Source organism: Aristolochia californica, unplaced genomic scaffold (genome assembly GCF_029961685.1).
Source record: "Aristolochia californica isolate CCGP_79_NKW_82.1479 unplaced genomic scaffold, dmAriCali1.0.hap1 SCAF_14, whole genome shotgun sequence".
NCBI lineage: Eukaryota > Viridiplantae > Streptophyta > Magnoliopsida > Piperales > Aristolochiaceae > Aristolochia > Aristolochia californica.
In genome coordinates this window covers 6,761,946-6,813,584 of record NW_027181815.1, presented here as the reverse complement: position 1 = coordinate 6,813,584, position 51,639 = coordinate 6,761,946, and the positions used below count along the sequence as shown (strand labels likewise).

Below are 51,639 nucleotides of genomic sequence, written 5' to 3'. Positions count from 1 at the left end.
TATAGGCTATTAAATGTGTGTTTTTTAAAATATTTTAGAATTCAAAAAGAACATAGGTGTTATGATCTAATTTCTAACAAATATTTTGTATCTATGGATGTCACATTTTTTTAAACTATGTTATTTTAACGTCTTTTAGTATGGGTTCCAATATTGGTCAATCTACTTTGTTGTGTCCTATGTCTTTTGATGATGTTTTATTTAGAGGGAGTATGATATTTCATTGCTTTCACATGTTGATAAGTAAGTGGATATTTCATCAACAACTTTAACCTCTCTCTTCACCATTGTCATTGTCATTACCTTTGATTGCTAATCCGATGAATTCTAAACCTGGTTATGATGACCTTGCCATTTCTATTATTTTGCATGAACTTGAATGTTTTAATCCTATTACTCATCATCCCTCATTTGAATTTGTTATATTTTCTCATTTGTCTTTCTTTGTCTTCTATTTTTATTCCTAAGTCTGTGTAGAAAATGACAGTTTGTAGTGAGTGGAAGCATGAGACAGATGAGGAGATGGTTAATCTGATTTATTGGGATACTCAGGGGTTGTACGAGTTACCTGTTGGTGGTATAATAGTTGGTTGTTGATGGGTTTAATTAGTAAATTATAATTCAGATGACTTTATTAATCGATACAAGACTCGATTGGTTGCAAAGGATTATACCTAGACATATGGTGTGGATTATGTTGAACGTTCTCTCCTTTAGCGTCTTAATTCAATACATGTCTAACTATTTGTTGTTTAAATTAGATGCGCTACAAGAAATAAAACTTCCGCCAACAAATTTTTTGTGGGAGAAGTTAAAATGTCACTTGGTGAAAACATTTTATTGGGAAATTTCATGCCAATAAATTTTGTATTTCACTGGGAGAGATGTCTATAGTAATTGATGAAATTTGTTGGGACAGGCTTCAAATTCGGTGGGCTATAGCTCTGTCATGATCTTTAACATTTACTAGGAGACACTTTCGGCTATGGAATTTAAATTCATTGGTAGAAGTCAAAATTACTTATAATAAAAGAGTTATAGAATATTACCTAATTAATATTTTTATTTAATTTGTAGTGTTTTGACTTTATTATAGAGATTTTTTTTATACATTCATTGTGATTTTATTTATTAAATTTAGAAACTATGTGTACCCATTTCTTGAGGTAAATAAATGGATTATGAAAAACTCTTTAAAAGTAAGAATACAGACGGTATTAATATAGGTTTTAAATAGTCATTTGACTATCTTATCGTATGTAAGCAAGAGATGGAAGGAGGAGAGATTCAATCATGAAGCTTAGAGGGTTTTTCTTCTTTGGTCTCGTTCTCATCTCCTTGGCTTTTCTGAATGTGCAAACCGCATTCGCCGCCGGGAACTGGCACCCCTATCTGTGGAGGTTTTACCCAGCCAGTTCTGATTATCCGGTTACGGCAACATCCTGAACCTCTTTCCTCCGCTTATGTTATCTTCTCTACATACGTATGTTGGCCGGTGAATGTAAGAAGAAAGTATGGTTTTGCAGGATGAAGAAGTAGAACCGGAAGGTGACGAAAGCCCGAGCTTTTGGGATACGGATACTCTGGATTACAGTCATGGAAACCTAGGTCCTCTCATTTTCTCTTCATCTGACTTTTAGGAATTCGGCCGGCTTTTCCTTCGGTTCTAGTTTTGAAACGTGGTTTGGACCCAGGACTCGGCTTTGGTTCAATCCAAAATAAAATAGAGTAAAATCAACCTTATCTCTCGGTTCTTAAAAATATAAGATCATGTGAAAACATTAAATAATTATTTTTAAACAAGAATTCTTTTAAATCCTTTCTGACATTTATGTGTAATTTGGTTGAACCGGTTCAATTGGGTCCGGTCCTTAGTTCTAGTCTGTTACATGTAAAAAACCCAGAGAAAAAGAAAAATCAGCTAGTAAATTTTTATGGTTCAATTATGAACAAATTGTTTACTTAGGGTTTAATACTTGATAGGCCCCACATGTGCATCGGGTTTCAGCAGGTTGATCACCCCAAGAATATTCACAACGGTTTGTAGAAAAAACACGCTAGGAAAAGGGAATCTCTGCCGGAGATTGGCGTGGAGGGTCTGGAGACTCTTATTTTCAAACCAGAACCTGTTAAGCCCTAGATCACGTCTCAAGGCCTCTCACTACACATGAAACAAAGGAATCCCGGAACTCAAACCTGTTATAAGCCAAAGAGAAAGGGCGTCACTAGACGGCTTTCGGGTCCGTGTTTTGCCTCTTTCGGTGTTTGCCCGTAGCCCCCCATCCCGCTCCCTCCCTCGCCCCCCTCGCGTTTTTCTCCTCGTCTTTGCCACTCCAGCTAAAAAATTCTCTCCCTCGCGCTTCCAATTCTCGCTTGCTGCACCACTTCCAAGTTTCCTTCTTTGGTTTTCTACGATGCTTTTTCGGCTGTCACTACAAGGGATTATGGAACTTTCGCGTTTTGCCATTCGTTGTTGCCGGTCGTGAGGAGGCGTTTAGTTTCTCCACCGTCGCGTTTCGGCGAGTTTTCATCTAATTTGAAGTTCCTCATTTGAAAGTGCAATCGTTTACATAAATCTGGCGATGGACTACGATCCTTCAGACAGCAGTGGTTAGTTTCTTCTATGTATTTTACTTATTTGGTGTGAATTCGCTGGTCTTGGTTCTTTGGATCTCGACTTGGGTTCACTGTGCCAGAATTCATTCGGCATTCTTCTTTAAAGAAACGATTTTTCCTCGGGGTCACTGAGCGCACTTTGACGAGTCGTTGGAGTGAAGGAGAGAGAATTAGGGTTTGGACATTGGTTTTTAGTGATCTATTTTAGGATTTTTGGCTTGGATACCCTTTCGCACGATTACGTTTTCTTTCCTAGCCAGCTTATCTGACATATTGAGGTACTGTTGCTTTTGTTCCAAAATCCTGATGTTGTCTTATTTTGCTGGGTCATTATGCTCGTAATCTCAAAACAGACCCGAGGTCCGGTCCGTTGTAGGTAGGAAAGTTTCTTTTTTAGTTGAAAGAGGCGATTCCTGACAATAAAAAAGCAGTTCTGTGGCTCCTCACTGCGTTCATCGTGGTTGGGTTTATTCCTCCAATTTTGAACTTCGTTGGGAGAAGAGAAAATTAAGAAGTTATTGTTAGTCTGGCGACTGTTCTCGAAGTTTTGCCTTCTCTATATATCAACCATTACAGATGGAAGTGCAGAATTTTTTCACTTTTAGTTTTTGTGTCAGTGATCACTTCTAATGGTAACTGAATGTGATTATTTAATAATAATTTTTTATCAGCCATTTATTTACTCCGGTGGTTATTTAGTTTGAGGCCCTAGAAGTTTTGACCATTAGGGGCGGTTTCTCATATAGAGGATTTAGGAGCTCCTTTTTGTGCTCCTTGTTCTGAGTATATTCTGTTTGATATTGACTTCCGTATTTAATCATTGATGAGCATAAGCTGCCCCTTAATGTTGCTTATCTTTCAGTTTAGAGAAAATGCCTCAAGTTGTTAAAATATGGCAATTTTTTTAAAGTGTCAACCCATTTCTCAAATGATTTTTAGAGAAGATTTTTTCAGATAATGTGATTCTCTGGCAAGACTTTCATACCCTTTTTTTTGTTTGTTTTTACAGTCGATCACCTTCCATTCATTAGACATACAAATAGAAATGCATATATTGTATCCTACATCTGTCTTTAGTGGATAGATTTCAACAGATAATGGTAGTTGCAGTGGCATACATTTACTTTGCATCAAAAGTTGATGTACTTTATGTGGGGGTGATGTTCTTATCTTGCTGGATATGAAATCTGTGAAGACTCTCTGCTGGAATTGTTTGCTGCAAGTGCTTCCAGATGCATGACTAACAGACTGAAAAAACTGTAAACATCAGGAATAATGAGTCGGATATTGTTAATTTCTATTTTCTTGATGATTTACATACACTCATTTCTGGTTATTTACATCATGTGAATCATTCTTGTGCTCTTTTCCAATCTCTCTGCAGGAACAGATGATGATCTGCCCCCCTCACATCAAAACAGAGTTGCCAGAGGGGGCCGTGTTGCTGGAAATGGAAGAACAGCAATTGCAGGTAGTCTTCCATATAACCCACGGGTACATACTGATATGGAGACACAGATTCACCGGCTTGAGCAAGAAGCTTATAGCTCAGTTTTGCGTGCTTTTAAAGCCCAATCTGATGCTATTACCTGGGTACCCATCTATGCATCCATCAACTTTTTGTTTCTTTCGATGGATTTCCTCAATAATATGAGCTATTTTCAGAATTGCAGCTTCTAATTAGATTTTGTGTCATTCAGGAAAAAGAAAGTTTGATAACAGAGCTTCGGAAGGAGCTCAGAGTATCTGATGAAGAACACAGAGAGCTTCTTGGCAGGGTTAATGCGGATGATATTATTCGGAGGATAAGGTTCATCTGGAAATCTTAGTTGAATTTTGCAGCTCTTCTAGATTGAGAAATTTGAAATTCTGATTTTAGAAATTATCTGGAGAATATTTTTTAATCTCAGAGTATGTTAAAATCTTTCTGTTTTTAGGGAGTGGAGACAGTCGGGAGGGATGCAGCCTGGCTTGATCAGTACTTCTCAACCTGCTCATGATGCATTACCCAGTCCAACTGTGTCTGTATCTCGCAAAAAACAGAAGACATCTCAATCTGTCCCTCCCTCTCTTTCAATAGGTGCACCTTCCCCTTCTTTGCATCAACAAACAATTGGTGGTCCCATGCAACCATCATCATCCATGGCAAAACGAGGAGCTGCGGCAGGAGCTAGGGGCAAGAAGCCTAAACCGGTAAGTTTAAAGTGTTTGAAAAGAAGGCTTGCTTTTATGTGCTTAAAAGTAATTTGTCTTTGTGTTTTTCTATCTTTACAGGGTCAGCCAGTGGCTGGTTTATCTTCTTTGAAATATCCAGCTGCAGGTCCTACTGGAATCGGTCAGGTAGCAAATCGAGGTTCATCTGGTGCACTTGCTGCAAATGAACCAAATGAAGCATCGCCTTTTGATCCACTTGTTGGTCGGAAAGTGATGACACGTTGGCCTGAAGATAACAGTTTCTATGATGCAGTAATAACTGACTATGACCCTGTGAAGGTACTGGATACTTGCACTTTGAAGTTCTCTTGTGGTCTCAACTTAAGCATAACCTGGAGCTTATGGTGCATTTATGAATCACTGTCAGGGCCTGCACGCTCTTGTTTATGATATGAATACAACAAATGAGACATGGGAGTGGGTCAATCTCAAAGAGGTACTGTATTGTATAAAACTTCCCAAACCAAATGCATGTCTCTGGTGTTACACTTTTTCCTATAATTTATGAAGATTAGGCTCATCAATGAAAAATACCACTGGTTCAGAAGAAATTCGAGGATTGATTTTCTAAGAATCTATGGTTGAAACAGATAAAAAGAATTTGCTGAATCCTTGAATATCTATGCTATGACAAGGGATGATTGTGTTGTTTACTTTTTGTGACATATGCTGCTTGGGTAAAGATTATCATCATGATAATTATGACCTGCCTATTTATGTTTGGTGTCTTTTTTTAATTTGATTTTTATAGCAATCTCCTTGCTCTTAACTGTTTCAGGTATTGGACTTTTGAGGTCTGACTGACAAATTTTTTCATTGCCAATGAAATTTTTATGTAATTTTTCTATCATTTCATGAAGGTTATGCTATGCGATGGAAATTTCTGCCAATATAAATGCGTGCATTTAGAGAGGGGGGGAGTGGATGTGGAGCTTATGTTTTTAGAATAAAACTTTGATGCTATTAGTATTTCAGTAGAGTGAAAAAACCATTCAGTGGAGAAAAGGCTTCTGTGCGTGCTGACTCAACATTAAGTGAATGGCATGGTAACAAGGTCAAATTTTAAGTATCATTTAGAAAAGAAGGAGATAAGCTAATCTAGAAAAGGAAATCAAAATTCTGACATTGAGTGAAAGTATTAGGCATTTTTTTGCCAATTATCAATATCAATTGCTCTAATACATCCTCTATGTTATTTTAAGTTGGAAGTGTATATCATTGCCCAACTGGAATGATCTTATTGGCCCAGTAAGTGGATCTTGTCAGTCATCCTTGTTAGGACGGCGTATTCCTACGTAAGACCATGTCATTGGGCTGGAATCAGACAAATATTTCATTTCAGTAATCTCTTTTAGGACTTGAATCTTTAAAATGGATCTGCATTGGCCTAAATTCAGACCTAGTCAAGTTTTAAACTCATGCAAACACTAAGCCACTAGACGATGTTAACAAGTTTCTTCTTGTCACATTGAATATCTCCAATTTTCTATTGTGTGTATGGTTAGATTCAAAATTAAATGGAGATGATCGCATGCAAAGAATTAGCATGTCTATGGATTTTGTTAAGATTGACCTTTTTGTCCAAGGAAAAGGATTAACACAGATATTTACATTAGAAAGACTTTTTGAAATATAATTTCTCAGTTTACCTATACATTCATCTCGTGAGAAGAACTAGAAAGTTATGGGTTTTCTTGGTTATTTTAAACCTTAAAGCGAGTTACTTTCACATTTTTCTACTTATTTATTTGTTGGATTTTTGGGTTGAGCCGGTTCTATCCCAAAATGACTAACTACTTTGGAGGTCTATTGCTCAACCCAATAACTCATTAACTTTTTTCTCATTTTTTTATGTGGGATTTTTCCCACTTAACTCTCCCCCTCACGTGCAGGCTTAAAGGTAATGGGCCTGAGACGTTGGCACAAACCCTCTAATGGGGTACACAGACTCCTCAATGGAGCCTACAATACGCAGACTCCTACCTTATGGAGCCCACAACCTACAAATAACTTAGATAGCACAAACTGGGCCTTAGCCTGCACATGTGACCTGCTCTGATACCAAGTTGGATTTTTGGATTGAGCCCGTTTTCATCCTAAAATGACTAGCTACTTAGGAGATTTATTGCTTAACCTCATAACCCATTAACTTTTCTTCTCATTTTTCAATGTGGGACTTTTTTCACTCAACATTATTCTTTTTTCTGTGCATGCAACTGGATTCTGTTGCTTGCACCATCCCATTTCTGAAAAAGTCACAATACTGATAAGATTGCCTTTAATTTTATATTGTATTAATAACAATGTCATTATCTTAAAGAGTACAACTTAAACAGGAAAAATTAGAGAGAAAAAACTACATGGATTTTAACAATAAACACACAGGATTTTGTTTTAGAAATTGTAGAATAGCAAGTAATGGAATTCAAGCCATCAGATCTTAATTTAATGGTTAAATTAGATTATGCATGTCCTTATATAAACTTGATTTATATTCCTGATTTTCTACTTAAAATCTATCTCATGATTTTAACTGATTCTTTCACTGGGGTTTTTCTTCCTGCCTGTCGAGCTGCAGTGTTGACAGTCCCCTCAAGGTTATTATATGTATGACATTAATTGAACATTTAACCTGTCCATATCGTTCTTTGGGTCATTTGGGAGAGAAATTTTTTAAGTGGTAAAGTTTAGAAAGGTACTAAGGTTAGACAGGCAAGTTGGATTCAATTAGGACTTCCACAACAGAATGTGAGTTAGAATGTAATGGTCTTTGGATTCTGAGGTCATTTTTTATTAGGAAATTTTGCTTTCGTAGCTTGGGTAGCATGGATTGAATTTCAACTTCGTTTTTAATTCTGAAACAAAAATTTGCCTCCAATAGTTAACCTTGACTTGGAATTGTTAGTTCGCAACAGAGAATTATGACTACATAAGTACTGGCCCAGGGTTCCTCTAGGATGGAATTCAATAATTAAAATCACTAGTGAATTAACACAGTTTGTTCTCTAGTTATGTTTGAGTTCTAGTTCTTATCTGGAGACAACAGAATTGATAGAGCTTCCTGGACCTGAAGGTCTGTTTGGATGACAGTGTTGGCAGTTATCACCATTGGGTAACGGTCAAAATCAGGTTCTTCCACCAAGTTGAATACCCTAAGTATTGAGGTTGTCTGGAAACAGGTAATCTGCTGATTGCTGAGTGGTGACCCATGTAAATTTGGATGAATATAAGGTCTGGATGAAATGATTATGCTGAGTATTGGAGTCATAGGTGGGCGTTCACCTAAACATATCTTGATAAGTCACAAATTTTTGAGGGGCCTCAAATTAAATATGAGTTGGTCAAATTTATTTATGGCCAACAGGGTGCCACATGAAGCAGAGGTCTCTTTTACACCCTTGAACACATCCTGTTATAAAACGTCCCTATAAATGTGTGACTTTCAGTAGAAATAATTAAGAGAATGTTACAGGGGGCATCTCCAATGTTACATAATGCATAACATCCTAGATGTATTGATTGTCGAGAAATCCCAATACGTTATGGATTTCGAAAATGGCCACCCTTGGTTTAGGTTTTGATTCCAAAAGAATATTTTACTAATTACTGAGCTAATAATGTAGTTACTTCCATAGTTGCAGGTGTCATAGTCAGTGTTTTATTTCACAGGATCCAAATTTGGAGTTGGTTATAGTTTCATTTAAAATCAGGTGTTATGAAATGGTTATGGTGAGATTTGAGATTAAGATTGACAGAAACAATTTACGAGGTACTAAGTTATCACTGTTATTTCTTTAAAAAATAAAAATTATCACTGTTATTCATGGTAATCTAACCTTGATTTGGTGATATTCATATTTAATACTGGTATTAATGGAGCAGATCCAAGTCCAAATGACTAGTAGATAACAAGTCATTCCAAGCAGGTTTTGCTTGAGTTGAGTATCCTGCATTCATGAACAATTATGCTTTATCAGATGCATGTATAATGGCAGTGGTAATTAAGTGGATCAAACTTAAATTGCGTGAGTAATGAGATGACAGCAACTGGTGATGTTACGAAATTGCATAACCCTGAAGTAGAACTGAAGTAATCTCTCATCCACAAGATGAAAATCATTTACTGAAGCTGTTGCAATGGCAGAGAAAACGAGTTAGGGTCTTTAATGATCTGGACTCTTGAATTTTGGTTAGCCCTGTAACTAGCATGGTTGATGTCAGTCCTGATCAAATTCAAAGGCTCTTTGGACTCCATGCTTTTAAGAACGAATATCATCAATGATTGGATTTCATATACTCCAAAAATTTTGTTTTGTCATTTTTTTTCCGAACTTCAACCATGTATAGGTGGATTAGTGTTGCTCTTATTCCAACAACAAAATTGATCATTGCTCTCCTCGTTTGCAGCTTTTGTTGTTGAACAGAAAACATAATAGGGCCTTGATCTTCAATTATATGCTAATTGAATTGACTGTTATCTAATTGAATAGTGCAAGCCACTCGGTTATCTTTAAGGGGGTCTTTTTGTAATTGTCTTTCTACTTGATATTTTTTTAGATTTCTCCTGAGGACATAAGATGGGAAGGTGAGGATCCAGGTATTTCCCGTCGAACAGGTCGGGGCGGGCCAGGCCGTGGTATAAAAAAGCCCATGGGGCGAGGAACCCCTGTTCCTGGTGCAGGTAGGGGGAGAGGGGCACCGAAGGCTCAATTTAAGAAAGATTTTCCTCCATCCCAGAATGGCATCGGAAAGAAGAATTCAGATGATATTGAGATCCTACACACAGATACTTTAATAAAGGAGGTATGGTTTGACTATTTGACCATCTATTCACAAGGTAAACATGTTAATCTCAATTATTGCCCTTTTTTTCTTTTCTTTTGTTATGCTGAGCAGGTGGAAAGAGTTTTTGGTGCTAGTCATCCCGATCCTCTTGACATAGAGAAAGCAAAGAAATTACTGAAAGTAAGCTTTGTTCTTACTCCTGAAAGATCTTGATTCTCTTGAGCTTGTCAGTGCTCTCATTTTCAGCTGTACACGAACTAAGCATTTTGGAATGAATGGCAGGAGCATGAACAATCCTTAATTGATGCAATTGCACGGCTTGCAGATGCTTCTGATGGTGAAAGTGGTAAATATTTTTAGGCCTCAACTGTTTATTTGATATTTTATACCTTTTTAGGTTCTGTATATTGTATAGTGGATGGATGGATAATTTTTTCCATATGGATAAAATCTGTGTTTTTTGCTTACTGTAAGGCCTGTTGTCCCAAAGAAACTGTGTTTTGAAGTGAAAAGTAAATTTCTGAATTTCTTTGCCGAGAGTAGTAAGTAATCGTTGCAACCCGTGAACTTTCACTGCCAGTAATTTCATAAACTTTCATGATCTCCCCAGTGAAAACTTTTGTGGCACGTGATTTCTTTGGATTGGCGTTGTTAAAACTGGCCAGCATTATTATGTGGTGTAAAAATATCCCTAGAAAGCTGTAGTTGGGGTTTTTCGGAGCCTCATGTATGACCTTTCAAAAAGTTCTCATCATCATTGGCAGCAAGTTTTTGTTGATTTTTTTTGTTTTTTTGTTTGCCTCTTTGCATGACACATCCATTTTGTCTACTGGAGAATGATTTATGATACTGGCTGCTGTGGCCTGCCGCAGAAGAGGGTGAGCACCCTTTTTCACATGGGCAATCAACGGATCGAGATCGAGGGTGGAGAAACCGTCAATATGGTGGTGGGTCCCAGCATGCAGACTTCGACGATGACTTGGGTGTAGGGAGTAGAGGTGACGGATCGGAGGGTGATCGTATGGCTGTTGAAGGTAGGGGCGGCGGCTCGGATGACCAGCAATATTGAGAAGAAGCTGATGAAGACATCTGAAATAGCTGAAGAGCGACTCGTGCAATTCTGAAACCCTGATGGAGAGCCCGTGCTCCACTTTTATGACCTATGGCCATGCAATTGCCCTTCATATGGTGGAAAATGGATGTGTTAATGTTTTTGTTGTAACACTAGGGCAGCAATTCAGTGAGATCCACGAGAACTGCTGAGAGCCCCATGTAAAATTATTTAGAATTCAAACATCTTGCGACAATGTAAAGATTTTCTTGGAATAGGCTTCCTTTGTAGAGTTGCTGGCGTTAGCTACATAGTAACTCATTTTATCTTTGTTTTGCCTTTATGACATAAATATGTACTTGTTGTTGACATGACAATGCATTAAAATTCTGGAACAGAGCCTTGATTTTTTGCAAAAATCACTCTTCGCTTTTTTCTGCTTTATCAATTGAAATAGCAGGCAAGGACTTACTAGTGGATCCATGGCATTCTTAGAAGAAATATCAATTGCCTGAGGAGAGTTTAAAGTCCTCAAATTAGACGATGAAAGGTAATGGTCAGCAGGAGACAAGGTGGTGCTGAGTTACTCCGCCCGCGCTCGAACCCTGCTGGGCAATAAAACGGTAGCAAATCTGCAAAAAATTCAATCAATCTGCAGGTAAATACATCCACAATACGCAAGTCTTCTAATGGAAAAATGAAAGAGCTGAGAATCAATATACCAGACAAAGTGATTGCATGCTTGGACGCTGGCCATGCGACAAGGAACCGATGAAGCGAATGCTCAAATCAACCTTCTCGTTTTCATAATCAGATCCATCCATCTGGAGGTGACTTACCCCTTCAAACAGCTTTGTTTCAACAAGTCCTGCCGCAGATTTGAGCTTGTTTTGAACTGTTTTACTCTAGTGAATCCATCACTGGTGCCCATTACAAAGAGTTTTGGTTTCTGAGACTGCAGAATGGCTTTTATTGTGCCTACCGAAGAGAATGGATGCAATCCAACCAAATGGGTATCCCAAGCTAACATAACCAATTACTTGTTCAACTTGATCAACAGCAGAACCTGAAATCGGTGCACCCAATCAAAGAACATAAAATAAACATTACAGTAGAATCTTAAGTTGTTGATAAAAGATTTCATAGGCAAGAGTCGAATCCAAAAGAATGCAAAGGAAAACTAAAATGCAGGCATCTTCTACCATTTCTTAAAAAGGGAAGAAATTGGTGCTGCATGTCATACTATGTTTAAATATCAGGAAGCTTCTCAAAAGTCTACAGCAAGGGTTATAATCCAGTAAAAATATAAAAGAACAAAATCATGAGAGTAGAGTTTGGGAGAGCTACAGTACGATGTATGACATCAACTCATGGATAAACAGAGTTTTCCTGCATTTAAAAATTAAAATATAAAAACCCTATCATAAAAAATAACAAATAAAGCACTACAAGCGTCCAGAGAAACAAACAAATTATAATAAAGAAGCCTACATCCCAAGTAATCTTCATCTTGGAATACACGACTATCACTCTTTATTCCTCCATGCTGGTCATATCAAGCTATTCTGTATTCGGTTTGAAACAAAGTTTTGGATCGTTTCATCTACTGGAAAATTTCATAATGTGTTTATGTGGTGACAATCAAATCAATGGGTGGGCTTTCTTTTCTCCCTTAATTTCACTCCTAAAGGAGCCAGTTCACTCCAGTATAGAAGAGAGCAAAAGGATAGGAGGAACCTGGCCAGGTGTCTAAAACTTTTCTCAAACAGCACTTATCAGTTACTAAACATAAAAACATAATCATACTATTGGAAAATGTAAAGCTGTATGAAGAAACATAATTCCTATGACCTTACTCAAAGTGATACTTTTATGTTTTTGTTAACTTCTTCGTGCTACATCTCATGACATATTCAGCTCCTGGAAGCAAGTTGGAGAAGTTCCTGTATTTTGGGTCTTATAAGCTTTCTTTTGAGGCGGGGAACTGTCCTAGAAGCTTTAAAGAGAGCTCTTTTCTTTTGAAAGAGAATTGCTGAGTGACTAATCATTTTCCTCTTAAAGTAAGCTACCCCTACATTTCTTAAAATTTATAAGAGAGACAAATGTTAAGGTTATGACACATGTTCCCTCAGAACTTTTAGTGTTTCTAGCTTTCATTTGTTAATGGAAAATCCACATTGCAACATATCTTTATCTATATTTTGTTGTTGAAATTAATAAAGATTTCATGCCATTTAACTGTCTTCACTCCCAGATTTTTAGTCATTATTCTTACTCTGAACTTAATGAGTTAATGAGCAATACGATACACTGCAGTGAGAACTCAAGAGAACTCACTGACATGCTACTGGCAGCTAGGAATGGAATGCAGCTATATAAGAATATACTCTAGCTCCATAAGATCCACATTTCTGTGGACCATTATCATAAAGAACTAGCATTATCGTAGTCGGAATATAACAGGATAAGCTTCCTCCCATTCATATGAGTGCTCCATAGCCCCATTTGCTACAAGGCTGGAGTCATATTCATATTTCTGTGTAAGATTCACAGTACTAAGCCTGATCCACACTTCTCAGAATTCATATATGTAGTTGCTCCAACCATAGCATAAAATGAGGTTAGTAGGCACTATGTGGATGTTATATTTGTGATAATTGCAACACCATGCTACTTGTTTGAGTCTTTCCTTAGTGAGCCACTGGTTGGACACTGGTTGGAATCCCTCCCTGATCCACAGTTTCCTCATTTCCACCATATTCCACCATATTCTCCCACCAGTCACCATCTTAACTGCTCAAGAACAATGGACCTAGTTTTCCTTTCCTTTGCACCATTTCACTAACAGTTCAGTTATGTGTTGAACACTCACATGCCCCTAAGTATAAATTTTATTGATTATGACATGCTGGATATCTAATATTTTATTTATTCCTCACAGCCTAAACCTTTCTTCTTCCTCTTTTTATTTTTAAATGAAAGTCTAAAGCATTTTGAAGTCAAGCAAGCCCTTAACTTCAACAAAAGACTTCTGACAAAGGTTATTTAGAATTAAAAGTCAGATACTCACCATCTTTCTTTTCCACCTGGAATTCAGACCATTAGGCTCATATTGTAAAGGAGGAATAAAAGATTGTCAACTTGGAGAACATTTTTCTTTATGAGTAGGAGAGCAATTGTGCTCCACTACTTTCTTCTAACACGTGTATCAAGAAACTGTATTAGATTACCAGAGTCCTGACAGTCTGATTTGTCATAACTACTGCTCTTTGACATATTCTATTGGAAGTCAAACACACCATCTCTTGCAAATGACAATGAAAAACAGGCTCTCATTGCCAAAATTTCTGTGGTATTTCACATTTCGAAAAACGGAACCAACCTATGTACAACTTGCTTATTCTACACAGCATCCCATTTTTGCAATTCCCACCAAAACACATGATAGGCTCTCATAACGCAAGACTTCAGCTTTCAATCAGATGATCCTAACAAAACACTCACTGTATCTTTGCCAACACATTGATACAGCAGCCCTACATTGTGCATCTCTGAATGAGAGAAGCTTCTCTTATTCTTTGAACAGAAGAATCGTATGAACAAGCACAAGCACAAAACAGAGGACACCCATGTCAGGCTCATAATTTCAGCAGGCCTCATACAGATATTCATATGTACGAGAAGTGTTGGAGCCTAGGGGGAAATTGTCCCCTAAAATATGAAAACTCATGTGTTTTGCACCCTTTCCTTCATGATTACCTCCCCTCGTCCCCTAAAAGTTTCTTGCCACTGCATCCACGCACATCTAAGGCACATATTTATCTGAAATCTAATCTTCGCTGGATTACATAACAAACAGAACGATCAAATAGATACTCGAACAGAAGGCTTGAGCTTCACCGTCAGAATGACAGAAGGTCAAATTTCAGAAAATACGTTAAAGCACATCAAAGAGATCCATTTCTTGTTTTGTTTTGTACACCTCATTGGGAGTATATCTCCCGATAAAATTTCAGATAGTTAATTTAGCAAACAAAATTTTCAAAGTCTCATATTGAAGCCACGTAAGCACGAATTGAATGAGAAATTTACAGGAATCCCATACTATAAATCATCACCCCCTCGGCAAAAGATTCCATCAAAGAAAGCCTACAGGTTTGGTACTCAAAGTCACAATTAGTTTATCAAATGTATACAAATATCAAATTTACTCCAAAACTTCAGTCTCCTATTCCATGCCATTCAGGATCCATCCCTCAACTCGAAACATAACAAAAATTGAAACGAAATATCGAAGCAAAAACAGAGAAAAAAAAAAAAAAACAAAAAAAAACTTACCTGCAAAGATCCCACCAGAAAACTCCTCTGAGTGGACAATTATCACACACCCATTTGCAAACAGCAATTACATAACGGATTTCAGAAAAGCCCGTCAACGACGCTCTTCCAGAAGATTTACCAGCGCCCCTGGTATCAAAAGTCACAGCTCTGTAACCCTTCTCTGCTAACCCAGCCGCAATTTCTCTGAGGAGGACTTGAGAGCCACTGAGTAGAGAGAAGGGATGGAGGAGTACAATGACCAAATCGTCCCTGATCCGAGCGTAGAGGTTGACGCCATCGGGGGTTTCGAATTTGCAGGAGTCCACAGTAAAGGTGGTAGTCATCATTGAGAGAAGGTAAAGAGAAGTTACCGTCTGAGCTCTAGAGAGATTATGGTGTACGTTTTGTTGGGTTGCGCAAGTTTGTTTTTATAAAAGGCAGAAGTGACGAGTGAGACTGAGAGAAACGGTTGAGAACAATGTTATTTGGCAAGGATTAAGGACATGGATTTCGCTGGTTCAGGCGGATTCTGTGACTCGGAGGGGAACGTGAGTCAATCCGAGTCGTTCGGGTCCTGAAATTGAATCGACGCATCCAAAATTTCTATTTGATGAATATTTATGATTCAAGGTGGAAAAGCAAGATGGTCCCCCTCTTTGTCTTTTCATTTATGTAACCTTCTCTTTTGAATTAATGGCGAGGATTGGGAATAGCCGCCTTGTAAATTGTAATCTTGATAGAAATCTGGCATACTCTTGTGAACTACAACTATGTGATAACGTAGCATTTTTGGTTTACAACTTTGCTAACTCGTGGTATATATTATATAGTTTACTGGTAATGGATGACCACAAATATGTTTAACCTGTATTAATGAATATGAGAGGGGCATAGGAAAGGGTCGTTTTGGTTTACAAAGCAAGTATTGTAACAACATTGAGGAAATTGATACATGAATGGGAAGGCATTGACATGTGATTGTTTGAGATCACTTCTGAATTATCAATGCACACACGACATCTCAAGGATCACTCTTCTTGACATAATTGTCCACTTCAGCACATACCAATTGCCTTGGGTCTTTACTGCCTAAAAGAAATCATTTAATTCGTTAAAATAACGCTTTTAAGTTTAAACGCTACTGACTGTGGAGTTTTACATTCCCGTGGTGCTAGGAAGAAAAGATTACAAAAAAACTGAAAAATAAAAGCCAGTAAATGGTTACAAAATTAACCAGTAATTTACATCATCCGCCTTTGCTACCAGTCATCTCCGCGCCCGTTTCCTCGCGGGCGTCCTCATTTCCATCCCCCCCGGCTCCTTCCTCCCCCTCGCAGGGGCCGCCGGCGTCACCGCGGACTGCTGGGTCGCCTTCTTGGGTGGCCGTCCAACGCTCCTTTTCGTAACAGGAATGTTCTGCTCTGGCATCACCTGTTTCGAAGCGGATCCCGCCCGCGAATTTTGATCTCTACGCCCATCTCCTTTACCCCCCTTCTTCACGTCCTGTCCCTTGCTATTGTTAGCACTGTTCACAGTACTTTTCAACGTCTCTAACAAAGTTCCGTTAGATGACGAATTTCGTTTCATCCTATTTAAGAAGTTTGCTGCGCTGCGCTTCTTCGCCACAGTCACAGTGTTTGTGTTCTCCTTTTCTGCATCTTCGGCCGTAGGTGTGGCTTTCGCCGACGAGCTAGGATTAGGGCTAGAGCTGGGGGCCTTGCTGTTGCTGTTATTACCGTTACTGCGACCTTTGCCCGTCCTTGCGCCTCTGGGACCGGTTCCAGACCTCTCCCTCGTCCGCTTCTTGGTGATACGGTGTTCGGTATTCAAATTTGCCGAAGAGTTATCAGGTTCCACGGGCTCAACATCCGGCTTCTCCTCGACTTCAGTTTTCGCTTTGTCCGCTGCTTTTGAATCATCGGAAGCCTTTAAGGCAATCGAGCTTCTTTTGCGACAGAGAGTCGAGGGTGCCGATGCATTGGGTTTCTCGGGATTATTGGGGGGAGTCGGCGTGTTGAGACTGGGTTTGGCTGGTAAAGTCACCGACGCCTGAGTCTCTTCTTTGGACGGAGGATTTGTTGTCCTAATTGTGGTTCTCAGTTCCTTTGTCACAATCTCGCGCAGCTGAAACGCAGCTGTGGACTCCATACAGTTTTTCGGGAAGAAGACGATGGCATTATTGCATAGGAGGAGCAAATCACGAAAGAATTCGAGGGTGCTCTCAGCATAGAGGCCTTCCTCGAGCTTTGACCTCACTGTTTCCAGATCGACGTGTTGCCGAATGGCGCGCTGGTAATCTTCGGTTTCCTGCGTTAAGAGAAAACAATTCGGTTTTAGCCAAATTTAGAGTTCCTAATTTGCCATCTCAAAAAGCAAAAATTAGTGCAAATGTTATCGGCAGATCGTGGGTATTCCAGAATGATCGAGGTAAACAATAGGACACGTGTCACGCTACTAATACTCTAATCACATCATGACGTGGCACAGGGAATTATAAATGTAAAAAAAAAAAAAAATTGATTTTCTGTGGGTAATTTCGTCGATTTGTCTCTCGAATCCCACACACGGGGGCACCGGCCAGCACAAAGTGCGCAATTAAGGCAGAAGCCCCACGATCCCACCCGCGTCCTTCCCTCCGACGCGCCCAGTGCGTAAGCAACTCAATTTTCTCTGGAAGTCGCTCTAAGCCTTGAATGTTTCATGAGGATACATTCCACGACTTACGAGGCACCATGATCCGCGCGGATCAGCAACTCGTACAAACGTTAAGGGCTCACGCTCATAGTTCATGATCCACGGAGATACTGGGCACACATAAGCAAATGACGCCGCAAAAGGAGAACAGACAGATCTTAGAATTCACTAAAAACTATGAAAACAAATAAATAACATATAGAGAAAATGAACTATGTAGGGTTACTTCTCGAGAATTTGAAAGGAGAAAGTTATCGCGAGTCGGGTTCTAAGTTTTTCGTTGCTTTGAGTACGAAACGGAGCTTTATAATAAATATGAGATTTTTAATAAAAATTCTTGAGTTTGTTCTGGATATCGGTGGTTGGTAATACGCAGAGCGCAGAAAAACCAACGACTCCCAGAGAAAAACGGACGAATTTTGCGATTTAAAATTTTAAAAAAATCACGACGGAAAATACCTGGCTTTCGAGCCGACGCTCGAAAAGAGACCCGTGTTTGTGCGAGCGGATAATCTCGAGCAATCCCACAAACGGTTCCAATTTCACGCAGGTGCGCTTACTAACAGGTGAAAGCTCGTCGGCTTCTGGCTCCTCGCCTGAAATATCACCGGTCTGCTTTCTTTTCCCACGAATTTTTTTCGACAAACTGGCCGAGCTCTGAACGTCGCTACTCTCCTTCGCGGCGTTCGACTCGGCCACCGATTCTCTAAACTCGGTCGACTCGCCCGAGTCCGGCGGCCGGACCGCTTCCGGTGACTTTACCTGCGGTGACACTGGTGGACATTTTGCCACGGTATCGGAGCTTCCGTTGTACGAAGCTTCCCTGACGGGGTTCTCCTCCGCGGAGTCGGTGGGGGTTAGATCCGCTTTTCCGGCAGCGGTTTCCGGTTTTGCTAACCTCTCCTCTGGTCTTGTATCAGGTTGCTCTCGTCCAGTTTCCCGATTTTTCTCTTTCGGATCCGTCGAATTGGATTCGCTAAACGACCGGTTCTCGCGGTCAGACTCGTCTCCGGTGAGATGCTTCTGGGCGACGTTTGCCGGTGATGATTTCTCATCCAGGCTGCCTTTCTCCTTTTCGTCAGTTTTATCGTCGTTGGCCTCGTCTTTCACCAGATCTAGTTTCTCGCCGCCGTTATCCTTCTTATGCAGGCTTCTTTCCCGTTCATCTGTCAACTTCTTCACCTTCAATTGCAAAGACCTGTAAGAAGACGACGAAACCGTCAGATCGCGCTGATAAATCGTAAAATGATTCCAACCACGAGATTTTCCAAAAAAGAAAAAGTTTGAGAGATTTACACGATCGAGACATCGTATCGTTGAACCTCTCTCCTAAGCTCCGCGACTCTAAGTCTCCGCAATTCCTCGAGCCACGGGATGGCCTTGTGATCATTCTCGTCGCCTCCGTCGTGGAATTTGCCACCCTCCGTCGTGAATCGGGTTTGGAGGTCGCGATACTTGTGTTTGCAGTTCTGAGCGGTGAGAATCAGAGGCGAGGTGGTCCGGGTCTGCAACTCCATGGCGACGGAGTCCCAGTTGCGGGTGCCATGACGATTGACGGCGCACGCCAGCAAGAGCTCCTCCCACGTCCCCCATGAATCGTTCTGTACATCGTCGGCTCTGGCCATGTTGTTGTTATTCTCATGTCTCGTCTTCACCTCCTGTACAAATCCACCATTTTCAAATCCTCCCAGGGAACCTAGGGTTTTGTTTATCTTTTCCTTGCCTCATCGTTAGGTATCGTTTTTATTTCATTTTTTCTTCGGGCTTCTTCTTTTTTCCGCCTCTCCCCCTCTCGTCGTCCTCCCCGGGGGTATATATCGGTTCGAGATAGAGCACGCTACTCCCTGTTCAACGAGTCATGGGAGATCCGGCCAGGTATGACAAATTTAACCCTCAGATGCATAGGAAACTACTTGATCGACCGTGGAGTTTTAAATTTTTTGTTAAGCGGCTATATAGAAAATGACGTAACTACCCCGGGAGAATTTTGTCGTTTCCTACGGTAGGTTAGGACGTTAAGAATGAAATGCAAAACCTAATCACTTTATCGGCCGGACCACATAGATGCCCGCCCCCATAGGCGACAAACGAAGTTTTTGGGTCACTTTCCAGGGCTACCGTTCGTTTCCTATCGAAGAAGCCGGATCCGGACGCTTGGATCCTCAAGGCCACCTCTTCCAGTACCCGGGGCTGAACACATATTGGTAACTTTTAGGAGCATAAAAAAATATTTAAGAACTTTGGTTACGGTGACACTGAAGCTATTAAAAAAACACCTATAAAGATTTTATTTTTACTTCTGACTAGATAATAGTCCTAGATGTATTTGTGTTTGTAAAGAATTTTGCTTTCAAAGTAAAAAAGGGGCAAGAGATCCCTTCCATTTTGACCAACAACCTTTTGGCTACATGTGAAAAATAGTTTGGGATCTTTAGTCGTCTCCGCGTTGGAGTCTTTGACGGGGGAGAGAAGACATGGATTTAGAGGTTTACTTGAACGAGTCAGGCATTTCAGGTTTTCAGAACCTGTCAAAATTTGAAACTAATTAACATGCTCTTAAATAACCCAAAAAAAAAAAAAAAAATCAATTTATGCGTCCAAATCTCCTAGATTTTCCGCTTTCGTTGGTTTCTTTTTCCTTCTTCGACTCTCTAGTGGGCCCTGCTTTTCGGCTGTGATCCCATTTAGTTATTGCTTCCCCTTCTCTTCACGGTGCCATCGACCAATGGAAGATCAGACCTTCTCCTTCAGCTTTCTGGTGTACTTGTCGGGAAATTCATTGCAAAAAAAACTGGTTCTTTCAAGCAGTTTAAAGGAATAATTTCGTGAGATTTACTTTCAAATTACTAAAGCTGGAATCAAGTGAGCATATACAAGTTGTGACCGCCTCAAAATCGTACGAAAGAGACCAAATACAAGTTTCGCTGTTTTTTTTTTTTCTACTTTAGAAAAGAATAGGATGAAGAAAAAACGCGGACTTGTACAAATACACGTGATTTGGAAATTGCCACATCAGCATGTGCAAAGTCTTATTTCCTTGTCCACTACGGTTAGGGGTGGCTTCGAACCGAGCAGGTTCGCGAGCTGGCTCAGTTCGGTTCGGTTCGATTCGTCATTTATCGAGCTCGAGTACCGAAATCGGCTCGTTTACCTTACGAGCCGAGCTCGAACGAAGCTAAGTTTGGTTCGTCAGCTCGAAATGAGTCGGATCGGTATTAATCGGTAAAGGGATCGCGAGCGAGCGGGGGAGCCGGAGCGAGGGGGGGGGGAAATTTTTTCTCCCCCCTCATCACCGTCGACCCTCCCATCGGTTGTTGTCGCCGCCTCTACCGCCGTCGTAGCTGTTCGCCGGCGTCTATACCGCAGTCGCAGCTGCTCGTCGGCCGCTTCTGTGGCCGTCCGTTCTATTTCTTCCTCTTCTCGTCGTTGCCTCTGTTTCTGTCGCCGCCAGTTCCATCGTGGCCGTCATCCCCGACGATAGGTCCTCTCCGGCGCCGTAACTCCCTTCCCTCCGCGTCGTCTCGGCGGAAAACCAGAACAGGGGAGAAATAATCTCCCCCTTCCTCTCGAGAAGATGATCTCGCACGTGCGAGATCATAAAATAAAAAAATAAAAAAAACTTTTTCCTTTGGAAAAAATTAAAAATAAAGTTTATAGAAATAATTTTCTATAAACTATTAGTCTCTCATGTTTTTTTAAACATTTTTCTAATTGAAATTTTTTATTAAAAATCATATAATTTTCTAAGTAAGATTTTTCGTACCAAGATGGGGTGGGGTAGAAAACTGTATAGAAAGTTTTTTAATAAGTATTTAACAGTTGATGCTGTAATACTTTTATCATGAAGCAATTTTCATTGCAATTTTGTGTTTGATATTTTATTTAATTAAAAATTTATCGATAAGTATAATAATATATTATATTGATTATTAATTTTTATTTATTTCCCTAGAAGAGACAATAAAAGATCCATTTAACTTTCCTAATAAAATTTTAAAATATTTCCTGTAATTTTCTAATAAGTCACTAATGGTAATAAGATTTTATTTAAAGGTTTTTTTGGGAATATGTATCATAAGAAAAATATTTTTAGTTTTTCCTAGAATATAAATTTTTATCTAGGAGCACTAAGGAGGCCATAATAAATTATGGCCAAATTCAAAAATTACAAAACAAGCTAGACAACAATTGAAGTAAAAAATATTAATATTGGTGCATTTTAATCCATTATTGAAATTCAATATTGAACCTCCCCTATCTTTATATTTTTTTAAAATGTATGCATAATTTTATATATAATTTATTCAAAGCCACTCCTACGTGCGAGATCATAAACAAGGAAAAAAAACTCTTTGTCCCTTCCTCATGGCTCTTAAATAAATTGAAAAGATATTTTAGTAGAAATACGTTTTTAGAGACTATTAGTGGTTTTTTCAATAAATGTTGAAAAGACATTTTTAATAGAAATATAAGGACCACTAGTGCCTCATATTTTTTCAAAATATTTTTCTAATTATAAATTCTTTTTAAAAAATCATATAATTTTCCAAGTAAGATTTTCTTGCCAAGATGGGTTAGAAAACCATATAGAAAAATTTTGAATAAGTATTTGACAGTTGATGGTATAATACTTTGAGCACGAGGCAATTTTCATAGCAATTTTGTGTTTGACATTTTATGTTATTAAAAATTTATCGATAAGTATAATAATATATTAGATTAATTATTAATTTTTATTTATTTCCTTAGAAAAGGCAATAAGAGGTCCATTTAACTTTCCTAAGAAAAATTTAAAATATTTCTTGTAATTTTCTAGTAAGTTTGTAATAGTAATAGGATTTTATTTAAAGGATTTATAGTTTTTATTTGGGTGATTGTAAATTGATAGTGATATTTTATTTAATTTTGTTGTGTTTGATTATTGTATGGAGTTTATTTATAATGTTATGCAGCGTATGGAGTGTTTAGATTATTTTATGGAGTGTATAAACAATTTCATGAAGTGTTTATGGAATGTATAGACAATTTTATGGAGTGTTTATGCAGGTATTATGTACACTGAATATGCCCAATTTTAAGTAGAAGTCATGCCCAATTTTATACAAGTATTATATATATAGATTATGCTCAATTTTAAGTAAAGGTTATGCCCAATCTTATACACATATTATATATATATATAAGTTATGCCCAATTTTATGTAGAGGTCATGCCCAATTTTATGTAAAATGTATGCATAATTTTATATACATTTTATTCGATATATATTTTTTGAAAAGTTTTAAATGTATGTTGAGGCTCGAGCTCGGCTCGAACTCGTTGGGCTCGAGCTCAATAACAATTTTAGGCTCGAGACGAGGCTCGGCTCGAAATATTTAAATCAAGCTCGACTCGAACATAAGCAGGTTCGGGCTCAGCTCGGCTTAATGTCACCCCTAACTACGATCCTTGAAATAGAGCCCTCATATGGTAATAAGTAACAAATCAATATTTCTCGATTAATATTATGTTATTAGGTTACATATTTATACAAAGGGTATATCCCAAGACAATTCAAAAATACAAATCCTACTTATATACTCAACTTGTAGAGTAATGCCTCAAATTAAGACGAGTATGTTTGATTTCCAATTCCTTCAAAATACTTTTCAACCAAGTAATTCTGCAACATGTAGTATCCATAGAACAATATGGTGCCTCGAGAGTTGATCGAACCACCATTGTTTACTTATTTGTTTTCCAAAAAATGGGTGACTGTCCAAGAAATATATAATACCCTATTAATCTGTATTATAAAATACATTTAATTAGAATATACTTGTGGAGGATAACAAAATATCATATATTAGAGTTTGTTTCAAATATCTAAGGACTCTATGTGCTGCCACAAGGTTTAGGATAGATGGATTTTCCCATAAGACGTATGTATGATGAAGAATTATTTAGGAGGTCTCCATCAGATTATTTGTATGATGAAAGATCATTTAGGAGGTCTCCATCAGATTGCATAAGATCCAAGTTGTACTCCATTAGAACCTTATAGGTTTAACTCATAGAAATCCAGTATCTTCTAATATTTACGAAACATATTTCCATTAAGAATGAAAAATCCTTTTATACAGCTTGCCGGCAAGCTCATTCGTGTAAGCGAACCAGTGGTGGCTAATAGACAACAAGGCTGCAAACTAAAGAACGGCGACGCTGACTAGAGTCCCTCCTAAATACATTTTGAACATTAAAATCATGGCCAATTGCCCGCGCACCCTTTTCAAACCTTTGGAGTTGGTCTTCACAACAATTAAATTGAACCAGTAATTTAACCGCATTCAATGGCTGGCAAATTTGCGGAATTTCTCACAGTAGGGGAAACATTAACAAATAACAACCAGTAAATCTAAAGTATCAAAAAGAGTGATATTGATTACAAGAGGAAGAACCTAAAAATTAAACAATCTAAATAACATACTCACATTTACTCACTATCAAACCCTATTACTTCAATCTGAAATTCAGATTTTGAACCGAACATAGAGACATCCGGATCGCCGGTTGCTTCACATTCCGGTATTGGTCGCCGACATCAAAGCCTGCTTCAGCTCCTTGCTCACATCGTCTTCCATGGACTTCCCGGAGAATCCGCTGAACCCCGGCGGCTTGCCGTCATTCAGGCGCTCCTTCCCCGCCGTCGATTTCCTCCCTCCTTTCTCTTTTTCTCTGGCGTGCTTCCCCGAGTTTAGCTCTTCCGCCGCCCACGTCGGTCCAGCCTTGGAAGGCTCCGAACGAAGCTCGTCCACGGCTTTTCTCAGCATCCCGTTTTCCGCATGCAGAAACTCCAACTGTCCCTTGAAAGACTGACAGGTGTCGGACAAGCCGGAAACAGCCGCTGCGGGAAGGCCGTCGGATTTGCCCTTCGCTTCTGCCACGTGTTCAATCGAGATCTTGTTTATCACCAATAGAGGATTCTTCTTAAACGAAAATTCAGCCGTCGGATTCCGACGCCTACCGTCAGGGAAAATGTTACGCAGCTCCGCCGGGATTCTGACGCCCACCGGAATCCCAACCGGATGCGATGCTTCAACGGCAGCACGCTTCGCGCGTTCACCTCCACACCGGAGAAAAGGCCGTCGATCCTTCCGCCGGTGTGAACATCGGGAAAGAACCCGTTCGACCTCTCCGCGGAGTAATCGCCGTTCTGTGCGCGGAACACTCCGTTCTCCTTGGGCGTTTCGCCGCCATCCAGTGGCCCTTCACAGTCGGTGCGGTTATCTCTGTCCAAGGGTTTCACTTTCCTCCCGAAAATCGAAGGTTCGGTAGGTAAAACGATCGCCGAACTTGCGGTTTTCTTAATCGAGAAATCCCCCATCTGGGGCTTCAAGCGGAGAAAGAAAGCGGGGTTACCACGGCTGATGAGACTGAACTCGGTGCTGATAGTCATCGGAGCAGAAATCGGGGAACCAAAAGACCCTATTCCGGTCTTCAGGACGAGACTGAAAGGATTCCATGAATCATTCGGCCGGTAATAGACTTTGAAAGAAGGAGCCGATTCAAAGTAAGTACCGAGATTCAAAGACAGCTCCTTGGAGTCACCGGCGGTGATCCCAGAGATGAAGGGAAGCCCTAAGACACTGATCGGAATCTTCGCTCGCAGGAGAGGTGTTTGATCCTCGCGGAACTTAACAGACGCTTTCATCTTTCTCCGAAATCGGTTCTTCCGAGTTCTGACACAGGCTTCCCTTCCAAGGAAAATTTAGAGCATGAAGAAGTCTGGAAATGCTTTCAGCAAAGCGTAAAGGGTTATTGGCTGGATATGGATAGTAATACTCAGTGAAGGAAGAGCGAAAGAAGCCAACGGCGTAGTAGCGAAGGTTTTGGCCCTTCGAGTGTCCGCTCACGAGTCCCCTCTGCGCCATTTCTAATTTGGATAGTTGTTCCAGGCATATAAATGATCTTGCAGTTTATAATATTTACCCAACTGCCACTACAAGACAGTTACAACTTACGTCGACTTGAGACATTGCCATGGTTTTGAATATTACGCACGCGGGTTACTTCACCTTGTATCATTGTATTAGGTTGAAGGACTATGTCTTCGTCTACTCCTAAGAGGCTGGTCTTTTGGATAGTATTGGTTAGGTATTTAACACCTTGGTTAACTCGGATTTCTCTTATCTTTCTTTATCTCTTTCTCTTCACATTCTATGTCCAAACACAACCTTAATGTTTTCATCTTATACAATATCAGTCTTCCTAGAATGTTTTAGGTGCACCTTTAATTCCCTCCATTTATGAGACCAATGTTGGACGTTCTTGATGTTATCCCAAATTGAAATATGATTTTGGAAATTTAAGTTGCTTAATAACCTTTTTCTAAAGATATAGTTTGTAAGGTTTGATACCTCTACTTGAAATTTTTGGGTCAAATTAAATATGACCTTTATTTTCAAATGAGTTATTATAATTAAAGGTAAATAAACAACTATACATGAGTGTTATCTTAACTTAGAATAAATAAAAATTATTATTTTACCCTTTTCGTTGTAATAAGAGGTAGCCTGGGGTAGGCATCGGGGCGGATTTAACAAGGAACCTGACCTAAACTGGTATTCCAAGGGGCCATGTTTCTCCCTCACCCTGTCCACGTGGGTAAGGGACATGAAGGATACTTCCAACCCCAACTTGCACAATGGAGTACCCTAATTACCCTTGTTAAAATAAAAATTACATGTGTAATAAAAAATAAATCTTTTACTTTCTTGTGAAATAAAAGAAAAGTAAAATAGTTCGGGGGGACTGAAGGAGTGGACATTTGAGCAAACACCTTTCATCCTTAAAAAATACTTTACCATATATAATACTAACAAAATATGAACAAAAGTAAATATGGGCTTTTTGGGAAATGAAAATAGTCACACTTTTATGATAAAAACCCCATTTCCCCCTTCTTCCTCCTCTTACTCAGAGACAAAAGCCCTAATCCGCTCCCGTCTTGCCACTGAATCTTTTCCCGACTCCATTTTCTTGATCTTCTATGTTTCTGCCTTAGACCCAAACCAAATAAAAGTTTTTCTTCTTTCTCATAATTTGTTTTCCCTATTGTTAGAGTATTAGAATTGTCGCCATCGATTTCAAGCAACTGAACTTTTGTGAGTTCAATTTCTATCGATAAATCCGCCAAGCGAAAGGTTAGTAAATTTGCTTAACTTTTATCTTTTTGTTATTTTACAATGTATGATATTCAGGTTTTCATGTTCATTTAATCACGTCATATGATGTGTATTATTACTTGCTATTTTTAATAGTTACCTGTTATTTGCAATTGAATTTTTTTCGTAATCCATATAATTAATTTAGTGAATTGGCCCTGATAGCATTTGTTTTATCTTTCTACAACTAATCATGGGTTCTCAAGCGAAGTATAAATTAATTCATGATCATTTGAAGCTTCCTACCAAAATTTCTCATCCTATTAAGGTATAGACAATCTCTTATAATTAGGTAGAGATGGAGAGGATTGGAAACAAATATTTGAAGAGATTACATAAGCTATTTGATAAAAATTGATTGTTCTCTTACTTTTCTACCACAAAAGTGATTTATGTATTATAATTATGTTTTATATTATAGAATACAATTTGATTAAGCAAAGAGATAGATGGAAAGAATTACATGGGGGAGCAAAGATGTGCAAAGGGGAAGGGCAAAGAACATAAAGCTTGTTACCTTGCTTGTCCTAAATAGAAGAAGAAAAGGGGGAAGCTTCCCCATTTTGGCATGCTACTCCCTCCTTGTGATATAAAGGGGATGCCCTTATGCTGCAACATGATCTAGTTTAACATAGGTGACTGGGGGAGGGCAGTTCGAATTTTTTATTAATTATTATTCCTAAAAAATAGTTAGTAAAAATGAGATAATAATCAAATTTTCATTTTTCTTCTTTTTATTTTCCATGAGGTTCCAAACAGACCCTATGGGAGGTGGGGAGACCCTTGTGATCCCACAGAAGTGCTGGTTCTCGGACCAAAAATGAGGGGGAAGGGCATGAAAGCCCCTCCCTATCAGTTTTTCTATTTGACAAAGAGGAAATAAGGGAGTAGTGGTGCCCCCTCTTTCTCTAGCTTGATTAGACCATGGAGAGGAGAGGAGGGTCACCCCAACTCTTAGTAGTTAGTACCAATAAATTAGGTTGAACTTATGGTTGGTTTCTAACTTGAATTAACAATCTGGTAATGGTTAGCCTCTTGTCTTCATGATTTTTTTTATTGGATTTTACATAAAATTGGTCATTAATAAATGCTCTTACCACCTAAAAATTGTGAAAAATTATTCTTAGTGGTTGATAAGTTTCGAATTACTCTTATGCTTTTCTTTTTTCATAACATTTTCTCTTGTACTTTGTATTAAATTAATGTTAAAATTATAAATATTTGGTGATTATGTTAAAATGGAAGGCCTCCCACTTTCCAACATCATGAAGATAGGGTTCATAATAAGTAATCCCACCTATCTCAACCTCCACATGAAAGGGAGAAGAATCACTCTATCTGTTTGTTTGTTTGTTTTTTTTTTTGACAAAAAGAACTAAGATAGGAGGGTGAAGTTTGTGTTCCTGTAGGTTGAGAATAGAAAATGGGAGAAAAATGAAAGAGAAATATAGTTTATTTTGTTTTGATACATGTGAAAAATGAAAAAAAAAAAAATAATATTTTAAAATTTTGATGATTAAAATTTTCTCTCAAGTTTCTATTTATTTTCCCCCAAACTCCATTATTTTGTGAGAAAAAAATTATTAATTAAAAGTGAATATAATTTTCTCTATTATTTTCTTTTTTTTTCAATAATATTTTGCAACCAAATAACAAAAAATAACTTTTTATCCCTTTTTATTTTTTTATTTTCTTTTTTGTGGGTTCTAAACATACCAGCAAGGTCTAACATTTTCTTCAATAAATTATAATTTTATATATTACATAAAAGTTGGTATTTAAAAGTTCTAATTTTAAATTAAGTATTTTAATACAAATTTAATGTAAACACTAGGTCAAGCCAATAAATCGTTCTTTTAATTGTTTTCTCAAAGAAACATTAAATAGGGTGCGTCCATTTAGTAACGGGCAAATTCCAACGGCTGCGATCGCTCTCTTTAAAATCTTTTCTTCTTGAGCACGTCATAGCAAGGGGGCCGTGTGTGATCCCGATGACACGCGCGCGGTACCGTCTACTTTTAATTTTCTGTTTTTTCCCTGCAAATTTAAACTTCAAACCGGAATATGGTGTAAGAGGCAGCAGCCCGGCGACGAAGTATTTTTCTGTTTGGGCCTTTCGCGAGAGCGGGAGACGCCGAAAGAAGCGAAACTCCTGTTTAAAACCGTCCATGCATAGACCTTCCCTCCCAAACTCTTCGCCGTACTCCAGATTTGAAAACGAGGGTTTACGTTTCCTCTCCTAGGGTTAGGGTTTTGATTTCATTTGATTCTCTGCTTGGACTTTGATGTTTCCTGCTCGTGGCCAGAATTTGAGAGATCCCATTTTGGAATCCCTGTGGACAATGCGGTCCTTGATTCCGAGTTAGAATTCCTGTTTTTTCCTTCTTTCTTGGCGTGTCGGGATGTCGAGGGTTGCGAAGCGAGAGCCAGGAACCGCTAAGAGTAATCGAACGGACGTGGGGGAGACTACCGATTCGGAGGTACAAGGCGTTGACGAGAGAAGAGTATTGCGATCCCGGTATTTGGCGGTGAAGCATCTGATAAAAGGTGAGCGCTTTTATTGGTTTTTGCAGCTATGAATTTTTGTGTTTTACGGCTTGAGGTGTTTTGAATTGTCTGTTCTCATATCCGACATTTTCTTTGATTCTTTTGGCAGATGAGAGGGATGATATATCTAAAGCCGATTCGGACAAGTTTCACTCGATTATCAACGAAGTTGAAACCCTTCATCAACAAGGTATCTAAGGAAGATTTGTCTGTTTCTGTTGTTTTATTCATCTTTTTTTTTGAGTGTAGCGGGTTGCTCTGTTCTTCTTGATTCTTCCCAAGTATTCGGAGGTTTTATGCACACTTTTTTTTTTTTGAGTTGAGCCTGCATTTGAATGTTTTAGTCATCGGGGACATTAGATTGGCTTGTCTGGAAACTGATCAATGATATTTATCCAACCTAAAGATCTTTTCTTTTTATCTTATTTCCCTTTCTTCCAGTTCAGAAGCCTCGAGAACAACTTGCTGATGCAGAGGCTCTTCTGGACATTGCCAACACTTTGGTACAATCTGTTAAGTTGCAAGGCAATGAAGGGGTGACTCCATCTGATTTTGTGACTTCCATACTTACTAATTTTGGGCTACAGAATGGTCCATTTAGTGGAGAGAACAATTCCATTTCTTGGAAGGACGTAGGACTTGCTGTTTCTCATATTTTCAAGAGGTCTCATGGATGCTGCACAATGTAAGCCGCGTATATCCTCTTGCAACTGTATTTTGGAGCTGTTGTTATTTCTGTTGCTCTTATTTTTCTTTCTTCTCGATAGGCTCGGGCCCATGAATACTGAAGTTAAGCAACGGAAGGCTGCAGTAAGAAGGAAACGAGCAGAGCCAGGTCAGAGTACTCGTCCTGAAAAGGTACTGTAGAATTAATGTTGGTTTTTATCCTCTTTGTTTTACAGCCTAATTTCCTGGGGGAAAGATTTGACAGTTTTTGATAACCTATGGAAGTTTCCAATTAAACCTCAGCCGATTCTCACTTTTTTTGTTCCTTGGAAAAGTAAAGTGATTATTTGTGGAATCAATGATCCAAAAATTCCCTAGTGACCACTGTACTGACCTTCCGAAGGAAAATGTAATGGGATGATTTATGATATTCTTCTCTTTTTTTCTCTGGTTTCTTCCCTTCTCAGATGTACTCTCTCTCTCTCTCTCTTGTCTGCTTGTTGTGGTTCTGTGAAAGAATATCGGTTTTTTGTTGAGGGTAATGAAGTGCATTAAATTGTGAAGGTAATTAGAAAACTCAACATGCCACATTTGTTTTCCTATATCCAGATTGTTGATGCTGCTGGAGAACAACATTCTGATACTGATAAGAACATCGCTACCATGTTTGACATCTTGAGACAGAAGAGACGTGTTAGGTTTGAACACTTGGTTTTGAACAGAATTTGCTTCGCACAGACAGTAGAAAACATATTTGCTCTATCTTTTCTGGTTAAAGATGGGCGTGTGGAAATAAAAGTGAATGATCAAGGGCATCATTTAGTCAGTAAGTTTTGGTGTCAGCCAATTTAAGTTTCTTGTTTTTTTTTTTAAATTTATCCATGTTGTTATTCATAGCTGTAATTTTATACCAGTGCCAAGAAATGCACCTTCTGCTGCTGCAATTGCATCAGGCGAAGCTAAATACAGCCATTTTGCTCTAAAGTTTGGTTTTAACGATTGGAAGGTATGCAGTTGTTCCTGTAAAGCTCATTTCCCAACTACAATACTTATTAAGGTTGATGTGTTAGAAAATTGTCTTTTTTATTTTATAAAAAAGCTATTGGATTAAGTTATTTCTTCAAGAGCTTCTCTTAAATTTAACTTGTCAAGTTTCTCCACCCTGTAATCAAGTGAAGTCCAACATTAGATTTTGAATTGTGTGGTCTGTTCTTTGCAGTTGATGGTCGGCTCTGTTGGTGTCGGAGAGGAACTAATGCCTGACCGGGATTATTCAAACGTCTCTGGTTGTCCTGAGGTGGGAGTATCTTCTAGCAATTCTGAAGCAGTAGAACCCCTTGACAATTCACAGGCAGCTGGTACCACGACACCCATAAGGAAGCTGACAAGGAACCGCGGTCTTGTATTACAAGAGCAGTCGCTGGTTGAGGAGACTCCTGAAAAGAGTGATTATCCTGGGCGGAAAAGGAAGAGGCTCTTCCGACGAGCTGTATTGAATTCTTAAATCTGATTTTGTACTTGTTTTTTTGGTCTCGTCCATCATCTTAGATTGCATTCTTACTTTTTAACTAAATCGGCTTGTCTATAGATTAGTATGCCGTTGTAACATTATAAATTTGTTTCTGTAAGGTGACGTCCATCAATGCGTCACTTGCCCTAAAAAGAGTATCAATCAGGGCTCAAAATGTTTGCAAAAGTACATTTTAGAGAAGCTCTCCAGTAGGACTATCTATTCTTGGAACTTGTCCTGAAATGGGATTTGGGCCTTTTTAATTGGAATCTTTTTCTTCTTTATTCTTTCATTCATATGAATGGCTCTAGAGTGATCTCTTGCCCTTAAATATACCTATGGCTAAATTTTCCACTTTGTAATGTATTTGCATTTGTTTAGCTTTCTTGAAAAGAACTCATCCTCAGGTTCTCACTCTCATATTCCTTTAGAGACATGCAATAATGTTGCTTGTTTGGCAAAATAGTATCAGCTCAATTGCGTGTTGAACATCTGGCTCAGGGGTTAAACCAAGTGATAGATCCAAGGGAAACACATGTTGGAATTCATCCAAAAACCCCTTGGACATGTTGAACCAATCTTCTTCCTTAGGAGTGTAAAAGAGCATTTTATTCACCAAACTAGGTCAGCCACAATCCCAAGCATCGACTATTCTTTCTAAACTCCCGTCTTCATGGACTAGCAATTGCTTTCCTTTTTGAGGACATGAGATTTATAATGACCATTAATGACAGGTGATGTTTGGCTTATGTTGGGTGGAATTTGCGATGGAAATTTGGATGGTTGGTCTATTGGAAAGTGAGGGGTTGTTGCTGGATTTTGGGGTTTGGATGAGGTAATGTGTTGGTGTATTAAATGTTTGGGTACTGTTCTTTTTGGGTGGTAGAAGGTTTGGAACAATATTGGCTACAACACCACCACTACTGAAGAAACTTGGCATTTTGGATAACATCATAAATATTTTTGATAGTTTGGACACAATTCTTGGTATATGTGAGGTTTTAGGCCACTAACATATCTTGTCACCGAGTCTTCTTGACTTTCTCAAACTCTAAGTCTAGAAATTAATTTACAAAAATCTTGAGTATGTTCATAAACCTAACCATTACTTTTGAGTGAGCTTGTTATACCACTTAACCATGGCTTGTCGATAAGTGCTAGGCAAAAACTCCTCAATCATAAACTGCTCATATGTTCCCACGTCTGAATTTATTATAAAAAAGTTTCTTTTTAGTGTATGGTGAGCGTTTGCCACTAAGCAGCAGTTTGTCCCCTTAAGTTGCTTGCAAACATAGGAACTTTAACTTCAGGCCGAAATTTCTTGATTTTGGACACATTGTCAATGACATATGTACAATCCAGATAATCGTCAGCTTCGTTTTCACCATTAAGTTCAGGAATATCTACTTTAGAATTAGAATTCCTTTTGGTATTTGGAGTATCTTGGGACTCATTTTCAACAAAATTATCATCATGATTTTGCCTATAGAACAAATTACTTTGATATGAATCTTTCATTGGTGATGAGTAGTTTGGATCAAGTGGTTAAGGGATTACTGGCTCCATAGATTTATCTGCAATTCGAGAATTTCCTGCTCCACAAAGCTTGACAATTGTTGAAAATTTAAAATCAAACATGCACGTCATTTCCACTCATAACTTCTCTTGGACTTTTTGGAACCCTCACGAGTGCTTGTGCATAGACTTACCTCCATTTTTTTAGTTTAAGAATGAGATAAACAATTTCCTTGACTTCTATGAACGATACCCTGTAGTTAATACCAATTGATGCAACAAGATGGTCTACACTCAAGGAATAATAAGTTAAATGTTGCTTGTAAAGTGAGGGTAACCAAGATTTTAGCAACAACTACGAAAACTACAATCTGAATTCAAGTTTAATGCGTAAAACTTGAATGGTAGAAATAAGGGTTTTATAATTATTAAGAAAAATAGCCAATAGAAGAAAGAGGGCTGATCCAATACGTAAAGCCATTTGGTGAGAAACGGCTATCTCAGCCGTTTCGCATCAAACTAAAGAGAAATTATATCAAACAAACCTAATATCTCTCCATGTCTCAAAATCGAGACATTACCAAAACTTGTATAAAATCTTCATGTAAACCCAGATCAATCTAAGAGATTCAATCAAGTAAAAAATATTCAAATTACTTCTCTTTCTACTTTTCTATCAGAAAACCAATCTTACAGGCGGCCCAACATTAGCCTGAGAATGGGTTCAATTAGCAGCAGCGCCAGATTGCTGTGCCTCCTCAGCCTTCTGCTTCTTTTTGGCTGCAAAGACAAAAACATGCAGATATTGACAAGAGCATTTCAAAGAATAATAGGCAGGGGCGACTGTCTTTCTTATGGGAGGAAAACACAAACTAGAAACGGAAAAGAGATTTTCAGAAAACATAGAGAACCATATTTCAGCATTTCAATACTAACAAACTAAAACTGCATCGGCAGGATCATTGTATCATCATCTACCTCTCATGTTCCTGCAATATTTCCATGTCCAAACATTGTTCAAATTTTTTTACATACAACCAAAGTCCACACACTATCTAACGAATGTTTCCTTACTAGGGTTGTGGTAGGTTGCAGCTTGCTCATCCTAGTCTAAATAATAAAGCCTCCTACAAATTCCCAGAAATCATTACAAAGAAAATGTTAAATTTCTAACTCAGTTTAGAGGTAAAAAGAGCTACAGAAACTCTGTTCTCTTTTATAGCAACAAACCTGAAAGAGTCATGTCTAAAGATTTAACCACAGGTGGCATGGGTCATATCTAAAAGGAAAATATAGCATGCGATGACTGCTCAATGTTTCCTGCAACACCCAATCTAGAGCGGAAATCCTAGCTTTTCTAGTTACTTTCTGTTTGAAGATGGAGTACAGCTAGGTTCACTTGATTCATTTCAAGCTTTTCATACTCTTCAATAAATAAATACATAGACAAATCACAAATTGTGTTGAAAGGAATATAAACAAATCACAAATTGTGTTGAAAGGAAAACAGATTTGAAATCATGAACTTCTAAGCTCCAATTAAATTTACAGCTTTAGTAGGTGAATAATGAACTCAGACATTTGACTAACCTGTAAATTATGAAGCAACAGTTCCAGGAGTTAATTTAGAAAACTCCAAAGAAGACAAAAGTTCTGGTCAATATTACTCAAGAACGTGCTCCTAAAATTTTAATAGGCTTGGATGCTTGCAATGCGGATATACAACAGAAAATAACCATACCATTGACTTTAGACATCAATAAAATCAGTCCAAACATAGGAATAATGAAGAGACCGAAGAAGGTATCTCATGTACAAACGGCCAGATGTTCGTAAGTTTGGCATTAAGCCAATTCAATTGAAAAAAAGGAGTAAGTATTATCAATCAGTTCGAAAGGAGTTCACAGAAAACCATACGATAACTACATGAATCACAAAAGGTAAAACAAAAATGAGCCAACCAACCTTTGGCGCTATGGGAAGACTACCCATGAAAGGTAAGGATCTTCCTCGAGTCCTCAACTGTCATCCTAGCAAAAGCTGCCATAATTGTGGCCTACAAATTAGGATAGGTATTTCCGGAGAGTTAAAGCCTCTGAAAGTTTCATAACTATCCGTGAGACAAGTTTCAGTATAAGACAACGGGAAACACCAAAAAGGCTAACATGAATTTTAACAAGATGAAATTTAGAGCAGGCACAACAAAATTTTCTTAAGATCACTAAATCCGGTAGGAAGTTCCGGCTTTCGTACTAAATTAACAAATGCAAGTTGATGTAACACATTCAGCAGAGCCAATTGAAATAGGTGATGATAGCATCGCCTGTTAACTCACGACTAAAGAAATCCTCAGCCAGATTCTGAGAAAGAAGAAAATTGTGCATATAATTTTGTAAACAAGGGCAAAGAAAATGAACACATCACTTTGCAAACAAGAGGAAAGAAAGCAAGGAAAACCTTACAAGGTCAGAGCGACTAGATGCTTTTTGGGTGGACTTAGCAGCTCCCTGGAATTATTCGTAATAGGGTATTATCTTTTGTTCCTTCAGGGCGAAGACCGAAGGAAGGTCAAAATTCCAAAGTTTCCAATTCCGATGAAAAACTCGAGACTTTTTGGGATAGAAATTCTCCAAAAATTTTATTATTGAAAGAGAAATCGCAACGACTCTCACCATTTTCAGCTTGCTCTTGGAAATGCCTTTCCGGAATCAGGAAGAAATCGACTAGTCTGAGGGACGAGGAAGCGCTCGTAGGAAAGTAGGAACAAGAAAGGCACGGTCATACACCGAAGTCAGCAAGACTGTGATCGATAGAGATTAAGGCTTCGAGTATTTTCCGGACCGTCACGTGAAGGAAATTGTTAGTCGTGACTGTCTGACTGACCAAGGACAGACGATCGGGGTATTTATGTAATTGCACCCTGCCCAACGCCCCTCAGTTGCTACCGCGCGGACTCCAACTAAGCAATTAACCCGATTTGAACCCACTTCATTTCTATTTATTGCTGGCGGGCGTGATTGCCCTTCTTTTGATTCGCCTAGGGTTTTCTATCGCTTCCTTCCGGCTCCGGTTTAGGCTACGGCTCAGGCTCCTTCTGCTAGTCTTTTTTTTCGTTTTTTCTCCTAGCGTAGTTGTAAGGCTTTGCTTGCATCCTTGAAGGGTTTATCTGCCTTTGCCGATCGATTTAATTTTCTCTTGTTAACTTCTTCGGTTGTTTACCGATCACTAGAACCCTTGCTGGTCCCGGATTTTGTTCTTTAAAGCCATGGATTCATTCGGTGCTGCACGCAAAAGAATAAGGCCAGAGGCTGCGTTGAATGGTAATGGCGGACTCGCTGGATCAAAGAAGTTTAAGCAAGGTTCGTGCTTCTCTTCTTTATAGACAATGTGAAGATTCTGATTTGGTCGATTTCTTTCCTGCATTCTTCTTTTTAATCTTATTTTCTTTTTGTCTTCTTACTTGGCGTCTTTAGCTTCTATGGTAGTTTCTTAGACTTTTGTGCTGGAGTAGCTGGGGCCGCCTCACGAAGGCGAGGGTTCCGTTCTTCTTCTACATATATGTCGTGACTTGCCTACATTGTTTAATCAGCGGATGAGTTGTGGTTAGGGGTGAAATGCGACTCGAACCCAGAGATAGCTGGTTCTCCCCGCAATGCGTTTGAGTGGCCGCAGTTGACTGAAATAGCTAGGGGTAAAGCACTGTTCCGGTGCGTAGGCTACTAGAATTCCTCACTTTTTTTTTTCGATCTAGGATTTTGGGTTGTGCTCGTATCTCTTCCTTCCAACCTGTGGTGGTTTGGTTTGAGTGTTGCAAACATTTTTTTTTTGCGACAAAGAGTTGCAAAGTATCTTTTTACTGGGTTATTTTTTCTCCATTAGTGACCGTATTTTTTTTATTCTTCTTTTGTGTAGCTATTTTGTTTTTTTTTTCGTTTTTTTACCTTATTCTTTATATACTGCCCTTTAAGGTAAAACTGTTGAATCTATTGCATTGTAAGTTTTGCTTGTAGCAAGCTCTAAAAGTCGAAACTAAGATATCTTACTGCATCAAACTGGCTCTTGTTTGTGTTCTTAACTGTAGCTTTTGACTTCATATTGTCATTTAGGGGTTTGTAGTGATTAAAATAGAATCTTCATGTTGCATGTGGTGGATATGGGTAATCGTGTGATCCAAGATGTTTCTTTCTTGCTCCTATTTCTTCACTCTCTCGGGTTATGTCTGTTTGTCACATCACAGATATATTTCTTAAATGATTATGCTGTGCCTGAATCATAGTTACTGAAATGCATAAGGAGGCTTGTACAGCTGATGATCTATAAATGGATCATCGGAGTAACGAACTATGGGGATCAAATAAATAAGAGAATTCAGGGGAATGGTGAAATGAGATAAATCATGAGAATTGGTCATGCACGATTTTGAAATTACTCAAAAACTGTACAAGACCATTATTTAGGTGACAGATGGAACAACAGAAAGATGAAACTTATTCGAATTGTTGGAAGAGTGAACTATGACCATAAATAGTTTCTTGAATTGTTCTATTTCAATGCTATATAATCATTCCCTAAAGTTTCTCACTTATACTGAAATCTGATTCCCCAGAACATGTTTCCTCTTCCATAAGAATTTCAGTAACTATGATTGGTAATTCTGTGAAGTTTACCTGGAGAAGTTCTATTATTGCTTGATGGAGTAACTCTTTTTATATGATTATTAATGTATTTCCCCATTTATCCACAAGAAATCATCTTGGACGTATGATATAATTAATGTTAATGCAACTCTCTGATATTCTTTAACTATCAAAGTTAAGAATTCACTGAAATTTTAACTGAGAAAACAAAATTAATGTCATGCAACAGAAATGGAGTCCTTTTCAACTGGTATAGGAAGCAAATCGAAGCCATGCACCAAGTTTTTCAGGTTCTAATCTTAACCTATCTAAAAAATGCTTCAATGCAACTCTTTTTGCTGCAACATTTTAGAATGCTAAAATAATTTGTTTGAATTTTGTTCCAATTAATAACAGTATTGTTGAGGCTAATGAATTGGACATTTAAGTTTTGATACAGGTCAATATCTCGTGTTGCTCTAATCAAGTAAAGAAAGATTATTGAACAGAGATAGAGGTTGATATACAAGACATTATTGGAAGATTATTGAACAGGGCTAATGGTTGACTTATGAGAGTTTAGATGAAGATTATTGAACCGAGATAATGGTTGACTTACAAGCATTCATTCAGACATAAAAATGTTGTGAACTAATCTATTTGCTGAAATTTCAAATGCAGTTGACTGTGACATGAAAGAGTTTTATACCCTATTAGTGTTTTAGCCTTCTTTATATGCACTTAGAATTTAATGTTATATATAAGGTTATTGTCATATTTTTTTTGGTTGCTTAATAGTGGTTGCCTCGTGATATTAATAATGTGTGCAGTTTTGAATAATTTTAATTATATGTGTAATTAATATTTTTTGTTCTTAGGCTTGATCAAATTTACATAATCTGCTTATTAATCCCAAAATTTCTTTAAGATTGTATTACTGTAGGTATTCTCTAGATAATCAAGCAATTTAGTTTATAGCAAGAACCAAAGAATTTTTATGTTCCTTATCATGTTGATTAGTGGCGAGTTCCTAATTAATTTTTTTGTTTAATTTGTGATTAGTTTTTGGAACTTAAACTTGGACCTGCATGAGGTAGCAGAAAGAAAATTATAAACAAGGTGTGACAACTGTATGGTGTGGAGAATTGACAAGATTTCCCTAATAGATATGTGGCTATTATTTGAGGTGGTCAATCATTCTGAAATGGACACTGCGTAAATTAAATGAAAATTGATATGTTCTATAGATTTGTTTGTTTTTTGCACTTTTTGGTATGTTTTTAATCCTTTTTCTCCTCTGGGAGTCCGTTGCCTAGTAAATTTTTTTCTTACCTTGTTATAAAAAATACATTCAAGGATTTCTTGCCCTCCAAATGGTAAGAATGTTTTGTGTTGTTTGTTGAAATTCCTGTTTTTACTTGAAACCTGAAATGTTGAATAATGATTTTTTATGTTGATGTTGCATCTTATGGAATAATATTGGTAAAATTAAGCAACTTTGACCTGTCTTTTTAAAGAGTGTTTTTAATGTTATTGTGATGAACACTTTTGTACTTTTCTATATATCCTTTTATTGTATAAATTTAACTGTCTTTTATAAATATGTCAATCTTTTCTGTGTGTTTCTAGAGAAATGGTAAATTTTCCAAAATAACCAGATGTTCTCTGCTGTAAGTGTGGGTAACTCTGATATTACAAGTTGACATGAATACCAATTTTGAAATCATATTTTTTTGTGTGTATTCTGAAGCTTTTCTGTATTCATTTTGGAAATGAGGATGAAGTGTTATTGTAGAAATATTTTTATCATGACTTTAAATTGAAGTTCTTTGTGATGTACTTGAAAGCTATTTTTATTGAGTCCATGGGTAATCCTTTAACAGGGATACATTTTGTTGAATTCACTTTTTTATATAATTGGAAATTTGTTGTGTTTTTAGTCCCAAAGAATTGGGCTCCTTTTAGTTGAAGATATCTGGAATATTTCAGGAAGCTGTTTTCTTGGATTTGGCAGAGGAATTAATTTTTAATATGCTAGTTTTTATTTTTATTTTTTTTTATGGGAATATATGTCAACATACTTAACCGTGGCCCTATCATATGTATTTCTACTTTTTTTTGCCATATTTTATTACTCGTCCAATATTTAACTGGGCTATGATCAAATCTTCTTGGAAGGGAACAGTGTTCATGAATGTGTTTGGTGTGTCCCACTTTCCTTTTTCTTTTGTATGAATAGGAGGAAGGCATGGAGGCAACCGTTGGGTTGAACGGTTGTGATCTTTTGATAGCTATGAGCTCTCTTGGATGTTTGCCTCCTACAAGTATTGAATCTCTAGTTGTTGTTTTAGATATTTTTAGATGTTGGAGCCTACACATGAGATTAATATTTGTTGATATGAAGATTTTACTAAGAGTCGGATGTGCAGGGGTTTGAATTTCTGCTTTATTTTCTTCTTCATCTTAAGGAACTTCTTTTAGGACAACAAATTCATAGTTATGACAGTTTTGTCTGATATTATCGTGAATCTGAATCCGTTCATGAATCATACATCTGGTATGACATATTTTAATTTCCAGAACCAGAAAGAGAAAAAAATTACATTTCTGAAGAAAGCAAAGAAGCAGATAAGATCATGAATATTGGTGCATTTTAATTAGTTAAAAATCTGGGCCTCTTGAATCAGTTTATTTAGTTAAATCACCTTTGCTGGGAAGAGTCTTCATTCCTTTATCTGTTTTCTGTGTGTGAGCGAGTTGTATGTTTAACTAATGAGCCTCGTTAAAACTAGGTTGTACATGTATGTCGAAAATAAATTTGTTGGAGAGGTTTTGGATAACTGCAATGTTGTATAGTGTTTCTTGTTAGTATGGTTTTCTAGTGTATGCTCATTTTTAGGACTCTTCTTTGAATTAATTGCATCTGCTTAGTTGAAGAACATCTCTCTTCAGAACAGATTTGTTCTCTTTCTTTGATTTTCCTGAAAGCATGTGCACAGTGTACGTGCTTAAATCTGTGCTGATTGTGTATATGTGAATCAAAATCGGTTTCTTTTCAATATTTGTTTTCTTTGTTTATGGAATGGTGCTAGTGATGTAGTGCTTGAACTAAGCTGTGGAAGTATGGTCCTTGTAGTTGGTAGTTTTATTTCTAGACATGGTATTAGGTAGTAAATCTGTTAGTAATATTTATGATGTTTTTGTTTTTTCAGAATAGCATTCAATTGATGTCTAGTAATTGTTGGTCTGGCGGTCATGTCCAAGTATTCTTTTTTTAGTCTTTTGTTACCAATACAATTGACTAGATGTGTATGTATATCTATTTTATGATTTATTGCATGATGATTCTATGAAGCATATAAACTTCTAATTGAAGCAATATCTTTGAAAATGATTGTAAGTTCTGATTTTCTTTCACTTTGCAGCACTGCTGGTTGTCCATTCGGTGAGGGTTGCCATTTTCTCCACTATGTTCCCGGTGGCATCAATGCTGTTGCTCAGATGACTAATCACCCTAATTCAGCCCTCCCTGCCCCTAGAAATCCAGTGGGTCTGCCTCCCATTGCGGATGCTAACTTTGGCCCTGTTGTCAAGACACGGATGTGCAACAAATATAACACACCTGAAGGATGCAAATTTGGTGACAAATGCCATTTTGCGCATGGTGAGAAGGAGCTTGGCAAGCGTATCATTCCTGGAAGTGATGATCACATGCTTCCACCCCCTATAGGGGGGGCTCGAATGCCTCCTGGACTTGGCCGGCTAGAGCCTCCTCCTCCTGGCTTGGCAGCTGCAGCTAGTTTTGGTGCCTCAGCCACTGCGAAGATTAGTGTAGATGCATCTCTGGCTGGTGCTATCATTGGGAAAGGTGGAGTCAACTCCAAACATATCTGCCGGGTTACTGGAGCCAAACTAGCAATAAGAGAGCATGAGTCGGACCCAAATCTGAGGAACATTGAGCTTGAAGGGACCTTTGATCAGATCAAGCAGGCAAGTGTTATGGTCAGAGACTTCATTGTTAATTTTGGTCCTACAACAGCAGCTAATTCAGGGAAGCTAACTGGTGTGGGTGCCCCTGCAACACCAGGAAGCAATTACAAAACAAAGATGTGTGATAATTTTGCCAAGGGATCTTGCACATTTGGTGAGCGTTGTCACTTCGCGCATGGAGCAAGTGAGTTGCGGAAGTCTGGTGTTTGATCTTGTACGAGTGTTGTGTTGCCTGCTTTGTAGTGTTTTTTTCTCTTTAGCTTTTTCGTTTTATTTGTTCTAAGATGATTAGTTTTGAAAGAGAGCATGAGTTGGAGGCGAGTTAATTGCTCCAGGACTGCCGTTACTTACTACCTTCCCTGCTAACTGACCTGTCTGGTAGTTTGATAATTGTATTGGTTGATCTCATGTACTATGATGCATAGATAGCCTTTTAAATGTTTTCATTTTTCGTTTTTCTGTAAGTTGCGATTTTAAGATGTTGTTGCATATCTTTCTTGGAGGTCTTGGCAAGTTGATGTTTGTTACGTTTATTATAGTATATGCGTCGTCTGAACGACTACTCCATGTGTAGTCTGTCGGTGGCTGAGTATATAGGTGGGAGGAGGCCGTGCTTATGGGCGTGATGCGTCCGGAGGTGTTTGTACTTGTGTTCATTATTAATGTAGATTACATGCAAGGGTGCTACCATGAGGAAGCATGTTACTGGCACTGCAGTGTCGAATATGTATATTTGCCAGTGTAGGAATAGGACTTGGAAGTGATGAAGCCAAATATATAATCTTACCCCCCCGAGATATCTCTTGATTACAAAACACCATAAAACCGAAATCTTCACGATGTTGATAAGTCGTTTTCAAATACAGCTGCTTAAATACTAATGTTCGATTTACGCAGTTTGGTTAATTTTAGTAGATAGTTTTAGAGTGAGCTTGCAGAGCCTTATTTCGCAACTTTTGTTTTTAACAATTGTTTCCTGCTGCTGCTGCAGGGTAAGAAATGCCGTCAAGTTCAATGGTCTTCAGACTTTTGTTCAGTCTTCGCAACGTGTTCGTATTGAGATGCATTACAGGTGACCAGAGATTTATCTTGATTGTGATTTTTTTACTAGTATTTGTGTAGTTAAGCCTTCTATTACAAGACAAGTGTGAGGATGCATTTTCTGTTTTTTTTTTTTCTTAATTCAATACCGATCACCTAGTGTTTATATTTTAGAGTCAACTTTGGCTGTCTTGTATTCATTTCTGAAGCTCCAACATAAATTCTGATCAGCCTACACTCCATGACAAAAGAAACAAAGAATTCATTTTCTATTGAAAAATTTGTCTGTATTTCATTTTGTTGTAAGCATGAGAAGATGTCATTGCGTTGAACCCTGCAGCATATCATCCATGTCTCCTCACTCACTTCTTCACTTGTTTTATCTCTTACATATCTGGAGATGATGATACAAAGTGTAATTGAAAAGAAAAACAAAAGTCTTTTTGGTTTTTAATTTTCTACCTTTATACCGTTCTCAGTAGTAGAAAAACGACTTTTACAAGTCAATCCCAGCCCACCTTGACAAAAGCGCAGGTCCTATCTTCACCAATAAAGTTAATATATGATCACAAACTCTGATATTATAATTTTGGTTGAACTAATTTGAAGAGAATCGTTTTGGAATATCAAAGAGCATTTGCATGAAGGATCTGGGGAGAGATGAAAGCAGAGCACACCAGAGTCTGCAAGAAAAGAGCAAATGAAAAAGTGAAGCAAAAAACGAATGTAACATTGCTGCAATTTGGGCAGCTGAGTTATTGACTTCAGGTGAGTCATTGCGTTGACATTAGCTTCAAGTCAAGCCGCTTTTGGCCGCCACAAACCTTCATAATCAAATTTTGATGTCTACTTTTAAATCATTTGAAAGCTCAGATGAATTAATCCCATCTTGCTCCTCCCACCTCTTGGGCCTGCCTAGGAAAATTAAAAAGAGGGCTGTTTTTGGTACTAAAAAAGTGGTCTACGCGGAGATGATTAAGCATTTCACAAGCAAGTGCGGAAAAAAATATTTTATGATGCAACTACGTTGGGACCATTGGCGGTTGTTAATTGGTCGATATCTACCGGTTAAACTGACAATTTGCACGAATACCCACCACAACTGGCACAAATTTAAAATGAAACATATTAGATAGAGCCTGATTAATAAAGGGCTTATAAGAACGGAGTACGTTTATGGAAATGTGTTATTTTAAGTGAAACCGCCAGCCCAAGAGAGTTGTATCAAGGACTTGAGGTGCTTTCCTAACGAGGGAAACAATTGTTGGAATTAAAATAAGGACGGGGGAAAAGAGAAAAGAACGTGGGGAGATGCCCTCTGCGCGTCGAGGAACAGCACTTGGGACCCACAGAAGGACCAGAGTCGAGTGGGGGCCCCGCGAAGGATCATGGGTTCATGGTGGCCAAGTCGCGCACATAGTCGGTTCCCGCTAAGGGATCGAAGTAGCCGCCACGTGGCGGGGAATATGTCAGCCGGCGCAGCGATCTCCAGCGTCATCAGAGCCGGCAAGTTTCTCGTGCTCTCTCCTGCCACCATCAGTCGCTGCCTCTCTCCCCTCACGTGTGTATCTCGCACGGACGAATACGAATCCCGCGGCTTCTCTTATTAGGCCGGCCGTATATATCATATCACCTACCTGTTTTATATGCCTCTACCACGAGAAGCGCATAAGAAGCCAAAACCTAACCCGCCCGGGTGCCTCAATACTCGTCACGATGAAGTCTCTCACATCAACACTCTTACGCACAAGAGAACCCACCGCACGTGCAGGACGTACTAATTGTATTTGTAGGCGTGCCAGCATAATAATTGTATTTATTTTTTTTGCCTAATTTTAAATAAATAAGTACCGTCTTTAAATACTCTTTACGAGTATAAGACTAGAAGAAGACGTAATTAACGGAGAAGGTTTAGGTCGTTTCTCTCTCTCTCACTCACTAATATTACTATTATTATAGTAATCCGGTTTAATTAATCAAGTTGGTTTCTCTCTCACTTGTGTAAATGGGATGTAGCTTTTTCTCTTCCCTGTACTCGCTTTCGTGCAGCGTTGGAGAAACTTTCAGAGAGCAAATCGCCCAATCCAGCTGTGAGCTTACGAAATTACCCTAAATGGCCTACAAATTGCCCTTAGAAACTGGATAGACTGAGAATGTGAAATCCATTGAGTGGGGGTCATTTGGTCATTATGATCGACTGCGAATGAATTCCACGTTTGAGCACGCTGGGGGTATTTGAGTCATTTCATATTGTAAAAAGGTCGTACGAAATCAAATGATGCGTACTGTCAGAAGTTTGGAAATCATCCAATCCGCGCCTCTAACTGAATGTTTCATAATACTTTTTACTTTTGCCCTTTTGCCCTTTTTTTTAGATAAATAAATAAAAGATTTACGTTAAATTTCAGTTATATTTCTATATAAGACTCACGGCCTCCTCCTTCCAGACAGCCTCTCTCTCTCTCTCTCTCTCGCCCGTGCTTCTGGAAATTGCACTGTGCGAGATGGAGCAGGTCTTGAATCCATCCCGGTTGTGCGAATCACGAGCCCCGACTTCTTGCCTCGCAGTCCGCAAGGAATCGCACCACGTTTCGAAGCAGGCGCCAAAGGTTCGAATTATTCACATTTTTGCGCCGGAGATCATCAAGACCGACGTTGCTAATTTCCGGGAACTCGTCCAGCGGCTCACCGGGAAGCCTGTCGGGAGAAAAAACGGTAAGACCAAGGGAAAGAAGATCAGGGGCAAACCCAGTGAGGCACAAGAGATGTCACGGTGTAATTCCGCTGAAAGCTCGGATTTGGGAAGTGGGTTTACGAGTTCGGGCTGCAGCGAGCGAGTGAAGGAGGAGGAGATATGGAGAAGTGAGAATTCCAGCTTCTTTGGTGGGTTGGGAGATTTGGATGTGTTTATTCAGGGGCTGACTGAACAATTTCCTCTTGCTCCTTTGAGTTCTTCACAAATGGATATGTTTGGAGCTGCACACTTTTCGTAATCGTAGGAGGTGCTAGTCTTAGAGTTTCTTTAGATATGGGTGTCTTGTTCCTTCTTTGATTTTAGATGCTGGGTTTCTGATCAGTCGATTTCTTGTAAATATAGGTGAACAAGAAAGAGATTATATTTCATTTTTGCAACACAATATCCAACTCTTAGCGAGAAAAAAAAAATCAAGTTTGGGGGGGCCGTCTTCACCCGAACAATTTTTATATCTGACTAGATGACTTGTGTTTATTTAATGAAAGGCTTCTGGTTAAGCTTCCTTTTCCTATAATGTACCCACTGCATTTCATTCTTTACAGAAGCACAACCGGAGTGATGTGCATCATATTTCCCAGAGCTTCTCAGATTCACAGTTCGTTTTTGTTTCCTTATCACTGGCATTTTGTTTTTGTTCTTTCTCGTCTGGGATCTTACGACTGTCTCATTCCTCCACCGTGGCCGTATCGCTTTGTTTTTTGCAACGGTTGAGAACTCGTGTTTGTTACAGACCCGGGTGTTTTATTTTCTTGGCAGAAGAAACAACCCTCAGAGAGAAGAAGAACAAAACGGAAAATCGAAGATTGAGGTCATGGGCATGGACCTCTAAAGTCTATTCCTTCTCGTAATAAAAATTTAAAGCAAGTCTTCCGCCACTATTCAAGTTTATGAGCTTTTTATCGCATAAATCTCGAATTAAAAAAGGCCTTGGTCCATTACATTCACCCTACGTAAAATTCTAAGAAGGAAGAAAAAGAAGGAGACGAAGGCGGTGGGAGGAATGACTCGTTCTATATCATATAACGATAGCAAGAAGATAGAAATCGCTGATGTTTTGTGTGGCTTCAATGATCAAGAAATCTTCCAGTTGTGTTGCGAAGGAGGTCGACCCAGTTCTCCATGAAAGCCAGCACAGTTGTTCATGGTGGGAAATTTATTAAGGTTTGTACAAAGGAATGCTTTTGCTTTTCAAGGTCTGTCCTAAAAGACTAAGACCACTAGGGATAAAGCGAAAAACGCCTTTTAAAGGTACAAAATAGTACAAAACTGCCTTTTAGAAAATCTTTGCCAACCTTACACGCTAAGCTTTCGTAGACTAACTTCATTGGAAACCAAAGAAGCAAATTCTTCTTGGTTCATTCAATAGAGATTGACTTTCAGTTCTAACCGTTGAAAAGGATAAATTTAATGAACTGTTAGTAAGCATTAATTTGTGTCGCAGTATCGTAGTCTAGAATGAGAGAATCACCGTTTCATCCACATATGTTTCATAGAGGCTTCATCACACAATGCGTGTGGATGTTTAACCTATTTGATATTGATTAAAATCAAATTTTGTTGGAATGAGCTGTAAATTGTTACCGTAATTAAACGATTTGTTTCCTTGTTTTATTCCTGATTCTAAGATCTAATTTGGATCAAAATTAGGTAGTAAATGTATTATAAAAAGCTTCCATGAGAAGAAGAATAATCATCGAAAAATTCTTTGAAATCCTTCTTTGGGGGGGTTAGTGCATATGACTCATGATATGATCTTCATGTACATTATGCAGTTCATGTCGTGATGTCGTTAGGGAGCGCCGAAATTCATGTCATGTACATGAACATACATGACTCAAGAGTTCATGTCTCAAGAGTAAAGGGTGAAAAGTGCTTTCCGCCCGATTTTGAGAATCATCTACATGACTCTGGCGCGGGGCTGTCTCTGCCGCACACCCTCTCTGCCATTTCATTCCTGCAGCCCTCTCTCATTCCCGCAGCCCTCTCTCGTTCTCTGCTCCCTCTCTCGTCTCTACCGTCCCTCTCCGTCCGCCCGATTTTGAGAACCATCTACATGACTCTGGCGCGGGGCTGTCTCTGACGCACACCCTCTCTGCCATTTCATTCCTGCAGCCCTCTCTCATTCCCGCAGCCCTCTCTCGTTCTCTGCTCCCTCTCTCGTCTCTACCGTCCCTCTCCGGTCTCCCTCTCCACCGTCCTCTCCACCGTCCCTCTCTGGTCTCCCTCTCCACCGTCGTCTTCACCGTCCCTCTCCGGTCTCCCTTCGTTGCTATCTCGGACTCGCTCTCCCTCTGAACCTCCTGCTTGATTTTGACATTTGGGCTTCGATTTTTTTTAATTTCTACTTCGATTCATCATCGATTTCCCCATTCGGCTTTGATTTCAGCCATCAGCTTCGGTTTAACAGCCATCCTCCCTCTCCTCTCCCTCTTGACCTCTGTCGCAGAGCACGGGAGGTCGAACATCTGTTGCAGAGCTTCTCGGCCTCCCTCTCTTCTCCCTCTCGGCGTACCGTCGGAGCGCCGCCTTTGTCGGCATTGCCCGCCGCCGTCGCCTTTGCCTACTAGCTCGTCCCCGTCCCCATCGCTGTTGCCCGTTGGCTTGCCACTGAGGAATGACGAAGATGGTTTAATTTTTCCTAAGTTAGGAACTTAGGAAAAATTAAACTATCTTCAAAAAAATCATTAATTTATAATTTTTATTTATAAAATAATTATTTTTATTGATAAAATAATTATTTTTATTTGAAAATTACTATATTAAAATAGTGATTTAATAGTCATAATTAAAATATTGTTAAAATAAATATTTGATAAATTATTTTGGCATAATTATCCGATTGCTATAGTTAATTAAACCAATGGTTTTAAATTTTGTGATAATATATTATTAATTAATAATACATAAAATATATTATGTACAAATATATAGTGTGTTAAAGTTATGATTAGATCAATTTTTCTCTTAAATTATTCATTTTTAGGTTAAAGTATATCATATGTTATTAATAAACTAATAACTCAACGTATCACTTTCATTTTTTTATTTATAACGTTATTTATTTATTATTTGTAATTAATCATATACGTATTTCATTGGTTCATGTAATTACCATATTAATGCACAATAAAATATCTAATTCAATTAATAAATATATTAATATATTTAATTATACATTAAATAACTTATTCGTGTAGTAATAATGGTTGTTTTACCTAATTTGGGGTTTAAGGATTATGTTGTAATTAAGTGCACTGTAAAGGTTTAGAGATTCTCTTATTTTTTATGTTTTTCTCATGTTGGGGCACTAACACTGGAAACTGTTTTTCAGTGCACATGAAGTCGTTAACACTAACACTAAGTGCGAAGATGATCTTCATGTTGGACATGAACTTGAACTTGAAAAATCTATTTGGGGGACTAACCCCCCCCCCCCCCTTGCGTTATTCGGTTTTACATGGTATCAGAGCGAGAAAAAATTTCTATCGTCGTCGTAAATGAAGAAGCTACCGTCGAAGAGCTTCCTATAGCCGAAGAACAGAGCGTAAGCTCTGTCCCGTAATCGAAGCGCACGAAGGCCTTCTAGCCGAAGAACAGAGCAGAAGCTATGTCCTATAGCCAAAGCGGATGAAGAGCTGGTTTAAACCGACTTCCAAATGTCGTCGACAACTGTATTGTCGCCACCGAAGACGCTCTGTCGTCGCCGTGAACAGCCGAGCCACCGCTCGGCCTCCAGTAGACCGCACCACCGACCGAAGGAAGCCGACACTTGCATAACTTTTTTGTTTCTGCAACTACGGTCCCGTAGCCGAAATAGTGTCACTGATGGCCGCACGACAGTCCCCGTTATCGCTGCTCACCACCGCCGTCGCCAAAGGAAGCCGACGATTCGTTGGTGACGTCGAGGGAGAAAGGTGAATTTTTTTTGTTTTTTAAACTTAGGAACCACCATTCCTTTACTTAACTGTGGGTCAACCCAATGGATCCGAATTGGACCCGAACTAGACCACAACCAGATTGGACCCGAATCGGACCAAAACAGAATCGGACCAGAACCAGACCTGACCCGAATCGGTAAAAAATCGGACCATAACCGAGCCGGGCCACAATCGAATCGGACCAGACCAAATCGGACTACCGGACTACTTCACGGACCGGAACCAAAATCCGAACCAACCCAAAGACAGACAATGGGGAACTATCGTCCAATTTATGGAAAAGCTAACAACCGGGTATGCACTCACTGCGGGGAAAAAGGCCATTCGCAACAGCGTTGTTATGAGGTTATTGGTTATCTATATTTTTATTGATAAAATAATTATTTTTATTTGAAAATTACTATATTAAAATAGTGATTTAATAGTCATAATTAAAATATTGTTAAAATAAATATTTGATAAATTATTTTGGCATAATTATCCGATTGCTATAGTTAATTAAACCAATGGTTTTAAATTTTGTGATAATATATTATTAATTAATAATACATAAAATATATTATGTACAAATATATAGTGTGTTAAAGTTATGATTAGATCAATTTTTCTCTTAAATTATTCATTTTTAGGTTAAAGTATATCATATGTTATTAATAAACTAATAACTCAACGTATCACTTTCATTTTTTTATTTATAACGTTATTTATTTATTATTTGTAATTAATCATATACGTATTTCATTGGTTCATGTAATTACCATATTAATGCACAATAAAATATCTAATTCAATTAATAAATATATTAATATATTTAATTATACATTAAATAACTTATTCGTGTAGTAATAATGGTTGTTTTACCTAATTTGGGGTTTAAGGATTATGTTGTAATTAAGTGCACTGTAAAGGTTTAGAGATTCTCTTATTTTTTATGTTTTTCTCATGTTGGGGCACTAACACTGGAAACTGTTTTTCAGTGCACATGAAGTCGTTAACACTAACACTAAGTGCGAAGATGATCTTCATGTTGGACATGAACTTGAACTTGAAAAATCTATTTGGGGGACTAACCCCCCCCCCCCCTTGCGTTATTCGGTTTTACATGGTATCAGAGCGAGAAAAAATTTCTATCGTCGTCGTAAATGAAGAAGCTACCGTCGAAGAGCTTCCTATAGCCGAAGAACAGAGCGTAAGCTCTGTCCCGTAATCGAAGCGCACGAAGGCCTTCTAGCCGAAGAACAGAGCAGAAGCTATGTCCTATAGCCAAAGCGGATGAAGAGCTGGTTTAAACCGACTTCCAAATGTCGTCGACAACTGTATTGTCGCCACCGAAGACGCTCTGTCGTCGCCGTGAACAGCCGAGCCACCGCTCGGCCTCCAGTAGACCGCACCACCGACCGAAGGAAGCCGACACTTGCATAACTTTTTTGTTTCTGCAACTACGGTCCCGTAGCCGAAATAGTGTCACTGATGGCCGCACGACAGTCCCCGTTATCGCTGCTCACCACCGCCGTCGCCAAAGGAAGCCGACGATTCGTTGGTGACGTCGAGGGAGAAAGGTGAATTTTTTTTGTTTTTTAAACTTAGGAACCACCATTCCTTTACTTAACTGTGGGTCAACCCAATGGATCCGAATTGGACCCGAACTAGACCACAACCAGATTGGACCCGAATCGGACCAAAACAGAATCGGACCAGAACCAGACCTGACCCGAATCGGTAAAAAATCGGACCATAACCGAGCCGGGCCACAATCGAATCGGACCAGACCAAATCGGACTACCGGACTACTTCACGGACCGGAACCAAAATCCGAACCAACCCAAAGACAGACAATGGGGAACTATCGTCCAATTTATGGAAAAGCTAACAACCGGGTATGCACTCACTGCGGGGAAAAAGGCCATTCGCAACAGCGTTGTTATGAGGTTATTGGTTATCTATATTTTTATTGATAAAATAATTATTTTTATTTGAAAATTACTATATTAAAATAGTGATTTAATAGTCATAATTAAAATATTGTTAAAATAAATATTTGATAAATTATTTTGGCATAATTATCCGATTGCTATAGTTAATTAAACCAATGGTTTTAAATTTTGTGATAATATATTATTAATTAATAATACATAAAATATATTATGTACAAATATATAGTGTGTTAAAGTTATGATT

General features: G+C 38.5%; 5 protein-coding genes, 2 long non-coding RNA genes and 1 pseudogene across 12 annotated transcripts; 4 read left to right on the top strand and 4 right to left on the bottom strand.

Moving 5' to 3' along the window:
- The first annotated feature begins 1,355 nt into the window (after positions 1 to 1,355).
- LOC137949940 (protein EMSY-LIKE 3-like) lies at positions 1,356 to 11,085 on the top strand. Of its 5 annotated transcripts, XM_068796198.1 has the most exons (11): positions 1,356 to 1,428; positions 1,527 to 1,608; positions 4,001 to 4,209; positions 4,317 to 4,426; positions 4,554 to 4,809; positions 4,891 to 5,109; positions 5,198 to 5,266; positions 9,388 to 9,633; positions 9,727 to 9,795; positions 9,898 to 9,961; positions 10,488 to 11,085. In XM_068796198.1, exons 3-11 carry the CDS (start codon positions 4,123 to 4,125, stop codon positions 10,682 to 10,684), a joined length of 1,317 nt encoding a protein of 438 aa, XP_068652299.1. In that variant the 5' UTR covers positions 1,356 to 1,428; positions 1,527 to 1,608; positions 4,001 to 4,122; the 3' UTR covers positions 10,685 to 11,085. The 5 variants fall into 5 exon arrangements, with proteins under 5 accessions (XP_068652299.1, XP_068652297.1, XP_068652296.1 ...); XM_068796196.1 differs by lacking the exons at positions 1,356 to 1,428; positions 1,527 to 1,608 and adding an exon at positions 2,203 to 2,610 and having other exon boundaries at positions 10,451 to 10,539; XM_068796195.1 differs by lacking the exons at positions 1,356 to 1,428; positions 1,527 to 1,608 and adding an exon at positions 2,205 to 2,610 and having other exon boundaries at positions 4,007 to 4,209.
- On the bottom strand, positions 10,707 to 15,331 carry LOC137949942 (uncharacterized). Its single transcript, XR_011111909.1, has 4 exons — positions 15,005 to 15,331; positions 11,389 to 11,732; positions 11,139 to 11,298; positions 10,707 to 10,794 (listed from the first exon to the last, which is right to left on the bottom strand). It is a non-coding gene; the product is annotated as an uncharacterized lncRNA (long non-coding RNA).
- Positions 15,332 to 16,076: 745 nt separating this feature from the next.
- LOC137950615 (uncharacterized) lies at positions 16,077 to 19,477 on the bottom strand. The gene is made up of 3 exons (XM_068797182.1): positions 18,977 to 19,477; positions 18,140 to 18,878; positions 16,077 to 17,293 (listed from the first exon to the last, which is right to left on the bottom strand). Exons 1-3 carry the CDS (start codon positions 19,303 to 19,305, stop codon positions 16,253 to 16,255), a joined length of 2,109 nt encoding a protein of 702 aa, XP_068653283.1. The 5' UTR covers positions 19,306 to 19,477; the 3' UTR covers positions 16,077 to 16,252.
- A 4,542-nt stretch (positions 19,478 to 24,019) lies between these two features.
- LOC137950685 (uncharacterized) lies at positions 24,020 to 25,573 on the bottom strand (annotated as a pseudogene).
- Positions 25,574 to 28,948: 3,375 nt separating this feature from the next.
- LOC137950630 (non-structural maintenance of chromosomes element 4 homolog A-like) lies at positions 28,949 to 31,896 on the top strand. Its single transcript, XM_068797198.1, has 7 exons — positions 28,949 to 29,430; positions 29,540 to 29,620; positions 29,872 to 30,115; positions 30,198 to 30,288; positions 30,706 to 30,922; positions 31,011 to 31,102; positions 31,316 to 31,896. The coding sequence occupies exons 1-7, from the start codon at positions 29,286 to 29,288 to the stop codon at positions 31,598 to 31,600; spliced, it is 1,155 nt and encodes a 384-aa protein (XP_068653299.1). The 5' UTR covers positions 28,949 to 29,285; the 3' UTR covers positions 31,601 to 31,896.
- A 1,776-nt stretch (positions 31,897 to 33,672) lies between these two features.
- On the bottom strand, positions 33,673 to 35,949 carry LOC137950876 (uncharacterized). The gene is made up of 4 exons (XR_011112012.1): positions 35,794 to 35,949; positions 35,584 to 35,664; positions 35,087 to 35,216; positions 33,673 to 33,901 (listed from the first exon to the last, which is right to left on the bottom strand). It is a non-coding gene; the product is annotated as an uncharacterized lncRNA (long non-coding RNA).
- A 209-nt stretch (positions 35,950 to 36,158) lies between these two features.
- LOC137950366 (zinc finger CCCH domain-containing protein 14-like) lies at positions 36,159 to 42,968 on the top strand. Of its 2 annotated transcripts, XM_068796786.1 has the most exons (4): positions 36,159 to 36,480; positions 37,988 to 38,048; positions 41,163 to 41,911; positions 42,719 to 42,968. In XM_068796786.1, exons 1-4 carry the CDS (start codon positions 36,387 to 36,389, stop codon positions 42,721 to 42,723), a joined length of 909 nt encoding a protein of 302 aa, XP_068652887.1. In that variant the 5' UTR covers positions 36,159 to 36,386; the 3' UTR covers positions 42,724 to 42,968. The 2 variants fall into 2 exon arrangements, with proteins under 2 accessions (XP_068652887.1, XP_068652886.1); XM_068796785.1 differs by lacking the exon at positions 42,719 to 42,968 and having other exon boundaries at positions 41,163 to 42,186.
- A 2,289-nt stretch (positions 42,969 to 45,257) lies between these two features.
- Positions 45,258 to 46,036, top strand: LOC137950875 (VQ motif-containing protein 25-like). The gene has a single exon (XM_068797535.1). It carries the CDS (start codon positions 45,273 to 45,275, stop codon positions 45,759 to 45,761), a length of 489 nt encoding a protein of 162 aa, XP_068653636.1. The 5' UTR covers positions 45,258 to 45,272; the 3' UTR covers positions 45,762 to 46,036.
- The last annotated feature ends 5,603 nt before the right edge of the window (positions 46,037 to 51,639 follow it).

Bases quoted from the DNA above. Each gene is read 5' to 3' on its own strand.
- LOC137950875 (XM_068797535.1), top strand. From the start codon at position 45,273: ATGGAGCAGGTCTTGAATCCATCCCGGTTGTGCGAATCACGAGCCCCG.
- LOC137950630 (XM_068797198.1), top strand. From the start codon at position 29,286: ATGTCGAGGGTTGCGAAGCGAGAGCCAGGAACCGCTAAGAGTAATCGA. The intron at 30,116-30,197 runs GTAAGCCGCGTA...TCTTCTCGATAG, and splicing joins TCTCATGGATGCTGCACAAT to GCTCGGGCCCATGAATACTG. The intron at 31,103-31,315 runs GTATGCAGTTGT...TGTTCTTTGCAG, and splicing joins TTGGTTTTAACGATTGGAAG to TTGATGGTCGGCTCTGTTGG.
- LOC137950615 (XM_068797182.1), bottom strand. From the start codon at position 19,305: ATGGCCAGAGCCGACGATGTACAGAACGATTCATGGGGGACGTGGGAG. The intron at 18,879-18,976 runs GTAAATCTCTCA...GTCTTCTTACAG, and splicing joins CGATACGATGTCTCGATCGT to GTCTTTGCAATTGAAGGTGA. The intron at 17,294-18,139 runs GTATTTTCCGTC...CTCTTAACGCAG, and splicing joins AGCGTCGGCTCGAAAGCCAG to GAAACCGAAGATTACCAGCG.
- LOC137949940 (XM_068796194.1), top strand. From the start codon at position 2,583: ATGGACTACGATCCTTCAGACAGCAGTG. The intron at 4,210-4,316 runs GTACCCATCTAT...TGTGTCATTCAG, and splicing joins AATCTGATGCTATTACCTGG to GAAAAAGAAAGTTTGATAAC. The intron at 4,427-4,553 runs GTTCATCTGGAA...TTCTGTTTTTAG, and splicing joins GATATTATTCGGAGGATAAG to GGAGTGGAGACAGTCGGGAG.
- LOC137950366 (XM_068796785.1), top strand. From the start codon at position 36,387: ATGGATTCATTCGGTGCTGCACGCAAAAGAATAAGGCCAGAGGCTGCG. The intron at 36,481-37,987 runs GTTCGTGCTTCT...GTCATGCAACAG, and splicing joins ATCAAAGAAGTTTAAGCAAG to AAATGGAGTCCTTTTCAACT. The intron at 38,049-41,162 runs GTTCTAATCTTA...TTCACTTTGCAG, and splicing joins CCATGCACCAAGTTTTTCAG to CACTGCTGGTTGTCCATTCG.